Source organism: Malania oleifera, chromosome 3 (genome assembly GCF_029873635.1).
Source record: "Malania oleifera isolate guangnan ecotype guangnan chromosome 3, ASM2987363v1, whole genome shotgun sequence".
Taxonomy (NCBI): domain Eukaryota; kingdom Viridiplantae; phylum Streptophyta; class Magnoliopsida; order Santalales; family Ximeniaceae; genus Malania; species Malania oleifera.
Window position 1 is genome coordinate 38,373,371 of NC_080419.1, and position 72,089 is coordinate 38,445,459.

Here is a 72,089-nt window from a genome sequence, read left to right on the forward strand (position 1 = left end):
AGGGGGGGGTAGGCACAGAGGATCTTCCAAGAAGAAACAAATGAGCGAAAGAGAGGGGCAACCAACCAGACGACAGAATAAAATGAGAGAGAAAAGTATATTCTCCCCACACAAAAAAGAAAGAAAGTAAAAGACTGGACCCCCAACTGGGTGCAAACCATTAGATAGACGACAGAGCAAATAAAACGAGAAAAGCATAGAAGAAACTTAGCTGCCACCCATCAACGGGAATCTTGCTCGTCCCCCCGGAATGAAGGAGCGAAGCAAAATACAACGAAATAATTACTGACAGAGTAGAGGGGGTTAAAAACAACCAAAATAAAGAGAGAGAGAGAGAGAGAATTTAAGAGAAGAGAAGAAAAAAAAGCAAGCCATGAGAAGAGAGAGAGAGAGAGAGAGAGAGAGAGAGAGAGAGAGAAGAGTGTAGTCGTGATAGATGGGCAAGTTGCTGTGGCTTCTCCTCCCCAAAAGCTCCCTGCTGCCGTACACCCTCTCAAAGCAAAAAAAGAAAAAAAAAGAAAAAGGCTCTCGTTTTCAACCCACAAAGCTATCCTTTTTAAAAATACCTAGCCTCCCTTTTACTTTACATTAAATGCTAACTTTTCCAATTCAAAATCCCCCCATCACATCCTTTGCAATTCGGCACAATTCCTCGGAGCTCCAGCGCATGCATGTGGGCCTAGCAGCCCACTCACCATATGGTCACATCACGGGCCTCACACATGGGCTTTTTCTTTTAATTCAAAGGCACATGACCTCTTCTGCACTTTCAAGCCCGATTTTGACCTTCCTACAGCTCATATCTGTAGCGCCTTGAACTGTCACGTGAGCTCGGAGTGTTAGTAAAATATATATATATCTTTCTGATACCACCTGTAGAATATATAAATGCAACCTGCCCTAACTAGGGAATCCCGGGTGCACCTGCCATTACTATAATTAAACCATACAACGGAAGATTTCTAAAACATCCAAACACTTTACCAGAGTTCTGCCTGTTCCCAAATACATACATACCACTATCTGTCTACATATTACAATCCCAAAATAACAGAAGAAGATATCTAGTATCTCACCAGTTCTGATAATCACTCATAGAAGTCTAATCCCAACTCGGAGGTAAGCTAGGTACGATTCCCTGAAGGACCTGAAAATGATTTGTATAATGGGGTGAGACACTTCTTAGTAAAATGGATTATATTATTATCAATGTGTGGCTAGCATGAGTTCTCGTGTGAATATATAACTTCCATTATTTAACTATATATGAAATGACATTTAAAAACTGTACCACACTGTATATTTGAAAATACATAATTTCTAAATAAAATACTATCGGCTCAATACAACCATTTTTTAGTAAATTTGCCCATATATGCATAAAAGATACAACCTGGACTGCTGTATTAGTGTCGTCACGCTATCATAATCTCACACGACATGCTTCCCCCCAAGACGGGTTGTGATGCCCGAAGGCTGGACTCAACATATGGCCAGCCGACCATAGCTGAGTCAGTAAAGGTAGTAAGTACGATTGTGCCTACGTCATTCAAAACTGCATCGGATGGGCCCTCTGACCCTTTTCTCGGGGGAGTATTGTGCCCAAGTCACCAATCGTCTATCCATCATCACATTATCATCCTAGTGTGATTGCATTCCCTACCAACATATAGTTATGGTACTGTGCTCATAACATCACATTTCATATCCACAGGGTTCTAGAATCATATATGACAATTTACACAATAAAAACTGCTTTATTTTCATTTCATATAAAACCTGTCATTTATTAACTCTCAGCCCTCGGCCGTCATATTAAATCTCGGGCCCCGGTCGTCGTATCATGCCGTGTATTATCATTAAAAACATTTTGCTCATATATACCATTTAAAAACTGTTCACATGCCACACAATTTTATCTCATAGATCATAAATAAAATAAACCGATGGGAAAAACCTAAATTGCTGAAAATAGGGTCCGAGCATCTCTAGGATTTTATTTAACTTAAACTATTTATTTTGTAGAAAATAGGAGATCTTAAACTAATCACGTAAATTTTCCCCAAAACATATAACAGTCAAAACCATCCTTTTCATATACCAAATTTATTCAGAAAATCATATACTGCAATTTAATCGATCTATATTTCAAAAATTAACTGACATAATAAAATCCCTTTACTTGGCTTACTAGGAACCCTAAATCCACACCTTACGGCATTCGAAGCTCAAAACCCTGAAATTACATTTTCTTCAAATAAATCAACTCAACTCACAGAATATTTTTCATTTAACATTTCCTAGGCCTCATATACTCGAAATTAACAATAAAACCCTAAAATACCCTACTTACCTTGGTTTTGGAGTGGTGTCTTGAAAGCTTAGTTCAAAAATCCGCTCTGTTAGACTTGTAGAGAAATGCTCCTAGATCCTCATGGCAACTTCTGATCATCGATTCGAGCGATGAACAATGAGAAATCAAAGAGAGAAGAGGTGAGGGCGCGGGTTAGAGAGAGAGAGAGAGAGAGAGAGAGAGAGAGAGAGAGAGAAATTAAGTTTCTTAATGAAGAAGCAACTTAAAAATCTATTTATAAGTCGTTGACCTGACACAATTTGTTGACAAAATGGGACCCTCGCCGATGAACCATAGAAGAACATTCATCAACGAAAGAAGGGGTTCGTCGACAAACCATATGCCTGAAATTCCTCTCCATATTTCTTCATCGACGATGCCTGAACTTCGTCGATGAGTTACAAAAGGGAATTCATCAATGAAAACAGCGGATTCGTCGACGAGTCCTACTGTTTGCCCCTTTTTAAATTTCCTTTTCTTCTTTTGTTATTTCCTCTTTATTTTTCGGGTTTGAGTTTCTACAATCTCCCCCCTTATAAGAATTTCATTCCTAAAATTTACTAATTGGTTTCCATTACATCACCTGAATTATCGCTGATCTACTGGTCCGACTCTAGGAAAATTCGGCAGCCGCCCACATAGCAGCCCCGTCCCAAATTTATTAACTCTCACTTATAGTGGAGGAATACCATGGTTACACATACTGTCTTGGGAGATTACAATATCCACACAAAACTCTCCCGAAAACCAACCATGAACAAACATTAAAGCTAAACAGACCTACTTTAAGAAATTTAGATACAAAACTAACACTTACCTGTTTAGTGTTGAGCCTCTCAGAATAGTTGTGGATACTTCTTACGTATTTCTGCCTCTGATTCTCATGATGCTTCCTCGACTGCATGATTATGCCAAAGTACCTTTACAAGTGGAATCCTCTTAGTATGTAGCTCCTGTTCCTTATAGTCTAGAATCTGAACCGGTATCTCCTTATATACCAACGTATCCCCGAGCTCCAAAGAATCATAACTGATCACATGTGAAGGATCCAGAATGTACTTCCTTAGCATGGACACGTGGAACACGTCGTGAATCCTAGATAGTGCTAGAGGTAATGCTATCCTGTACGCCATCGGACCAACTCTCTCTAGAATCTCGAATGACCCGATGTATCTAGGGCTTAGCTTCCCTTTTTTCCCGAATCTTGTTACCCCTTTCATCAGAGAATCCTAAAAAATAAGGCATCACCTACCTCGAAGTCTGTCTAGCTCTCGCCGGCGTGTATCCGCATAGCTCTTCTGTCGACTCTGTGCTGTCTTTATTCTTTCCCTAATAAACCGAACCTTCTTAGAGGTCTGCTGAACAAGCACCAGTCCCAAAATTTGCCACTCACCGACCTCATTCCAATACAACAGAGATCAGCACCTTCGACCATACAGTGCCTCATACGGTGTTATCCCAATACTGACTTGATAATTGTTATTGTATGCGAACTTAACTAATAGTAGATATTTAATCCAACTACCCCTGAAATCCAGTACACACGCCCATAGCATATCTTCTAGAATCTGAATGGTCCTCTCTAACTAACCATCGGTTTGCAGGTGAAAAGCAATACTAAAAGTGAGTTGAGTTCCTAATGCTTCCTATAGACTCTTCCAGAATCGAAAAGTAAATTGTGGGTCCCTATCTGAAATGATGGATATAGGCACCCCATGCAATCTGACTATCTCCTTCACATAGAGCTCTGTCAGCTTATTCATAGAACAACTGATTTTAACTGGAATGAAATGGGCAATCTTTGTCAGTATGTCAACTACTACACAGATAGCATTCTATCCATGAAGTGCCGATAGAAATCCCGTGACAAAGTCTATGGAAATATGCTCCCACTTCCACTTAGGAATGAGAAGTGGTTGTAACGGTCTCGCTGGCCTTTGGTGCTCGGCTTTCACTTGTTGACACATCAGACACTGCTAAACAAAACGGTCGATCTCTCTTTTCATGTTCCACCAAAAAGATTCTCGCAAATCTCTATACATCTTTGTGTTCCCTGGATGTACTGTATAGAGAAAGCAGTGTGCCTCTTCCAGGATGGTTCATTTAATCTCAGCATCATTCGGTACGCATATCCTGGTGTGAAATCTCAACACCCCGTCATTTGAGACATTGAAATCTGCATTCAACACATCCTGTATTTCACTCATAATCTCTGCCAGCTTTGCATTTTCATCTGAGCTGTCTTAAACCTTTCTTATAAGGTTAGTAGCACTACCAGGCTAGCAATGAATGCTTGGTGATTTCATTCCACTAACTCCACACCCAAGCTTTCCAGATCCATTCTGATCTAATGCTAAACTCCAATTGCCGACACTGACGTAGGCACTAACTTTTGACTCAAAGCATCAGCAACCACATTAGCTTTTCCTGGGTGGTAATTGATGGTATGGTCGTAGTCCTTTATCAACTCAAGCCATCTCTGTTACCTCATGTTTAACTCTGAGTGAAAATGTACTTAAGACTCTTATAGTCAGTAAAGATCTCGCACCTTTCATTGTATAGGTAGTGCCTCCCGATTTTCAATGCATAGACTACTGTTGCCAATTTCATGTCATGTATTGGATAATTCTTCTCGTACTCCTTGAGTTGGCGATAAGCGTACGTGATAATCTTTCCCTGCTGCATTAAGACACACCTGAGTCCCTTCTTAGATGCATCACTGTAGATCACAAATCCACCCACTCCTGATGGAATGGTCAATACAGGGGCGGTAACTAGACGCTGCTTCAATTCCTAAAAACTCTACTTGCACTCATCATTCCACTTGAACTTCATATTCTTCCTCGTGAGCCATGTCAGAGGACCTGATAGTTTAGAAAAACCCGCTACGAACTGGAGGTAATATCTTGCCAGACCCAAGAAACTTCTAACCTCATGCACGTTTCTCGGTCTCGCCCAATCAACTACCACTTCTATCTTACTCGGGTTCACTGAAACACCTTCTCTGGACACTACATGTCCCAGAAATGCCACTTGCTTTAACCATAATTTGCATTTCTTGAACTTCACAAACAACTTCTTTTCTCGAAGTACCTGGACTACCAACCTCAAATGAGTTGCATGCTCCTTAAGACTCCTAAAATAAACCAGGATGTCATTAAAGAATACAATCACGAACTGATCTAAGTACTCGTGGAATACCCTGTTCATCAGGTCCATGAATGTCGTATGAGTATTGGTCAATCCGAAAGGCATAACCAGAAATTCATAGTGGTCATACCTAGTACGGAAGGTCGTCTTTGGTACATCCTCTAATTTAACTGTCAACTGATGATACCCATATCGCAGATCAATCTTGGAAAAGACTTGTGTGCCCTGTAACTGGTTAAATAGATCATCAATTTGGGGTAAGGGGTACTTATTCTTTACTGTCACTTTATTAATCTCTCTATAATCGATGCACATCCTCATCGACCCATCCTTCTTCTTTACAAATAACACCAGCGCTCCCCATATTGATACACTCAATCTGATAACTCCTTTGTCAAGAAGTTCCTACAGCTGCTCCTTTAACTATTTTAATTCTGCTGAAGCCATTCTATATGGAGCCTTAGAAATAGATGCTGTCCCCAAAAGCAACTCAATGGAAAATTTCACCTAGCGATCAGAAGGTAATCTTGGTAAGTCCTATGGGAAAACATCTAAGAACTCTCTTACCACAGAAATATCCTCCAGTTTACGTTCCTCCCTCAGTGCATCTTTTATGAATGCTAAATACCCCTAGCATCCCTCTAGGAGTAACCTCCTTATCTGTATAGCTGAAAAGATTCATGGTGCAGAGTGCACACATGACCCGAAAAGTATAAACTCCGACTCCTCAGGAGATTAAAACACTACCTCCTTCCTGTGGCAATCAATACTCGCATAGCTAGCTGCTAGCCAATCCATCCCCAAAATAAGATCAAAGTCATGCATGTCAAAGATAATCAAGTTAGCAGGTATCATTCTCCCCTGAATTTCTACTAGACAATCTTGGATCACTTTACTACACACTACCACTGACCCTGTCGGTGTGACCACCTCTAACTCAGCATCTAACGATTGTGTTTCTACCATGCACAATTTAATAAAATCCCAAGAAATAAAAGAATGCGTCGCACCTGAGTCAAACAATACAATGGATTTATTTGACAAAATGGAAATTGTACCTATCACCACGTCACTGGCGTTCTTAGCATCACCAGGAGTTAAGGAATACAATCGCGCCTGGGTCGTACCCCTCTGATAGTTTCTACTTAGTGCTTGATTACCTCCCCAATATGGCTACTGAGGAGGTGTGTTGTTCCACACCATGCGGCAATCATGAGCCAAATGTCCAGGCCTACCACACCAAAAGCAACCACCTAATCCTACCTTGCACTCTTATGAATGCCTCTTGACACATATAGGGCAAACAGGGAATGATGAGGTACCCTGGAATGCCCTAACACTCGTATCTTATCGCTAGCCTCTGCCATTACCATACCTCCTCCAAGGACCCTGCCTCGCACCTGTATGAGAACTAGAAGGCATCAGCCTCTTCTTCGAGTTCTAACCCTCTACATCCCCCTGTAGACTTGCCTCTACCACAATGGCCTTATCTACTAGTGTAGCAAACTCTTGCACCTCTAACACAACCACCTGCTTTTTAATCTCCTGCTTTAAACCCCTCTCGAACTTACAAGCCTTTGCAGACTCGTCTCGTACCATGTAAGAAGCAAAGTGTGACAGCTCCACAAATCGAGTGGCGTACTACTGAACAGTCAGCTATCCTTGAGTCAGGTTCAGGAACGCCCTTGCGTTTGCTTTCCTGACAAAGGCTAAAAAATACCGATCAAAGAACACTTCTATAAAATGGCTCCATGTTGTCTCCACCGGTAAGTCTCTACTCCTCCAGTAGCTTTACTACTTCCCACCATCTCTCGGTCTCTCTAGTCAGTCTAAACGTAGCACATAGCACATTTCTCTTGTCGGTGCATCGCAGTATGACCAAGATCTTCTCGATTTCCCGAATCCAATTCTTTGTAAGGATCGGGTTGGTACTTCCTGCGAAGGTAGGAGGTTTTAGGCAAGTGAACTTCTCAATAGAATGTCCCAGCTCAACAGTGGGACGATCTTGCCCCCAAGAGCTCCATATAACCTCGGCCATAAACTGCAGGGCAAAATCTCGAAGCTCCACCAAAGAATTGCTGCTACCCTCATGGACAACTCCCTCACTACTACTACCTCCAGCAACAACGTTACTGTCCCTGGGATCCATCCTGTAGACATAACCAAAACGAATTTAGAGTCATAATATCCTACCATGTCTGGTGTAATCATAATACTAAAATTCTTACTTTAAATAAATTCCAAGTACCGGCCTAAATCTTTACGACGCACTCTACAAATTTCATATTCCCATTCTAGTTTTCAAGTTCTTGCCTCTCTACTCGGAAACAAAACCATCAATGGATTGCCGTGGTTTTCTGAACCCATCGACTGATCCAGAAAAACATAAAAGTCCATCAAGGGATTTCTACCTCCAGGCTTACAAAGCAAAACTCAATGTTCCTATTCTATCCATTCCTATCCTTTTCCTATTTGAACCTATACTCTGGTAAGATCATTTGACTTAGTCTGCAGAACCTAGTAACCTAGGCTCTGATACCACCTGTAGTGCCCTGACCCACCACGTGGGCCAGAAGTGGCAGTAAAACATACATTTGTACATACATACACACAGACACACACACAGACACACACACAAAACCATCAATGGATTGCTGTGATTTTCTGAACTCGTCGACTGATCCAGAAAAACATAGAAGTCCGTCAAGGGATTTCTGTCTCCAGACTTACGAAGCAAAACTCAATGTTCCTATTCTACCCATTCCTATCCTTGTCCTATTTGAACCTATACTCTGGAAAGATCATTTGACTTAGTCTGCAAAACCTAACAACTTAAGCTCTGATACCACTTGTAGCACCCCGACCCGCCACGTGGGCCCGAAGTGCTAGTAAAACATATATATATATATATATATATATATTTCTGATACCACCTGTAGAATATATAAATGCAACTCACCCTAACTAGATTATCCTGGGTGCACCTTCCATTACTATAATTAAACCATACAATGGAAGATTTCTAAAACATCCAAACACTTTACCAGAGTTCTATCTGTTCCCAAATACATACACACCACTACCTGTCTACATATTACAATCCAAAAATAACAGAAGTGGATATCTAGTATCTCAGCAGTTCTGATAACCACTCCCAAAAGTCTAATCCCAGCCCCGAGGTAAGCTGGGTACAATTCCCTAAAGGATCTGAAAATGATTTGTATAATAGGGTGAGACACTTCTTAGTAAGACGGATTATATTATTATCAGTGTGTGGCTAGCATGAGTTCTCGTGTGAATATAAAACTTCCATTATTTAACTGTATATGAAATGGCATTTAAAAGCTATACTACACTGTATATATGAAAATACATATTTCTGAATAATAAACTGTAGGCTCAATATAGCCATTTTTAGTAAATTTGCCCATATATGCATAAACGATACAACCTGGACTACTGTATTAGTGTCATCACGCTATCATAATCTCATACGACCTGCTTCCCCCCATGATGGGTTGTGCGACTCGAAGGTCGGACTCAACATATGGTTGGCCGACCATAGCTAAGTCAGTAAAGGTAGTAAGTACGATTATGCCTACCTATGGTCATCTGAAACTGCATCGGATGGGCCCCCCCCGGCACTTTCCTTGAGGGAGTATTGTGCCCAGGTCACCAATCGTCGATCCATCATCACACAATCATCCCAATATGATTGCACTCCCTGCCAACATATAGTTACGGTACCGTGCTCATAACATCACATTTCATATCCACAGTGTTCTAGAATCATATATGGCAATTTACATAATAAAAACTGCTTTATTCTCATTTCATATAAAACCTGTCATTTATTAACTCTCAAGCCCCAACCATCATATTAAATCTCAGCCCCCGGCCGTCATATCAAATCTCGGCCCCCAGCTGTTATATCAAATCTTGGCCCCCAGCCATCATATTATACTGTGTATTATCAGTAAAAACATTCTACTCATATATACCATTTAAAAACTGTTCTCATGCCACACAATTTTTATCTCATAGATCATAAATAAAATAAACTGACGGGAAAGACATAAATTGTTAAAAATAGGGTCTGAGCATCTCCATGGTTTTATTTAACTTAAGCTATTTATTTTATAGAAATAGGAGATCTCAAACCAATCACGTAAATTTTCCCCAAAACATATAACAGTCAAAACCATCCTTTTCATATACCCAATTTATTCAGAAAATCATATATTGCAATTTAATCGGTCCATATTTCAAAATTAACTGACATAATAAAATCCCTTTGCTTGGCTTACTGGGAACCCTAAATCCATGCCCTACAGCATTTGAAGTTCAAAACCCTGAAATTACATTTTTCTAAAATAAATCAATTCAACTCATAGAATATTTCTCATTTAGCGTTTCCTAGGCCTCATATACTCCAAATTAACAATAAAACCCTAAAATACCCTACTTACCTTGGTTTTGGAGTGGTGTTTGGAAAGCTCAGTTCAGAAATCCGCTCTGCTAGACTTGTAGAAAAATGCTCCTAGATCCTCATGGCGGCATCTGATCATCGATTCAGGCCATGAACGATGAGAAATCGAAGAGAGAAGGGGTGAGGGCACGGGTTAGAGAGAGAGATAGAGAGAGAGAAATTAAGTTTCTTAATGAAGAAGCGACCTAAAAATCTATTTATAAGCCATTGATGCGGCACAATTAGTCAACGAAATGGGACCCTCGTCGACGAACCGTAAGAGAACATTCGTCGATGAAAGAAGGGGTTCATCGATGAACCATATGCTTGAAATTCCTCTCGGTATTTCTTCATCGATGATGCTTGAACTTTGTTGATGAGTTACAGAAGGGAATTCGTTGACGAAAACAGGGGATTCATCGACGAGTCCTGCTGTTTGCCCCTTTTTAAATTTGCTTTTCTTATTTTCTTATTTCCTTTTTATTTTATGAGTTTGGGTTTCTACAGTATCACTCAAAACTCAAAACATTAAAATTGTAGAGCTTTTTCTTGGCATTGCACAACATTTTGAATCATCTTAATTGAAGGTCGAATGAGAAAGTCATGCCTAGATTATGAAGTAGTGTTGAAACTGTCCATAATTGACCAATTAGCTTTGTTTTGCACTCAACGCCTCAATTTACATCATTTTTCATGGTCCGATCTACTTGTTATTGTATGCATGGCCTCTCCAAATTTTTGAAAAATTATCCTGCGATAATTAAACATGATATTCGTAAATCTCCAAAAAAAATAGGATAATTATCTTAAAATTATCAAATGGGCTCACTGATTAAAATATGGGACATAATTAAGTATTTAATTCAAATAGTGACATTTAATTAATGCATTTAAATACTTAATAACGTAACTTTGACGCATAATCACACCCCCCAACTAACATTTTGATAGTCTCTAGAAAATAACGTGAATGCAATCCAGGGCAATACCCACAGATACCAATTCCAACAAATATTAAATGAATGCACATGCGACACAATCATACCATTTCACATACAAGAATATAACCAGATTATACACAAGCTCATTCATACACAATTCATGCAACTCCAAAGCAAGTCACTTATGCAAGTTTCATCATTATATAACCATTAAGAACAGTATACTCACATAAAATTAACCGGCAATTACGATTCAAAGTTAATGTAGCCACACAAATTCGAGTATAAAAAGGTGAAATCTCGAGGCACGTGTAATTTGTATGACTCGTTACACTCAAGATATCCATGGAAACCTACAGAACGGTCGTTTTGACTCGGCCTAACTGGTATACCCTAAATAACACTGAGAAAGGATGGGTTCACTCGTCATATGTGAGGAGGAGTGTCATGATCAAACATCCCACATATTACAAGGAACAAACACTAAATGTATGGAGTGGAATTGTCTGAAAAGGATCTAACCTATTTGTGAGGTGTCAAGCCCTTCACCCTAGCATATTCTCACCTACTTGTAATATCAACCAAGACCACCCTAGATCAACTTATTCACAAACCAAGCATGAATAATTCTGAGACATTAAGCGGTTGAAGAGTCTTCATATGTGGAGAGCATGTGTCGTGTCATTGACTTCTTTTTGTAGTTGTGTGGAGTAGGTATAAATCTTTCACCCCATTTTGGTGCATTTCTATTTCTTTTTTCTTTTTTTTTTTATTCATTCTTCAATTTCTTTCTTTTCATGGTTAATTAGGACAATCACTACACTTATTTTGTTGTCTTCATACCACCTATGTGAATTAAGCTCGAGCAGTAGTCTATGAACTAAGTCTATTTCTAGGGGTGGCTCAGCCTTCACATCTTGAGTAGGCTATAAGACCTAGGTTTCTATCTCCCCACCGGATGTCACTTCTAGGCTAGTAAGTCAAAAACTGAGACTAGTGAATAAAGAATATCCAAAAAAAAAAAAGGGAAAGTCAAGTTTCATGAACTCTGAGTTGACATCAAAACTCAAAAGAACGATAAATGGCTCAACAGTACCTCACAAGGTGTCAAAGTCACCATGACCGCTCTCTCAGTGCTCACGAGGAACCCTAAGTGCTATAAGTCACGTGAATGTATATTTTTAACATCATAAGATACCGTACAAATACAAGAGTTTATATAGCCAAATTAAGATGAATGAACTACCAGTCAACCTTCATGGAGTTACAATTCCTAGATTAGCCATATAAGGAGAAGCTACACATAAATAACCCAAGTGTGTAACTTCTAGGTTATATGCAAGTATGTAAAGGATATAAGTCAATGTTAATCATAGCCTAATCATCCATATTCAATTTTTTTTCATTGTATTTTCTCATCCTCCCCCCCCCCCAACTAAAGTGAAACATTGTCTTCAATGTGAAAGCATAGGGGAGGCGGGAGAGATGATAAGGAGGGAAGTAGAGACATACCTGGGTGGACAAGTGAGGGAAAAGAAAAACTGAAACTAAGGAAAACTATACCTAAAAATTAACTAAAAATAAAACAAGGTAAAACAAAATGAAAAGAAAAGAAAGAAAACATCATAGTTTGTCTGGCCGAAGCTCTGGAGGGATTTCATCTGGTGGGTGCAGTTTTATAAATTGAACTGGCGGATCTCCAAATTTGAGCTGCCACAATGAATTAGTCTTATTACCTGCATGAAAGTTAGCCTCAAATGAATTAATGCTCTTCAAAATACTAGACAATACATGTGCAGATTGACTTTCTTATTTTAACAAGAAAGGATCTTTATTCAGTATGTTTTCTAGGAAATTTACTTTTTTAAGAACTGGTTTTTGAGGAAAAGTTGTCGGAATAGTTACATTTAGCTCTTCAGGAGCATCAACACTAAAATTTTTACCTAGTTCCTTGAAAGTTGAACTTTCACCATTATGCTCAATTTCTTCATCTAGTGCACCAATTACCTTACCATTGTAGAGATTTTCTTCGGCATTGCAATCCTTAACATTCACTACTGTAGGTAATGACAGTGCCATGGTTGTCACTTGCACTCGAGTATTTGGCTGGGCTTGACTTGACTTCACGATTGCAGACTGCACTTGAGTATCTGGCTAGGATGATGGCTGCTTAAATTTGAGCTTGCTTCCTCTGATTCTTCTTTAGCTTCATCTGTCTTAGTTGCAACTTTACGTGTTGGGACAATGATTTCGCGCTAAAACTGCGTAATTAGGCATCTTAATCCGGACATTATGGCTTATATTTTTAATTAAATGTCAAATTACATTCAATATTTTAACAAAGTGTTTTATTTATGATTTATGCATTTTATTGAACAATTTATGAATTTTTGGTCATTTTTTATCGCAGGAAAATTCCCGAGAACCAAAACCAGCATCAGTTCGTAATTCATGCATAACTTTCCTATATGAGCTCTGATCGAGACGATTTAAATTTTTGTAGAAAGAGGAAAGAATTATCTACAAATTCCATGTTTTGAGTTTTAAGTGAAACGGGCTCCATTAAGGTCAAACATAGTCATGATCGCAGATAGCAAAAACGAAGAAAAAAAAATGAAAAAAAAATGAAAATGAGTCTTGATGTGACCTGGCCATGTAGGCCGGGTCGGATCCTCCAAACGGGTCAGCTACACGGGTTGTAGGGTTCCCCCACCTTAGTTAATCTTCTTTTCTTCTTCCTGTTTGGTGTGCCCCCGCGCACCAACCCTCTCCCTTACTCTTTCACTCTCCCTTCTCTTCTCCCATTCTCTTCTTTCTTTTATTTTCTTTCAAGTCTTTGTTCTTCTTCCCTTTCACTCTCCCCTACTCTCTACATCTCAGTTTTTATTCTCTCTATCCCTCAATCTCTCTCAATATCTCTCACCCTCTCTCTCTTTCATTCTTCCCTCTCTCTGTTTCTTCCAACCTCCATTCGAAGCAGCACCACGGCCAGCACTGCCGTGAGTAGTCCACAATCCAGCACCTGCTCCGACCAAGACACTCCAGCAGCAATTTTACCTCCCCTACAACTCCACACAGAGCACTAGGCAGCCCCTGAGATTCTTGAGTAGAGCACAGCAACTTCCACCTCAAGCTCCAACCGAAGCATCAGGCCAGCCTCCAAACTCCACGAGACGCCAACCATCTCCATCAGCCATGCACCAGCAGTCAACCTACTGCAACCTGCTGGCCTTCAAGCACCTGAGTCACTCTTCCTCTTTCTATGCTTTATTTCTCTCTCTCTCTCTCTCTCTCTCTCTCTCTCTCTCTCTCTCTCTCTTTTCTTTCTTCTTTTCTTTTCTTTCTTTTATTGCAATTGAATATTTCTTTGTAATTTATTTAGTTAATTAATTAGAGTTTTGGAAAAACTTATTTGAACAATTTTTAAGTACTTTTAATTTGTTTTATTGAAGTTTAGTTTTTATTTATTTATGTTTCTCTTAATTAATGTTATTATTAGATTTGAAGAATTTAATTTAGTTTGTTTTTACTGTGTTTCGCTATCGTTCAAGTGTTAGATTTTCATTGTGTTTGCATTTTGGTTCAACATCGTGATTTGATTAAAGGTTCAATTTTTAGTGTGTGTTTGAATCTGATTGAGTTTCCTTTGCGTGTTTTAATTCCATGTTTTAAGTTACCATCTTTAGTTAACACGTGTTTCGATATTTCCTTGAGTAGATTAGGGTTTCTGTTTTTGCTCTTTAATTCAAGTGCATGATAGGACTAGGGTTTTAAATTGCGTGTCATTTAATTTGCCAAAAGAATCTCAACAATCTTGAAACCCTGAATCTGAACTGAGTTCAGTACCTTTTTATTTTCGATTGGAAGAATGTGAAATTTGAAATTAAAATGCATTCCCTGAGGAGACGATCTAACCCTTGGGTTGAGTATTACACGACATAACTCCTATACTTGGGATAGCTTCCGACCTGCTCATTTTTTGAGTGAATCAAGTTTTTGGCACCATTGTCGGGGAATGTCGGTCTTAGTCTCAAATTAGTATTTTTCTTGTCATTTTAATTAGTCTTATGAAAAAGAAAAATAAAAAAAAAAGTGAAGAAAACAAAAACAGAAAAAAACTTAGTTTTGAAAAAAAATACACAAATAAATATGGCTGCACTTGCACCGTGCACGATAATGGACTTTTTGTAGCTTGAATACGCGACTACATCCTCTTTCACTTTGCCTAATGAAGAACTTGATTTCATGAGGCAGGAGGAAGTTGTTGCTACCTTAGCTCTACGGGACGAAATCTGAGTGCCCTTATCAGCACCTATCAGAGTTCGAGTTGACTTGCAATATTTTTTTCTCCCGTGCTAGAACTGATGAATCTACTAGACTGCATTTATTTCTTGGCTCTTTGAAGGATAGAGTGCAGATGTGGTTTAATTCTTTGAGACCTCACTCTATCACTAATTGGGCTGATATGGAGTATGATCTTCTGCATGCGTTTTGTCCCTCACAGAAAACTCAATTTTTGCAGGAACAAATTCTTAATTTTGTGCAATAGGATGACGAGACATTTCAGGCTTGCTGGGAGCGATTCAAGGATCTGCTAAGTACTTGTCCACATTACGGGTTTGACTCATGGAGGTTAGCTGATTGTGTTTATACTGCTCTTACCCTTGATTGCAAGTACTTTGTCCAGACCATGTCTAATGGAGAGCCCGTCAGCGAGGATCCAGATCAGGTACTATCATTCTTTGATTACCTAACTGAATGTGTCCCACAGTGGAATACACGATACAATTAGGCACCCATGACTGTACACCCTATCAGCACAATCATTGGTAGAGAGGCATATGAGCCAACATACTATCCAGATAATCCTTTATCTCAATACCAGCCACAACAGATCTCTCAGAGCTGTACACCGTCGGGATTTTTTGAGGATAGCATTACACAGATGGCGAACATGCTCCAGCAGTACATGCAAACTCAAGTCAATCATAATAATGAATTGCGGGATACCATTAATGTGATAAGCACGCAGTTGGACACCTTAGAAAAAGAGGGATTATCCGTGGAACCTCAGCCTAGTCCTCAAGAGTACCAATAGCCACAACAAAAAATACACGATGTTTCTCTTGAGACAGAGGAGGCCGCCATCACTTCGAGAAGTAGGAAAGAAGTTCCCCAACCTAAGATGCTCATCGCCGGGCAACCAGTTGTCCCAGCACTAGAAATTACGGCTGAAACATAAGAAGTCATCGAAAAACTAGAGAAAATGGACCTAGAAGTGAAACAGTCAGTTAATGAGGAGGCTGATACTAATAAGGAGTACCAATTTGTGGTACCTCATACTCCGAGCTTGACAACCGTGGAAACGTCACTCCCGACTGAATCAGATGTTAAGGAGCCCAATGTGGGAACAGACCCTTGCAGTGGTTTGATGATTTGTACACCTGATAAAGAGGGTGACCAATCTGGTGAGAGTCTAATCTTCAAAGAACTAGGTAAAACTTGTAATGTCAATGCTTCTGAAGAACTAAAGGTAACTATTCCAATAACTTTCTCTCAAACACTAGTTCGTGAAGAAGCAAATTTCCTGGACACAATATTGAATAAAGACCCTTTCTTGTCAACACAAGAGGGTCGATTTGCACACTTATTGTTTGGTATATTGACGAGTATTAATTCATTTGAGGCTGATTTTCGTGCAGGTATGAAGATCGATCCATTGTGGCAACTCAAATTTGGAGACCCGCTGGTGCAATTTATAGACCTGCGGCCACCAGACGAAATTCCTCCTGAGCCTCCGCCAGAAAATTGTGATGTTTTTCTTTTCTTTCTTTTCCTTTTATTTTATCTTATTTTATTTTTAGTTGGTTTTCAAGTCCATTTTCTCGTAGTTCAATTTTTATTTTCCATTACCCCATCACTCAGGTACGCCCTACCTTTCCTGTGCATAGTTTTTTCTATTCCCCCTATGCTTTCACATTGAGGACAATGTTCTACTTTAGTTTGGGGGGGGAGGTGAGCAGTCACATGTGATACTGTGCATGTATACGTACTAGGTTTTATATTATAAAAAAAATTAAAAATCAAAAAAATTAAAAAGAAAGAGAGAAAGAAAGGAAGAGCACTGAGGAATTACACTGCATTATGTCATGCTTAACACTAACGTATACCCTTCACATACTTGCATATAAAGAATGACACACTTGAGTCAATCATGCGCGGTTTCTCTTTATATGATTTTATGACTCCATAGAGAATTGATTGGTAGTACACTCGTGTTAATATGGCTACATAATTTTTTGTATTTACACAGTATCTCACGAGGCTAAATAAACATATTCACGTGATTCATTGGTAGTACACTCGTGTTAATATGACTACATACTTTTTTGTATTTACATGGTATCTCACGAGGCTGAATAAACACATTCACATGATTCATTGCACTTAGGGTTTCCTATGAGCACTGAGAGAACACCTGTGATGACTATGACACCTTGTGAGATATCCTTGAGCTATTTATCGTCATTTTGAGCGTTAACATCAAATCAGAGTTCATGGAACTCAGTTCCCTTTTCTTTTGGATGATCCCTTGTACACTAGTCTCTGTCTTTGATTTGCTAGCCTAGAGGTAACATCTAGTGGGGAGATAGAAACCTAGGTCTTGCAGCCTACTCAAGATGTGAAGGCTGAGCCACCCCTAGAAATAGACTTAGTTCATGGACCACTATTTGAGCTCAATTCCCATTGATGGTATGAAGATTACAAAAGAAATGTAAAGATTGTCTTAATTGCTTAAGAAAAGACAGAAAATGATGAATGAGCAGAAGAAAGAATAAGAAATGAACATGCGTATGAAATGAAATGCTAATGCCTGCCCCACAAAAATATCACAAAAAGTCAACGACATGACACATATTTTCCATGTACGAAGATTCTTCAATCGTTTAATGCCTCAGATGTATTCACGACAAGTTTGTGAATAAGTTAATCTAGGGTGGTCTCAGTTGGATATGTCGAGTAGGTGAGAAGATGCTAGGGTTAAGGACCCGACACCTCATTGATAGGCTAGATCCTTTCCAGACTAGTCCTCTCTATATACTTAGCATTGTTCCTTTTAGTATGGGCGATGTTTGATCGCGACACTCCTCCTCACATACGATGAATGTACCCATTCCTTTTGAGTGTTCTTGAGGGTATACTAGTTAGGTCAAGTCAAAGCGACCGTTCTGTAGGTGTCCACTAATATCCTAGGTATACTGAGTCTCACATATCACACACACCTCGAGAGTTCACCTATTTATACTCAAACTTATATTACTGCATTAACTTTGAATTGTGTCGTTGGTCAACTTCATGTGAGTATACTATTCTTGAATGATATTTAAATGATGAAACTTGCATGAGTGATGTTTTTCAGAGACGTGTGCATTAAATATGAACAAGTTCGTGTGAAATTCAGTTATATTCTTGTATGTGAAACGATATGATTGTGTCGCATGTGTATTAATTTCATGTTCACTGGAGTTCATAGTTGTGGGAACTACCCAGAAATTCATTCACGTTATTTTCTAGAGACTAGAAAAACGTTAGTTGGGGGGGTGTGATTACACACTAAAACTGCATAATTAGGCATCTTAATCCGGGCATTACGACTTCTATTTTTAATTAAATGTCTAATTATGTCCAATCTTTTAACAAAGTGTCTTATTTATGATTTATGCGTTTTATGAACAATTTATGAAATTTTGGTAATTTTTTATCGCAGGAAAATTCCTCGGAACCAAAACTAGTACAAGTTCGTAATTCATGTACAACTTTCCCGTCTGAGCTCCGATCGAGATTATTCAAATTTTTGGAGAAAGAGAAAAGGATTATCTACAACTTCTATGTTTTGAGTTTTGAGCGAAACAGGATCCATGAAGGTCAACCATAGCCGTGATCACGAAGAGTAAAAACAAAGAAAAAAAAAATGAAATTGAGTCGTGATGTGACCCGACCATGCACGCCGAGTCGGATCCTCCAAACGGGTCAGCTACAAGGGTTGTAGGGATCTTCCTCCTTATTTAATCTTGTTTTATTCTCCCTGTTCAGTGTGCCCCTGCGCACCAACCCTCTCCTTTACTCTTTCACTCTCCCTTCTCTTCTCCTTTTCTCTTCTTACTTTTCTTTTCTTTACTGTCTTTATTCTTCTTCTCTTTCACTCTTCCTTGTTCTTTGCATCTCAATTTTTATTCTCCCTGTCCCTCAATCTCTCTCAGTATCCCTCGCCCTTTCTCTGTTTTATTCTTCCCTCTCCCTGTTTCTTCCAGCCTCCATCCGAAGCAACACCACGACCAGCACTGTCATGAGCAGACCACAATCCAGCACTTGCTTCGGCCAAGATGCTCTAGCAGTAGTTCTACCTCCCCTGACTCCACACAGAGCACCAGGCAGCCCCTGGAGATTCCTGAGTAGAGCACAACAACTTCCACCTTAAGCTCCAACAGAAGCATCAGGCCAGCCTCCAAACTCCACGAGATGCCAGCCACCTCCATCAGCCATGCACCAGTAGCCAACTTACTGCAGCCTGCTGGACTTCAAGCACCCAAGTCACTCTTCCTCTTTATGTGCTTTATTTCTCTCTCTCTCTCTCTCTCTCTCTCTCTCTCTCTCTCTCTCTATCTCTCTCTCTCTCTCTCTCTCTCTCTCTCTCTCTCTCTCTCTCTCTCTCTCTTTTCTTTCTTCTTTTCTTTTCTTTCTTTTATTGCAATTGAATATTTCTTTTTAATTTATTTAGTTAGTTAATTAGAGTTTTGGAAAAACTTATTTGAACAATTGTTAAGTACTTTTAATTTGTTTTATTGAAGATTAGTTTTTATTTATTTATGTTTCTCTTAATTAATGTTATTATTAGATTTGAAGAATTTAATTTAGTTTGTTTTTATTGTGTTTCACTATCGTTCAAGTGTTAGATTTTCATTCTATTTGCATTTTGGTTCAACACCGTGATTTCATTAAAGGTTCAGTTTTTAGTGTGTGTTGAATCTGATTGAGTTTCCTTTGCGTGCTTTAATTCCATGTTTTAAGTTACTATATTTAGTTAATGCGTGTTTCGATGTTTCCTTGAGTAGACTAGGGTGTTCGTTTTTGCTCTTTAATTCAAGTGTATGATAGGACTAAGGTTTTAAATTGCGTGTCATTTAATTTGTCAAAAGAATCTCAACAATCTTGAAATCCTGAATCTGAACTGAGTTTAGTACCTTTTTATTTTCGATTGGAAGAACGTGAAATTTGAAATTAAAACGCATTCCTTGAGGAGACGATCTAGCCCTTGGGCTGAGTATTACACAACATAACTCCTATACTTGAGATAGCTTCCGAACTGCTTGTTTTTCGAGTGAGTCGTACAACAGTTTGTCTATCGATGGGTATCTCAAGTCGAGAAACTTCTTCTTCACTTCTTAGAGTACTAACGACCTTCTCTATCTCAAGAGAATCCCCTGAGACATCATATACCTATTGATTTTGTTGTCAATATACTCGAGGATTAGAGCATTTGGATAATATGTTGGCTGCAAAGGTAGTGCATAAGATTGAGGAGGCTACTGAAACTGTGACGAGTATGGACCAGACTGATCATTCTCCCATGAGAAATTTAGGTGATTCCTCCATCCTGGATTGTAGGTGTTTGAGAATGGCTGATTTAGAGCATTGTTAACCCAATTTGCTGATTGTATCTGATCAGATCTACTCTTATTTTCTAATTCTTCTACCCTCCTTTCCAGTGCAGAAACAAGAGCTTGGAGATCAATCTCCTCTTAGAAATCATATTTACCTCCACCACCGATTGTTCTAAGAAGTTGTGCCCAATCATATCGTGTATTCTATTGTTTGACACTTTCAGCTAAGTAGTTAAAGAATGATAGTACGTGATCAAGTTCCTTTCTGAAGAATTCTCCATTGCACATATTTTGGATAAACTGTTTGCATTCAAAAGTAAGACCTGTATAGAAATAATTAGCTAACCTCCAAGATTCAAACCCGTGATGTGGACAGATATTTATTTGATTCTTGAACCTCTCCCATCAAGCTTGGAAGGTCTCATCACCCTTCTGCATAAATTGACTGATCTGCTTTTGTAGATACTGCGTTCTCTAAAAAGAAAAGAATTTGTGTAAGAACTCACGCTGCATATCAGTCCAACTATTAATAAAGTTAGGCCTCAATAAGTTAAACCAGATCTTTGCCTTATCCTTCAAAGAAAAAGGAAATAAGCGGAGCTTGATATACTCATCAATTACAATAAAGGTGGTGCAGGCTAACTCAAAGTCTATTAAATACTGATACGTACTCTCAGAATCTACCCTGTGGAATTGGGGTATCACTGACAACACACTATGCTTCATCGTAAAATTCGATGCGTCATGTGGTAAAACAATGCAAGAAGGTTTGGTGGTATGTGTAGGCTACAAAAAATCCATAAGCGTGTGTGGTGCAGGTGCAACCATATATATATATATATATATATATATATATATATATATATTTTCAAAACACTTTTTTTTAGTTTTTTTTTTTCATGAAGAAAAGCAAAATAAAAGGAAAAAACACTTGTTTGAAACTAAATCTGGCATTCCTCAACAACGGCGTCAAAAACTTGACTCACTCTAAAAATGAGCAGTGCAAAGGTTATCCTAAGTATAGGAGTTCAGTCATATAATAATTAGCCCAAGGGCCAAATCGTCTCCTCAGGGAATGTAGTTTAATTCCAAACTTTGCGTAAATCCAAAAGAAAACAAGGAAAAAAAAAAGTTTACTGAACACAGTTCAGATTCAGTTTCTTGGATTGTTGAAATTTTGTGACAACATTAAAACGAAGCAAAACATAAACTATATTACTCAACTTAAATGCGGAAAACAATCCTATGTTAAACATTCAGACAAGAAATAAATCATACGCTTGAAATTTCGGACAAAAACCTAAAGATGAAAACTTTATTACTATACTTAAGCATTCAATCATAAAATTAAACACCAACTTAAAAAATGAACTTAACCCAATCAATAGCGTAAACAAAAATTGAATTTAATCCGACGACGGTTTCACCAAAAACGAACTTGACTCTTCAACAACTTAGATAATAAACTAAGCTACGATCTCAAACAAACCAAACGCAAGATAAATAGAACTCAACAAAATATTTAAATTCTAAAGAAGAATTTTAACAAAGACAAGCCAAACTTAATAACGAAAATAATCCCAATCAAAATTCCTTCCAACAATGATATTAATTAAAAAGAAAAGACAAACTGAATTTAATAATGATAATCCAACAAATAAAACACAACTGAAAATTAACAATAATGATTTAACCAAGTATTTAAATGCAAGGAAAAAAAAAAAGAGAGATGAGAGAAGAAGAGAAGAAAGAAAGAAAGCAAGCCGTGAGAGAGAGAGAGAGAGAGAGAGAGAGAGAAGAGTGTAGCCGTGATAGATGGGCAAGTTGTTGTGGCTTCTCCTCCCCAAAAGCTCCCTGCTTCTGCACACCCTCTCAAAGAGAAAAAAAAAAAAAAGAAGAGAAAAAGACTCTCGTTTTTAGCCCTACAAAGCTATCCTTTTTAAAAATACCTAGCCTCCCTTTTACTTTACATTAAATGCTAACTTTTCCAATTCAAAATCCCCCTAACACATCCTTTGCATTTCGGCTCAAATCCTGCTAGCAGTCCACTCACCATGTGGTCATATCGCGGACTCACACATGGGCTTTTTCTTTTAATTCAAAAGCACACGACTTGCCTTACCCTTTCAAGCCCAATTTTGATCTTCCTACAGCCATTATCACTCAGAAATCAAAAAACAAAAATTGTAGAGCTTTTTCTTGGCATTCCACAGCATTTTGAATCATTTCAATCGAAATTCGAATGAGAGAGTTATGCATAGATTACGAAACAATGTCGAAACTATCTACAATCGCCCAATTAGCTTCGTTTTGCCTCAATGCCTCAATTTACATCATTTTGCATCCCGCTCTCCTTGTTATTGCATGCATGGCCCAAGACATTAAATGCATGACCTCTCCAAATTTTTGAAAAATTATCTTGCGATAATTAAACATGAATATTTGTAAATCTCCGACAAAAATATGATAATTATCTTAAAATTATCAAATGAGCTCACTGATTAAAATATGAGACATAATTAAGTATTTAATTAAAATAGTAATATTTAATTAATGCATTTAAATACTTAATTACACAACTTTGACGCGTAATCATATATCACATTTCTTAGTATAAAAAAATATCATGTCTTTATACATCACATTTGAGACCTGATTAAAACCCAATTTAAAATTTTGATAGACTTATTCTTTATTTGGAAATTTGAAAAACTTGATTTTAAAATCTAAAAACTCAATTCAAACATTCAAATGATTTCATTTAAAAAACTCCTAGACTGAAACTAACGAAATGGAAAACTGAAGACCCTAATTATGGGGACTGAATTTTGAAAACCTAGTAAAAGTAGACTAATTTTCAAATCAACTAAAGTTAAAGAACCTTAGTTCAAAAGGACTCAATTTTTGGGCTTTTAAGAATCCAACCATAATATCTGGCCTAAGGGAAATTGGTTTTGAAATTACGGGGATTCAACTAGAGATTAATTTTGCAACTAAAAGAACCTGACTAAAATCAATAGGACTCGATCTAACAACCTGTTTCGAAACCTGAGAAACCCTATTTTGAAAACTTAAGTCTCGGATTAAAATTTTACAAGACTCAATTTCAAAACCAATTTTTTGACATTTTTAAGGGACCCGACTTCCTGAAATAAAAAGGACTCAATTGGGGACTTACGGTCTTGATTCTAAAAAAGGGTTTCGTTCAGTACTCAAAACCAGGTCATATTACCTTGGGTTTTCCTGAGCAAGCCTAGTTAAAATTGGGGTGTCTATAATTAGTTATATATATATAACCTTTGGGCTCTTTTATTTCAAATTTGTACCAAGAATAGATTGTGATAAATCCCTCGACTATTTTATCCTCTTCCTTAAAACTTGAGTTATGACAATTTTGTCTCTTTATTCAAAGTGGCCTATATTTCGTGAAAAATTTGTGTGTGTGTGTGTGTGTGTGTGTGTGAGAGAGAGAGAGAGAGAGAGAGAGAGAGAGAGAGAGAGAGAGAGAGAGAGAAAGAAGGAACAAATAAGATAGATATTCTGATAGTTTAGGGATCGTTTGCTATCACTTCAAAAATTATGAAAATGAAAATCAGGAAAGAAAACTAAAAAGTTGCCACAAAAACTAAAAACAACTTGTTTGATTAATATTTATAAAAATCATAAAAAATGAAGACTTGAGTAAACAATGCTCATTTTTGTCCTTAAATAAAATAATTAAAAACTATATATAATGTTACCAAAACTATATATAATATCACATTAGCAATTGATTAGTGGGAATTAATTGATTAATTAGTTGATTATGGTCATGAAAAAAATGCAAAGAATTAATCCAAACAAGTTTTTTGAGATAATTTTGGTTTTGTGAACTTCAAATCCATCAATGAACAAAAAGATGCATTCCAAGTGTCATATGTGATAAAGTAAACGATATTGAAAAGTTTTCTTTCAAAGAGTAAAATTAAGAGGAAGCTCAATAAAATCATTATCCCCACCAACACAGGGAAGTGTCTAATTTTATACAAGAAAATTAAAGCTACACTTGAATGATATAAAAGGGAGAAAAAGGAGATGTAGACAAGAAGAGTTGAAAGGAAATTCTTCTTTACCAAAGTGACTATATCTATACTAGTTAGGAACATACCCTTCCATCGATTCAATGTCATTGATGTTAATCTTCAATCTTTTAAAAATGAGACTCTCATCAAATGACTTGTTTTCCTTCTATTACCTAGACAGATGATTTTTTCCCTTGTGCAACACTGACACGCATTGCCCGTCCTTCAAGTTCCTAAAAATGTAAAAACATATAATGCTATATAAGTGCTCATTTTCATTTAGGGGGGGGGGGGGGGAGAGAGAGAGAGAGAGAGAGAGAGAGAGGAGAGAGAGAGAGAGAGAGAGAGAGAGAGAGAGAGAGAGAGAGTAATACCACTCCATTAAGGGATTCAAGGGCAATGTCCATCTCCGATTTTGTTGAGTAACAAACAAAACCATAACCACGTGACTTGCCAGTCTCTCCATTGTATAAAACCCTTGCTCCAACCACAGTACCATATTTTGCAAACACCTGTGCTAAGCTTTCTGATGTGACCGACCATGCTAAATTCCCAATAAAGAGTTTGAATTCACTTTCTGGATATAAAGGTTCTTTTGGTGTCGGTTTGTCTGAAAAATTCACTCTCAGTGTTCGCCCCCCATATTCCTGCATTTTTTTTTTTTTTTGCATCAACATTGCACATACACCAAAGATTTATTTAGATATGCATGTGCTATAAAATTAATATATATGTGTGTGCATAGACTAAACAAGCTATTCAACAAATTTTTCTTTCAAATAGAAACCCCATGGTGCAAGCGCACACAAATTCACAATAATCAAAGGAAACTTACACTTCCATTGAGTTTTTCAATGACTACATTAGCATCTTCTGTGCTACTCATTGTCACAAATGCAAATCCTCTACTTCTTCCCGTGTCCCTATCATAAAGAACCTAAAAAGCTATTTGAATTAATAAGTAACTAGTTTGCATGATCGCTTTCAATAAAATAAAGAAAAAGTAGCAGCAAACACATCATAGGCACACACCTAACTCTAATAATCAAGTGGCACTATACATATACAAAAATCATGCTTGACTACAAGCTTAAGGATCTTATAAAATCTTAGTATGGATTAATTTGTTGATGTGTTGCATCATAAGGTTTAAGTTACCATTATGCAAATATGAGATAAATATAACCTTTCAAAATTTTAGTAAAGATTGATTTGTACCATTGAAATTTTTCTATGAGAAGGTTTAAGTTAAATGAAAAATTAACGTGTTTGGTATGTAAGAGTGAAATAGAATTGGACAAAATATAATTAAATTTAACTCTCGGTTTCTTCATATTATCTATTCAATTTTTATGTCATTTATTTACATCCCATTTTATTTTTCAAATCAAAGTTGACATAAATTGCTGAGCAAAATACCAGTTTGGCTCACTAACGCTCTCCCGAATTAGAAGGAGAGGTGATTTTGAGAACAATGCAAATGACTTTAAGGATTTGGATCAATTATTTTTATGGGGGAAAGGAAAGGAAAATAGGCAGGAAATTTATTTTCCATTATATTTTCTCCCTATACCAAATAATACTAAAAAAGATAATTTGTCATAATATAATTAAAAATTAAAAAATAATGAAATGTTAATGATGCTTAAAATTAAAATTTTATTCATTGATTTGGTAGATTTTTTGTGTTCTTTTTTACTTTCCTTAATTACCAAACATGAAAAAATAAATTCCTCCATATTTCTTTTCCTTTCATTCACATTTTTCAAGCTTCAAATGAGACCTAAATGATGTAAAATTTGGGGAACAAGGAAGCTCTTGTTGGCACGAGCTGTCATTAAAATTAGAGAGATTATAGGGATGAGCCTTGAATGTAAATCCCTTGTTTCAAGGGTCACCCCTTATTCTAGCCATAATCTTTGTATATCCAAATATAGGCATCACTAATATATATTTGTGTGTGTGTGTGTGTATGTGTATATCCCCATCTATGTAACAAAATGAACGATAAAATATAATTTTTATTTCGAAAGTTTGACATCATATCACAGAAAGGTGCAGAGTCGATCCTCTCCACGAAACCACCATCACAATAAGGACAGACGACAATGTCCGACGGTGCTGCTTGAGTGCCTAGGAAGAGCAAAACCCTTCGCAACTAGTGGATCAATCGACACTATCTACAAATTCACCAATGATCACAATAACTTCGCTATAAAAAACAACCCGAACATCCTCTCTTGCGAGCAAATCCAGAGTCCATGGATTGAGCCCACGACAGATCGAGAATAGAGTTCAGGTCTAGAACAAAGTCCAAAATCGAAGGGCCGACAGTGCATGTGAGGATTGGCGGTTTCTTGACCAACCATGAACTATGAAATTGGCTGTTGACGAGTATCTTGTGATCTGCCCCAAGGGGACCACCTACCGTGAGCCATTCCTCCTTCTCTTTAGCGCGCTTTTCACTAATCTCACTGATCGGATCATGCCCATGGCCATCCTTGCCATACCTCATGGAAAATGGCGATGATTCCTTTGAGGACAAAGCTCAAAATCTCCTGATCTATGCTCCTCTAGGATGGAGCTGCGGCGTTCGCGCACATAGCGGCTCCCGTGATCCCTCAATGGCTAGTTGGTCAATTTTATGATGCCTTTGTTCCTTTTTCGTTGCTTTTCTTGGTGTTTGCTTGCATCTCTTAAGATGATCCAAACTAAAGATTTAGGTGGGCGCCCGGTCAAATCTTGAGCTAATCTGTTGAAGATCAAGGGTTTGTAGTTTTGCTATTTTAGAGAGCTTGAAATCCAATAACTGTTTTATTTGTACTTGCTACCCATTTTTGGTTGTGTTTTGAGCTATTAAAAATTTTTCCTTGCATCGCATGGTTTGCGCATCGATTTTGCTATTTTGGAGTTGTTTTGTGATAAGGTTTTATCAATGGAGGAAATCGGCAACCTCGACAACTCTGTTGTTGTTTTATTTAGTTCTTGTCGAAATGCTAATAGCGACATTTAGATACTTGACTCCGAGGCTACCGACCAAATGATGTTCGACTCTAATGATTTCTCACACACTTCTTCACCATGATGCACAAGCATTGCAAATGCCAATGTGGTTGTTTCTTTAGTCATCGAGGCTAGCACGGTGACTTTGTAACCTTCTCTTACATTATCTAATACTTTACTGGTTTCTTGTTTGTCTCATAAAGTACTCTTTGTTAGCCAAGTAACAACAGACTTAAATTGTAATGTGCTCATTTATCCTACCTTTTGTCTTCTTTAGGATATTCTCACCAAGGAGATCATTGGGCGTGGTACTAAGAGGGGGGATTATACTACAAATATGATTTCACTGTGGGTCAAGCACATCATATGCGTCATCTGAATGGTACCAAGGAGAGACAAATTTTGTAGAGACCTGAAAAATTTAAATAATAAGAAAAATAAAGAAAAGAGGACTTACCGTCGACGATTTCATGGAGCTCAGAAAAATCATAGACGGTTATGTGTTACCGAAACCGAGTAAATGGGTAAAATAGTTAAAATGGTTTGGTTAAAGACCAAACCGTCGAGGATCTTGAAGTCCACAAGAAAACCGTCGACAGTTTTGTTTGGCAATGTGCAGTTAAATAAATCCTGCAGCCTCATTTGTATTAACAAAACATAAAACTCTCTTTCTCTCTCTCTCTCTCTCTAAAGAAACCCAAGGACACCATCTCCCTTCTCTCTTCATTTTTGCTCCGATTTTAGCCCAATTCTACAATCAAACGCTACCACGAGGTCCTGGGAGTGACCCCGAGCAAGTTAATCGGAGCAGATTTTCGATTTACGCACCACTCCAAAGCTGAGGTAAGAGAGATGAATTATCAGTTTTTTATAGTTTAACTAGTTATTTAGAGTAAATGGGCCTTGAAAAATGTGAATTTGAGCATTATTTTGTTATTGAGTTGATTGAACTAGGGAAAGATGATTTCAGGGTTTTTGACCTCTGAACATCGCGAGTGTGCGTTTATGATCTTTGTAGAAATTCTCTCAGTAAGCAAGTAAGGGGAATAAATTATAATAGTTATTTTTGAGAAATTAACTGGTTGATTAAATTATATGAAATTGAGAATATGGGTATTTTCCCTGTGATTATTATATTATAATTATCAGACAAAATTATGTGGCATGAGGAATATGAAATAATAGATTTATACTGGGAACGTGATTGAAACTGAAATATGTGATTTACACTAAGAAATGATATTATTATATATATATATATATATATATTAAAATGTTTTATTTAGATATGAAGATATGAGAAACCCAGTATTGTTTTGTATAGATATGATGATATGAGATTATGATACAGATATGAGATGAGATATATACATAGATATGTGTTATGCAGATATGATGAAATGAGAATTATACAAAAACCATAAGAATGATGCAGATTTGATGAGAATCATATAGATATGATGAGATGTATAAACATGATGAAATATGAATACAGAAATGTGGAAATGAGAACCTTGATGGACCATAGATATACAGAGAGCACAGTACTGTTGTTAGATATTGTGTTAGTGCAACCACACGTCTTGAATAGAGTGTGGCGAGACAGTTGATTGGGCCTGTGTAGAGTAGAGTTACCCCCTGTGGTCCAGACTAGGATTGGATAGGCCAATTGTACTACAGACGTGAACATAGTTTTGATCTAACTTGGTAGGCCAACCATGGTTAGGTCTCGCATTTGGGCCGCACAACCTGATCATGTGGGGTGAATACATGACGATGTGATGTGAATATCATCAGGATGGTTACTCATTATAGACATGATAATTATATGACAGATATGATAGACGGCCATGAGCTACATACGCGTCGTGTTATATACTGGCGGATGCTCATGAGCTAGAACTTGCTTACGAAAAGTGCAAATGAAAGATAATTGTATATGTCTTATATGATGAACAACCATGAGTTACAGATGTGTAATGTTATATGTTGGTAGATACTCATGGGCTAGAATATGAATATGAAAAATGAGATGAAAAATGAACAACCATGAGTTACAGACGCGTTGTGTTATATGCTGATGGATACTCATAGGCTAGAATATGATTTTGAGAAATGAAAGCCTATGAAAGCATGTTGAAATATGATTTTGAGAAATGAAAGCTTATGAAAGCTTGTTGAAATATGATGATGAGAAATGAAAGCTTATGAAAGCATGTTGAAATATGGTGATGAGAAATGAAAGCTTATGAAAACATGTTGATATATGATTCAGAGAAAAGAAAGTTTATGAAACTATGTTTATATATATGATTATAAGTACAAATCTGTATGTTTTTCCCAGTTGATATAATTATTTAAATGAACTCATGTAGTCATACACTGTGCATAATTTATTCCGTCTTATTGAGAGGTGTCTCACCCAAAATTTAAACATTTCAGGAAACCAAGATAGACAAACAGAGAGAGTACCGAGGGAGAGGACACCACAATACCCTCATAGTTAGGGTAAGTGTTTTTGAGTTGGGGATGTGTTTTGTATGACTCCCAGAGTATTTTGTGGATTTTTGGGGAATGTATATGAATTTGTGTATGTAAGGATGAATAGAACTTTGGTATTTGTATTTGGGATGGTGTATATATTGACTTCCATTATTTGGTATACTTTTATGAGATGGAATGATCACCTGGTACCCTATTTCGGGTTAGGTCATGTTGATATATGGTCTTAGGGATATATGGTAAATGATGGAATATTATTGTTTATTGTTGTATGGAAAAAAATAGTAGAAAATCAGGTCGTCACAGTTTGGTATCAGAGTCTAGGCTGCTAGGTTCTTCAGACTTCAGCGGAATACAATACCAAAGTATAGGAATGAATTTTGATGAGAGTAAAGGGTAGGCAGATTGGGATTTGAGTTAGTCATTGTTGGAGGATAAGATTGAAATTTAGGGTTCTATCTTGGAGCCTGGAGGTAGGAAATTCGTGGTGGTTTCTATGTTTTTTTCTTGGAGTGACGATTTCAGGAAAGTTATAGTAAACTATCGCCAATTCTTGTTTCTGAGTGGTAGGACTGAATCTTAATTGGGAAATACGAGGACATTAAAATGAATGGTTATAGGAGAATATTTTATGGTTTTAGTCAGATGAGTGTATTAGTTGTGTTATGCTGATAGAGTTCTCAGACCGTTTTGTTTCAATTTCAGGATAGATCCTGGGATCAGCAATACAAATACTGGAGGTGATGATGCAGGGCCTTCTAATGTGGGTGGCAGTGATTCGGATGCAATGTTACATAATGTCACCCAGCAAGTGATGGCAGAGATGGCTAAAATTTCAAGGGAGCGGAGCTGCAAGATTGAGCAGTTCACGCATATGAATCTCCCATCATTCTTTGAAGGGGCCGACTCATTTACGGTTGAGGATTGGGTCCAGGAGATCGAGGAGACATTGGCGGTTCTCCCTTGTACAGATGAGCAAAAAGTCTTATTTGCTACTTTTAAGTTGACAGAGGAGGCTAAACGCTGGTGGAGATCAGCGAGATTGTTGGAGGAGCAGAGGCCTAGACCTCTAGCTATGACATGGAGCCACTTTAGGGAGATATTTTTTAAGCGATGCTTCCCCGCTACTACGCGAAATGCTAAAGCGGCGGAGTTTCAGAGTTTTACCCAAGGACATATGATGGTACAACAGTATGCCTCTAGATTCATCGACCTATCTCGTTTTGCTCCATACATGGTGTTAGACAAGGAAAAGAAGGTAAGAAAGTTTGAGAGCGGCCTAAGGCAGGGTTTGTATGAGCAGGTAGTGGGTTTTTAGGTCTAGAATTTTTCAGAGCTGGTAGATATAGTTGTCATTATTAAGACCAGCTTATAGAGAGGGGTTGGGGCACAGAGCCAGAGAAAGAGACCCACGCCTCCATAATTTTAGGCAGGTACCAGTCAAGGGCCTTGGAGGAGGTCGGAGATAGGGGATAGGAGACTGAGCTGTACAAGGTAGACCATTACACCCTCTCCGCCCCTAGGTGCCGCAAGAGACATCCAGGAGAATGCCAGGTCAAAGAGGTGATTTCCTATCGATGTAGTCAACCTGGCCACATAGAGAGAGATTGCCGAGCACCACCAGTTAATGCGCCTACTCCTAGACTATACCGAGGAGATCACCAGGCATCTCGAGGTGGTCAACAGAGGAATATCACCCCGACGCGGGTCTATGCTTTGACACTAGGAGACGCTGAGGTGACAGGTGATGTAGTGACAGGTATGATTTCAATTTTGTCATATAGAGCCATTGTTTTATTTGATTCAGGGGCGACTCACTCTTTCATAGACCGAGAGTTCATCATGTTATGTGGGATAGAAACTCAGCCGTTAGATTTTAGTTTGTCAGTGACTACGTCGACTACGACTGTAGTGTTGTGTAGGAAGGTACTTAGAGACTGTCCAATCAGTATTCAAGGGAGGTCTTTGCCAGATAACCTGGTAGTCCTAGATATGCATGGTTTCGAGGTAATTCTGGAAATGATTTGGCTAGCTGCTAACTACGCTAGTATTGACTGTTATCTGAAAGAAGTGGTATTTAGACTTCTAGGAGAGCAGGAGTTTAGATTTTTGGGGACATGTGTGCATACCCCACCACAGATATTATTAGCCATTCAGGCGAGGAGATTGCTTATGGAGGGATGCTAGGGATACCTAGCCTTTGTAAAGGAAGTGTCAGAAGAGGAGTTAAGGTTAGAGGATATCCCGATAGTGAGGGACTATCCTGATGTGTTTCCCAAGGATTTGCTGGGACTGCCTCCTGATTGTGAGATAGAGTTTGCTATTGACCTAGCTCCGGGAATAGTGCCGATTTCTAAAGCGTTATACAAAATGGTGCTGGCGGAACTAAAGAGTTGAAAGATCAGCTACAAGAATTATTAGAAAAGGGATTCATTAGACCCAGCGTGTCACCCCAAGGAGCACGAGAAACATTTGAGGATAGTTTTATAGGTGCTGAAAGAAAGAAGATTGTATGCAAAATTCAAGAAGTATGAGTTTTGGTTGAAGCAAGTTAATTTCCTCGGACATGTGATATCCAAAGGTGGCATTTCGGTGGATCCGAGCAACATTGAGATAGTAGTGGATTGGAAAAGATCGAAAAATGTACAAGAAGTCAGAAGTTTCTTGGGATTGGCTGGATACTACCGCCGGTTTGTAGAGGGTTTCTCTAAATTGTTAGGACCTTTGACAAAATTGATCAGTAAAGGCATGAAGTTTGAGTGGACCGACGAATGCGAATAGAGTTTTTAGGAGTTGAAGCAGCGACTCATCACTGCACCGGTTCTGACGATTCCTTCAGCAAAAGAAGGTTTCGTAATTTACAGTGATGCATCACACAAAGGGCTAAGTTGTTTTCTGATGCATTGAGGGAGAGTTGTAGCATGTGCTTCCTGACAGCTTAAGGAATATGAAAAGAATTACCCTACCCATGATTTGGAGTTAGCAGCGATCGTTTATGCATTGAAAATTTGGAGACATTATTTATATAGGGGTAGGTGTGAGATCTTCATAGATCATAAGAGCCTAAAGTACTTTTTCACACATGAGGAAGTAAATATGAGGCAGAGGAGGTGGCTAGAACTGATTAAAGATTATGACTGCACCATCAGTCACCACCTAGGAAAAGCTAATGTGGTAGCTGATGCTTTAAGCCGAAAATCAGTGGGTTCATCAGTATCAGCAGTGGTGACTCAGCATCCGATCCAGATGAAATTAGAAAGACTTGGGGTGGAACTTGTAAAGGGTAATCACCAGACATTTATTGCCAATTTGGTACCTCAGCTCACCTTACAAGAAAGAATTAAAGCTACTCAGACGAAAGATACGGAATTAGTAAAGATTATGGATAAAGTGTAGAACGGTCAGACAGCAAAGTTTAATATCTCAGATGATGGAGCTTTGAGGTTCCGTACCAGAATTTGTGTACCTACTGACGCTGAAATTAAGAGAATTATTTTAGAGGAAGCGCACCTATCCCTTTATACAATGCATCCTGGAAGCACTAAAATGTATAAGGATCTTCGGGAGTCATTTTGGTGGAGCAATATGAAGAAAGAGATTGATGAGTTTGTAGAGCTGTGTTTGACATGACAGCAGGTGAAAGCTAAGCATCAGAGACTGGCGAGATCATTGCTGCTACTTTACATCCCTAAATGGAAGTGGGAGCATATTTCAATGGATTTCGTCACAGGATTACCGCTAGCGTTGCATGGACAGGATGCCATCTGGGTAGTTTTTGATCGATTGACTAAGACAACCCATTTCCTTCCCATTAGAGTTAACTACTCCATGAGCAGACTGGAAGATTTGTACATACAGGAGATAGTTAGACTGCGCGGCGTGCCAATGTCCATAGTATCGGACTGAGACCCATGATTTACATCTCAGTTTTGGAGGAGCTTGCAAAGAGCCATGAAGTCTCAATTGACGTTCAGTACAACATTTCATCCTCAGATAGATGGATAAATAGAAAGAACTATACAGATACTAGAGGATATGTTGCGAGCTTGTATGCTGAACTTTGGAGGTAGTTAGATACAGTTTATGCCATTGATTGAATTTGCTTATAATAACAGCTACCAGACCAGCATTGGGATGGCACCGTACAAGGCACTGTATGGTAAGAGGTGTCGATCACCGTTATACTGGGATGAAATAGGGGAAAGGCAGATTTTGGGGCCGGAGTTGGTACAACAGACTTATGATAAAGTAAGACTCATCAGATACAAAATCAAAGCAGTTCAGAGTCAGCACAAAAGTTATGCAGATACTCGCCGGCGAGAGTTAGAGTTTGGTGTGGGGGATCATGTATTTTTGAAAGTTGCACTGATGAAAGTAATTATGAGACTTGGGAAAAAGGGTAAGCTGAGCCTTAGGTTTATTGGACCATTTGAGATATTGGAAAGAGTGAGTCCAGTTCCCTATAAGTTAGCGTTACCACCGGTGCTGTCCAGAATCCATGACGTATTCCATGTATCGATGTTGAGGAAGTACGTCCCCGATCCCTCACATGTAATCAGCCATGAGGCACTGGAGCTTAAGGATACCCTGTCATATGAAGAAGTGCCAATGTGGATTTTGGATTGGAAGGAACAATAATTATGCACGAAAAAGATCCCATTAGTAAAAGTACTTTGGCGTGATCACGCAATTAAAGAAGTTTCATGGGAATTGGAGGATAAGATGAGCCAGAAATATCTACACCTATTCAGTGGAACTCAGAGTTGAGCTAGTAAGAGTAAAAGTGAAAGATAATGTATGTTTATTGACTTGTACAATGTAGGATAGTTAGTGTTTTTGGTTTTGGTTATAAATGGTTTTGGGAGAGTTTTCTTTTTATATGAATGACTGTAATCTCCCAAAACCCTCCCTTGTAACAACGGTATTCCTCCGCCATAAGTGAGGATAATTAATAAAATTAGAATGAGTTTTTCCTCAGAGATTGATACATGAGATAGATAGCAAATTTCGACGAGGAAATTTTGTAAGGAGGGGAGGATGTAGAGACCTAAAAAATTTAAATAATAAGAAAAATAAAGAAAATAGGACTTTTGGTTTGGTGTAGACCAAACCGTCAACGACTTCATAGAGATAAAAAAAAATCGTCAACGGTTATATGTTACTGCAGCCGGGTAAATGGGTAAAATAGTTAAAATGATTTGTTTAAAGACCAAACATTCGACGGTTTTAAAGTCCATAAGAAAATCGTCGACAGTTTTGTCTTGAAGTGCATAGTTAAATAAATCTTGCAGCCTCATTTGTTTAAACAAAACATAACTCTCTCTCTCTCTCTCTCTCTCTCTCTCTCTCTCTCTCTCTCTCTCTCTCTCTCTCTCTCTCTCTCTCTCTCTCTCTATCTATCTATCTCTTTACAGAAACGCACAAACACCCTCTCCCTTCTCTCTTTGTTTTCGCTTCGATTTTAGCCCAATTCGATGATCAGATGCTACCACGGGGTCTTGGGAGCGACCCTGAGCAAGTTAATCAAAGTAGATTTTCAATTTAGGCATTTTAGGCACCACTCCAAAGCTAAGGTAAGGGAGATGAATTATCAGTTGTTTTACAGTTTAACTGGTTATTTGGAGTATATGGGCCTTGGAAAATGTGAATGTGATCATTATTCTGAGATTGAGTTGATTGAACTGGGGAAAAATGATTTCAGGGTTTTTGAGCTCCGAACACCGCGGGCGTGAGTTTAGGATCTTCACGGGAATTCTCTTAGTAAGCAGATAGGGGGAATAAATTATAACATATATTTTTGAAAAATTAACTAGTTGATTAAAGTATGTGAAATTGAGAATATGAATATTTTCCCTGTGATTATTATATTATGATTATCAGACAAAATTGTGTGGCATGAGGAATATGAAATAATAGATTTACACTGGGAAAGTGATTGAAATTGAAATATGTGATTTGCACTAAAAAATTATATTATGATATATTTTGAAATGTTTTATTTAGATATGAAGATATGAGAAACTCAGTATTGTTTTGTATAGATATAATGATATGAGATTATGATACAGATATGTTTTTACTGGAAAATGATGAAATGTGATATACATATGTGTTTTATTGAGAAATGATGAAATATGTGATATACAGAAACGCTTTACAAAAATGATGAAATGAGAAATACAAATATGCTTTATACTGAAATGGTGATGTGAGAAATACATATATGTTTTATACTGAAATAATGATATATGATATACACAGAGATGTTTTATACTAAAATGTTGAATTGACATGTATACATATATGAAATGAGATATATCCACAGATATGTGTTATGCAGATATGATGAAATGAGAATTATACAGAAATGATGAGAATGATATAGATTTGATGAGAATCATACAGATATGATGAGATGTATAAACATGATGAAATATGAATATAGAAATGTGGAAATAAGAACCCGGATGGACCATAAATATACAGAGAGCACGGTACCATTACTAGATATTGTGTTAGTGCAACCACACGTCTTGAATAGAGTGTGACGAGATAATTGATTGGGCCTATGTAGAGTAGAGTTATCCCCTGGGGTCCAGACCAGGATTAGGTAGGCCAATTGTACTACAGACACAAACATAGTTTTGATCTAACCTAGTAGGCCCACCATGGTTAGGTCCTACCTTCGGGCCGCACAACCCGGTCATGTGGGGTGAATACAGGACAATGTGATGTGAATATCCTCAAGATGGTTACTCATTATAGACATGAAATTATATGACAGATATGATAAACAGTCATGAACTACAGACGCTTTGTGTTATATACTGGTGGATGCTCATGAGCTAGAACTTGTTTATGAAAAGTGAAAATGAAAGATAATTGTATATCTCAGATATGATGAACAACCATGAGTTACAGATTTGTAGTGCTATATGCTGGTGGATACTCATGGGCTAGAATATGAATATGAAAAATGAGATGAAAAATGGGCAACCATGAGTTACAGACGCATTATGCTATATACTGGTGGATACTTAAGGGCTAGAATATGATTATGAGAAATGAAAGCTTATGAAAGCATGTTGAAATATGATGATGCGAAATGAAAGCTTATGCAAACATATTGAAATATGATGATGAGAAATGAAAGCTTATGAAAACATGTTGATATATGATTTAGAGAAAAGAAAGTTCATGAAACTATGTTTCTATATATATGATTGTGAGTACAAATCTGTATGTTTTTCCCAGTTGATATATTTATTTAAATGAATGTTTTATGATATAACCAAACTCATGTTGCCACACACTGTGAATAATTCATTCCTTCTTATTGAGAGGTGTTTCACCCATAATTTAAATATTTCAAGAAACCAAGATAGACAAGCAGAGAGAGTATCGTGGGAGAGGAGACCATAGTATCCTCATAGTTAGGGTAAGTGTTTTTGAGCTAGGGATATGTTTTGTTTGACCCCCAGAGTATTTTGTGGATTTTTGGGAAATGTATATGGATTTGTGTATGTAAGGATAAATAGAACTCTGGTATTTGTATTTGGGATGGTGTATATATTGACTTCCGCTGTTTGGTATACTTTTATGAGATGGACTGATCACCCAATACCCTATTTTGAGTCGGGTCATGTTAATATATGGTATCAGGGATATGCAGTAAATGATGGAATATTATTGTTTATTATTGTATGGAAGAAAAATGATAGAAAATCGGGTTGTCATAGATTTTGCTTTTACATCGTCGATTTGGACATCTGTCGTTTGGTTATATGCAACCTTTGTTTCTTGATTTCTTTTCACATATATCAACTGCTGACTTTAAATGTGATCTTGCATTCTTGCTAAAAGTCATCGAGTTACTTATCCATTAAGTATGCATAAAAGTTACGTTCCATTTGCTTTAATTCATTCCGATGTGTGGGGTCCCTCTCATGTTTCTACTGGATCTAGTAATCGCTGGTTTGTAATATTTGTTGATGATTGTACTTGCATGACTTGGCTATACTTGCTAAAACACAAAGATGAGGTATTGCATGTGTTCAAATCATTTCATGTCATGGTTCAAACTCAATTCTCAGCCAAGATACAGATTCTCCGGTCCAATAATGGTGGTGAATATGTTAACTGGGGATTCCATGATTATTTCCAATGCCATGAAATTGTTCATGAAACTTTTTGCCCATAGACTCCTTAACAAAATGGTGTTGCTGAACGAAAAAACCGACATATACTTGAAACTGATCGTGCCCTCGTACTTGGCACTGACGTACCCAACTCGCACTGGGCCGATGCAATTACTACAACTGTGCACCTCCTTAACCGTATGTCATCCAAATTTTTGGATTTTAAGACACCCCTATAGGCTCTTTCAACTTATGCATCCTTGCCCACAGTATTAATGATTCCTCCCCGGGTCTTTGGATGTGTAGCTTTTGTACATCTCCATAAGAACCAATGCAATAAACTTGATCCCTGTTCTATTCAGTGTCTTTTTTTGGGGTATGTCAATCGCACTTATGTAACTGTGGATGTAACATTTCTGGAATCCGACACGTTCTACTCTTCCTCAATATCCAATTATTCTCTTTAGGGGGAAATCCAAGTTGAAGAGCAGAATTGGTCAAGGTTTGGCTAGCTGGAGTTTAATGACATAAATACGGTAGTTAATGGGGAATCTTATAAAACTCTAGATGCATCTCCGGAGGATGACATAACTCTAAAAGCAACATCTACACCACCTGAAGCTAAACAAGAATCCCCACCACCTGAAGCTGAACAAGAATCCCCCCACTCCTCAATACATGAAGAGCCATCTCTTGAGAATATCCATGAGGTAAACTCTCTCATTGCACTTATGACTAATAATGATTTGGATACCTTTACTGGTTATATCTTACCTTGTAGGCATAAATAGTGGAAAGCCACCAAATAGGTACTCTCCAGAAATTAAGGAACAAAGGTCAAGGTATCCAATTGCCAACTATGTATCTATAAAGCGACTATCCGAACCTCTCAAAAAATTTGCGCACAAGCTTTCCTCATGCCATGTTCCCGCTAATGATTAGGAAGCTCTAACAGACCCTAAGCGGACCCAGGCTATAAAGGAAGAGATGGAGGCATTACTAAAGAACAAAAAATGGGCTCTTGTGTCATTGCCTAAAAGAAAAAGGACGGTGGGGTGCAAATGGGTGTTCTTCATCAAACACAAGGCAGATGGATCTATCGAATGATACAAAGAAAAGCTGGTGGCAAAGGGCTATACATAAACATATGGCGAGGAAAAGTTCTCACCAGTAGCCAAGTTGAGTACAGTTAGAGTCTTGTTATCTCTAGCAGCAAACCTCAACTGGCTGCTGTACCAATTTGATGTAAAGAATTCCTTTCTTCACAATGATCTTGAGGAGGAAGTGTATATGGATATTCCACCAGGCTACACGACAACCTCAACGAGCATGGTTTGGATGATTTAGCTTGGCAATGAAGAAATATGGTTTTCAACAAATCAACTCAGACCATACACTCTTCTTGAAGTATCAACTGGGCCAGGTAACATCATTGATAACCTATGTAGATGACATGATTATTACAGGAAATGATTCAAAAGAAATTTTGAAACTCCAAAAGTAGTTAGCAACTGATTTTGAGATGAAAAATTTGGGAGGACTCAAATATTTTTTGGGATTTGAAGTGGTTAGAACCAAGCAAGGTATATTTCTCTCCCAGAGAAAATATATACTTGATCTACTATCTGAGGTGGGATTACTAGAGTGTAAACTTGTAGAGACACTAATAGTCCATAACCATAGACTTGGAGAATATCCAAATCAAGTGCCAACAGACAAAGAAAGGTACCAAAGGCTAATTGGAAAATTTATCTACCTCTTATATACTCGCCCATATATTGCTAGCTTATGCTGTAAGTATATTAAGTCAATTCATGCATTGTCCTAGTAAGGATCCCATGGATGTAGTGATTAGGATTCTTCGATACTTAAATTCATCTCCTGGAAAAGGACTTATGTTTTCAAAGAATAATCATCTAAGGGTTGAAGTATATACTGATGTAGATTGGGTAGGGAATATCTTGGACAGAAAGTCCACTTCAGGTTACTTCATGTTTTTTGGAGGGAATTTGGTTACATGGAGAAGTAAAAAACAAAAGGTAGTGTCATTATCAAGTGCAAAAGTCGAATACCATAAAGAATGGCTAAGGGTCTTTGTGAGCTCCTCTAGCTAAGGAGATTATTGACTGAAATTTGCTTTGCTCTTAATTCTGAGATGGATTTGTTCTGTGACAATAAGAAGGCTATTAATATTTCTCACAACCCTGTCCAACGTGATCACACAAAACATGTGGAGGTAGATTGACATTTTATTAACAAAACCTTGAGACCAAGATAATTCGTTTTCCATTCGTAAAGTCTAAAGACCAATTAGCTGACATACTTACAAAGGCAATATGCAGTAAGAACTTCCACAACTCACTTGACAAGTTGGGCATAAGAGATCTATGCACCAACTTGAGGGGGAGTGTTGGCGTAAACTGTCATTAAATTAGAGAGATTATAGGGATGAACCTTGAATGTAAATCCCTTATTTTAAGGGTCACCCTTTATTCTAGTCATAATCTTTGTATATTCAAATATAGGTCTCAATAATCTTCTATATATGTGTATCCTTATCTCTCTCTCTCTCTCTCTCTCTCTCTCTCTCTCTCTCTCCCTCTCTCTTTATATATATTTATATATATATATATATATATATATATATATATCACACAAAAGAATGTTGCCACGATCAAAGAAACTTGAAAACTCACAATGACATTTAGGCGGTTCGAAAGTTGAAAATAGTAAAATAGATTTATAAAAAAAATTACTTTTTCATGTTTGGTTATACGGAAAATAAGAAAGAAGATAAATATTAAAAAATCAATAAATATTAAATATTTACAAGTGATTAATATTTTTTTTCAATGTTTTTTAATCACAGATGAAATACAATAAAAATAAAAATAAATTTCCTTCTTATTTTTGTTTCATTTTTCTTTTGCAAACAAACTCTTGATCTAAACACACCAATAGGTACCGGCTGGAACTAGAAAAATATTAAGGAAATGAAACAAAAGTATGAAATATTTTACTTTTTCATATTTGGGTATCAAGACAAATGAAAAAAAAGAATTAAAAAGTCATACCAAATTAAAGAACACAAAATTGATTTTAATTGGACATCACTAACACTTGCTTTCTTAATTTTAATTATATTAAAATAAATTTTATAATATTTAATAGATAGAGTAAATATAATCAATGAAAGTTTCCTTCTGTTTTTACGAAACATCTTTCTTGAACCAAACATACTAATTGAATCAAGAATTTCACAAGAAGAGGAAAAAAAAATTTACGAGTGTTTTGGAGAATGCATTTCAATGCTTAGATTTTAAGTTTTGTATATTTGAATTAAAGAAAATATAAAAAGTTGGGGAGTATAGTTTTGGACCTTAGATTTGGATTAAATGAATTTAGATAAACTTAAATAAAATTTTATGTTACATTTTATTCAAATTTAATATAAATCTAAATCCAAAACAACTTCAAACTATTTTATATTAAGAAAAATCAAAGCTAAAATCATGTAGATTTATTTATATGTTTGGTAGGTAAGTGAATTGGTTTCTTTCTTTTCCATCCAGGCTGTTGATGCGAAGACATACATATTACATACCTCTACCAACTCTGCACTTCCATACTCTTCTACAATTCCAGCAAGCTGTGCGCTGTCGCAGTGATAAGGCAAGTTTCCAAAGTAAAGCTTACAGTTGGCCGGGGCCTCCGCTTCCCCTTCCCTGGACACCTCCCCTGCTTCCTCCGCCTTCTCGTCCATTTCCTCTTCCACCTCGGCGGTTGTGGCGTCCACCGCCTCCTCCGCTGCCGCCTCTTCCTGCGCGATGGTTGCGGAGATCCTTGGGAGGCGCCATCTGTGAGAGGCGGCGGTAATTGCAACTGGGTCAATCAGCTGGTATGAGCTTGACACAGACGCTGCTTGTAGCACCCGCGTTGATGCAAGTCTAAGGAGGGAATCCGACTGCCAGAACTGTTTGGAGTGGATGCATTTGAGCGTGTTAATGGCAGTGGAGAAAGAAGAGCCCACGGCCACCGCGGTCGCAGTCATGTTGCCGGAATTTGCTTCTCGCTTCAAGCGGCGACGGTGACGGTGACGGTGACGGTGGCGACGGTTGCGGTGGTGAGAGGTGGTTGAATGTTGAGAGAGAACAGGGATTGGGCTGAGAAGAGGCTAAGCCTTAAGGTGATGTGGGTTGATGGCATCCAATGGTAGTGGAGAACAGAGATCCCTTTGGACTTTGTAAGGATAAGGTTCCAGTGTCGCGTGGAGAGTGGGCTGGCTTTTGTTTTAGGGCGCTGCAACAGGGTCTCTGCCAAGCAGTCCTAAATCAAATAATCGCAAGACTGCTAGAATGTATGATGTATGAAATGCATTAAGTTTTATTTTATTAATACAAACCGTACTACCCATACAATGCAAAAATAGTATATTTTTATTTTATAGAATTAATTATTTAATTTCTCAATTTCTATCTCTCTTTTTTTCTTCTTATAATTCAATTAGTTTATCTATGTTTTTAACATGTTTTTTTTTTTTTGTTTTTTATTTGTCAACCAAGCCCAAAATAATTTACTATTTTTTTCTCTTATGGTCATTTTTATTTTTATTTTTATCACCCAAAATTCTAATCTAGATAGAGCCCTTCGAATCCCCTAGGCAGCACCAAATTGGAGGATTTGACTAGTGCCACAACTTTCTCATGATAAATCAAGAATTGGCCTTTGTGGCATATCCCACAATTCCCTTATGAGCATTTTTGTCATGCTCTTATAAGAACATTCATTAATGATAACATTTCTTGGGCTTATAAGGCTAATTTTGTAACGACCTGCTTAAATATTCATTTAATATAACATAATTAATAACAAAATCAACCCGAACCCGTGAGTATCGGGGACACCTATCATATATAACGGAACCTTAACAACAGTAAATGTAAATCACATTCATCAAGAGTCTATTATATTCCTCAAAGATACTGTATTTATATACAATCTCCAAAACAACAGAATAAACCTAGGATCTTACAACAAAAAGCTCTTGATCCTAGGTCAAAATTTATCCTTCTAGTAAGGAATCTCAACTCACTCAGCGATAGCCCTAACTTGCCAATTTCTTCGGGTTTCCTGAAATAATTTAAACTTGGGGTAAGACACCTCTCTGTAAGGGTAGATAAATTAAAATCAGATGTGTGGCAACATGAATATTTATGTTGTAATCCATATACCGTACATTTCACATAGCATAAAGCATAAATCATAATATGGTTAGTTATACATATAATTTCATACTTCCAAGTAATCATACTAATAATGTATTATCTGATATAATCTGTAATACAGAAAACTACCCTAGATGAATAGTTAGTTGATGTCATGTATTACCCCCCATGATGGGTTGTGTAACTCGAAGGCGGGACCCGACAATGGCTGGCCGACCACTGCCGAGTCAAAAATGTCTGTAAGTACGATGGGTCCGCCACACCTTGGTCCGGACTGTCAGGTGGACGTCTACACTCTACACTGAAAGCCACATCGACTATCCATCTCCCACCCCATCGTAGGGTGGTTAGCACCATTTTGATCATAGATATTTGATCTATAAGTTACGGTACTGTGCTTCTAAAACTGAACTAAACTAACATCCGAGTTCTGATAACATATAGTACATAAACATATACTGTTAATCGTAAATCAAATAATAACATGTTTTGAATCTTATATTAACATAATAATTACGACCTCGCTCCGAAAAACATGAATAATTGCAGCCTTGCGCCGAATAGCATGAATAATTGCGGCCTTGTGCCGATCATCAATTACAACCTTGCGCCAAACATATCATGTATTCTGAAATCATAATTTACTGTGGTTATCATGTTATTCTTGAAAATATTTGTGAACATGCTTTATCTTGTAAATCTAACTTAACATGGTATATATATATATATATATATATATATATATATATATATATATATATATATAATAATATTCATGCCACACGAATTGAATGAAACCGTATATTCGGTTATGAAATCACGTTTCCTGTACAATTGCAGTATTTTCCTAAACTTACATTTTCTCAATTATACTCATATATAATCACATGCTTTCTGAAAATTATTCTACTATTAAATAATAGTAATTTTACTGAAAAATAATTATTTTAATTTATCCCCTTACCTAGCAACTGAAAAGCCCATCTATAATATTGGTCTTACACCCGTAGGAAACCCTAAGCAATACCCTAAAAATGATAATTCCTAGAACTAAACTTTAGTATTTATTCGAGGTCATCATTTCCTTCAACTTTGGAAAGACCAAATTTCGAATAAAAAGTCTTACCTCAACTCAAGGATGAATTTCAACGGTGTTCCACCGACGATCCGCTCCAGCAGATATGCAGAGAACTTCTCTAGGAGCGTCGTGGTGGCTTCAGATCCTCGAACCGATAGAAATTTGGTCTGAAATTGAATAAAGAAGGGTGGAGAACCGAAGGGAGGAGAGAGAGAGGGTTCTGCGCCGAAAATTATGCTTAAAAATGAAGTTCAAGCTATTTATACACTAGCCTTCATCGACGAGCCACGTCATCTCGTCGACGAGGTCAAGAAGGCTCCTCGTCGATGAACTCTCCCCTTCGTAGACGAAATTCAGAGTTGTCCAAAAACCCCTCTCGGTATCTTCTCGTCGACGAAGCTCACCCTCGTCGACAAGACCCTATGTTATCCTTGTCAACGAATCCCCTGTATTCGTCGACGAGTCATTGATCTAAATTCCTCAATTATTACTCACAAAGTGCATTGTCATTAACGAACGCGCTGCCTCCTTTTGTTTCTGTTTCCATTCCCCTCCCTTTTATTATTAAAATACCATTATTATTCGGGTCATTACATTCTTCCCTCCTTATAAAATTTCATCTTCGAAATTTACTATTCATATAATTCATCATCCCTTATTAGGCAAAATTGTCTACTTATTTTATTACTACCCTCACTTATGGCAAAGGAATACCATGGTTACATTTCAAGTCCTGGGAGATTACATATACCAAAAGAAAATTTCCCCCAAAACTAAAATACCAATTACTAACTAAAGCATTACATGTACCTACAAAAAAAATATTACATATTTACTCACATTTCTTAATCATGTATGAACTTCTTAGAATAATTGCAGGTATTTCTATTCGATCTGTTCCTCGAGCTCCCAAGAAGCCTCTTTTACTACATGATTCCTCCATAGAACCTTTACTAGAGGAATCTTCTTATTACGTAGTTCCTATTCCTTTCTGTCCAGAATCTGCACCGGTACCTCCTCACTTACTAATCATAAGTGAAACAAATAATTAACATGTTCGATTGATTATTAGTCAACATAGTATGACTAATAATCAATTGAATTTCAATAATTGTTTTGTCTCACATATACGATGAGACATGAATGTATAGTAACCATTCTTGAACAGGTCTAAGTTTCAATGAACACAAGAAATGACAGTAATTAATTTGACCGTTTACTTCATATGACATTTAGTTCTTGGTATTTCATTGTATTTTATACATTGTTGTTCCAAAGATTTTCTAACCGTGCACAATCTCAAATGAATGCACAATCAGGATAAAAAAAAAAAAACACTTATCTGCCTACCTTATCTGTGTAAGTAACATCCATATAAATTCCAAAAATAGCTAGAAAAACGTAATGATATTGTGAATCAAAAAATACAGGTAGAAACCAAAAGCCCCATGTATTTTCATTAATTTCAGAGGCAATACAATATAGATAGACACATCGAAGCACGCGTACAACCATTCAAAAGCATGGTAAAATAGAATATAATAATAAACAAATAAAAGAAAAAGAAATAAAATAAAAGCAAAGGGTGCATGAGCACAGTACATAAGCAAAAGAGAAAGCGCATAAAAAGATCACAAGCATCTAGTCTATCCTAATCAGAGTCAGAATTAGAATCGAAGTTGCACAAGCAACAAGATGAGGCTACTGCTCTAGTGGCGTCTCGGTCCCATGCCATTTCCTACAGAAGACGACACAATTTAGGAGTAAAAGGGGAGGGTGGTGGTTCCCTATATGGACGTGGCCTGAGGACTTGAGGCAGCAAACGGTCAGGAATTTCTGCCGAAGGTGGATTATCATAATCATACGACATGGTCGGCCTAATCGTACGAAACAACACCAGATGAGCAGACATGTCCTCTATAAGCCCTGGGATAACATTCGAGGACTGCTCTCTAATGGGTGGCGCATCAGAACGTGTCAGGAGCAACTGCACATCCTCAAGAGTTGCCCTTGGTGCTCTCGTCTCATTCGAAATCCTTTCGTGCTCACTTAGTACAGCTCGACCCCTGGAAGAAGACTCTTCCCTCGACGGGTCCTAAACCCTCTGCCGCTTTGAGGCTGCCTGAGGATTCCTTCGCGGAGGCATTGGCTAGTAAAGAGGAAACCCTACGATTTAAGTTCAAAACAATTTTTTTTTTTTTTTCCGAGGGGCATACTTAACAATAACATTATTTAAAAATATTCACACCTACTTATCAAAAAAGTTCATATAAATTTAATTTCAAAACTCATTTACTAAACCAAATAAAATCATTAGTGATGGCTTAGGTGAGCACTTCATTTTAATATATATATATATATATATATATATATATATATATATGATTATAATATATTAATTCATAAATAATAAGGTAAACATTTAAACTATTTAGGGTGAGTTTGATGCCCCTCTTTTGTCTTGTCATTTTTAAAAGATAATGATAGGTATAACTTTTGGTATAATTTTTTTAGTTTCTAAAAATCAACTTTTAGTTTTTTAGAAGTTTCAAAATTAAAAATTGAAAAGCTAAAAGCTAATTTTTTTCACGAACAAATTATTTTTTATATTTTTGTCCTTAATTTGCTTCTAATGGAGCAAATTTATAGGACTTTAAATTTTTAAGCTTATATAGAGCCAAAATTTTGATAAGTTAGTACCTAAAAATTGATCATGAGATTTAAGACACATAATTAATTTTTTTAAAAAAATAGTAACGTAATTTTTAACACATGAACTTAATAATAGTAGCTGTATTTAAATTTTTGTTAGTTTGAATCATATATAAAATGTCAAAAAAGAAGGATAATGCCAAAATTTTGAAAATGCATAATTGATCATGTGATTTAAGAGGCATACTTTCTTTTTCTTTTCTTTTTTTTGTAAAGAAATGATCCTGTAATAATTGCTTAGACTTGATTGAATAACTGTAGACAATGCATTGCTAATGAAATTAATGGAGGACTACATTTAGCACTCATGGAGGCCCACAGCTCAATTTTCCTACGGTTTCCTATCCCACGGACATGAACAACTTCTTAAGTTGGAGGCTACAATGTCTTTAATTGGGTCATTTTAAATTTACAATTATTTGACAACTTTTTTCTAAGATTGTGTTTCAAAGCATAAATTGTGAACTTTCATTTTGTATTTGTATCTAGTTGGACAAAATTAGTTTGTCCAAATCCACAAATGCAAATCGACTGAAATAAAAGCTCCCAAATACAGGGTAAATGTGTATTATAATTTGTAGAGACTTTAATGAAGTGGCCTCACCTCTGCAGCTACTCCTATGCAGCATTGCAACCACATCAAACTCTCTTACAGATAGGGTTTGATTCATACTCTAAACTATGACATGGTAGGCGCATGACCTAGTAATTTCTCTCCCCCATTTGAAACAAACTTTTTATTTTTAAAAAGAGAAGCTTCATTATGTGTCACAAGTGTCTATTGTAGGATATCAAAAAAGCAATAAATTACATGATTTTTATTTGGATTGATAAACTACATTTTTACATTACTAATAGAGTAGTTATTGCTGGCAGTTTGATTATTTTGGTAGACATGTAATCATTCAAATATACATGTAGAAGACTTTCATTTGATGGAAGATAATTTTTAACTATAAATTTCAAGATCCTAGCACATAAATATTTTTTTCTTTGCTTTCGGGAAATATGGAATTCAAAAGGGAACTGACTTTTCAAAATAGTAAAATTATGAAATGTATACTAATTTTAATTATTACTAAGAGTCAAATATCTAATATGCATATGTAGGAATTTTGCGTTGGGAGAGAATTAATTGCTTTAAACCTCTACTTATATGACATTTTTCAGGTTAATTATTAAATGTGGCATAAACAAAATATGAGATCCTATTTGACCTCTAGTTGTGCAACATGTTAGCGGTAGGATGGCTGGAATTTTGGATGAGGAAAAACATTAATTAGTTAATTCATAAAGCATGTACAACCAAAAAATGTACATGTTCCTTTCATCTGATAATCCAAACATTGGGTTAATATTGCTAGATATTTTGAGACTGTAGAAATGTCAATAGAAAAACGAAAATGCAGAAGAACAAATAATAGGTGTTTTGTATTTGTGTATTGAGAATCATTCATAGCGAACTTTACTATTAAACTCAGATTGTTACTTATGAAAAATTTTAAGGGAATGTGACAAAGAATGTCAATTCTAAGGAGAGAAAAAGCTTTTATATCTTAAAATGACATTATCGTCTTTTATGATAATAACAAAAATAAAAAAAATAAAAATACCAAATTCATTCTAAAATACTGGATACATTCTAATAATTTCGCTACCTTTTTTAAAAATCCAAACCCGAATGACAATGAACCATTTATACTTTCAAGAAATAAAATGACTAAACTAGAATTTTCAATTTCACTCGTATTCATTCCAAATTCTAAACTAGACAAGGGTTAATTTAGTTGTGAAAATAATTCTTATGATGAGAAAGATCATGATTTCAAACAATGTAAATTTATTTAACTAAATAATTAAGAAATTAAAAAAAATTAGCAAATCAAGTCTCCCTAGGCTCTTCCCCAAACAAACCATAAAGTACCAAGCTTTTGGATTTCAGGGGCCCAAAATGTTGTGTAATTTATTTTACATTGCATTTTCTATCTACATCTAATATATTAAAAATGAAAGTTTATATGGGTATAATAAGTTTGGTTTGAACAATTTTCTTTGTAAAATCCCACACCTAAATTGAATTATTTGGCTCCTAATATTTATGAACCAAACTAAACCAAATGATGGTCTAAATTCAAGCTGAACCAAATATTCAGTTCAACTTAGTTTGTGGGTGTCAATTTGGTCTTGTAATGGGGCTTGATTATGCCTACCAAAAATTAAAGCGGGCCTTGTTAATTTATGCAAATAGATTCACAAATGAACCCAAGGCCCAAGCACAAGCCCGAGTTGAGGACCCAGAATCCTAGGAAGGCAATTGCATTGAAATCGAATTGAGCTCCTACGATTCAATAAAGCTCATTACACAACATTTTGGGCCCCTCAAATGCTTCCACTTCATTGATTATCTTGTGGGCAAGCTCAAATTTTTACAATCAATAAACATAAAAAATTGATAAATAAAAAAACACACACACACACAAAATTCTTCAAATCCCAGAAACATTCCTTGAAGGTTGGAATGCTTTTGCCGGTTGATCTCCTTTGCGAAGGTGGCGGACTCGGAGTGTTAGCGGTGGTGACAAAGAGATGGAGAGACTGATAGAGAGAGACCGAAGAGATTGAGGGATGGAGAGACGAAGAGAGAGGGAGAGATTGAGCGATGGAGAGAACAGAGAGAGAGAGAGAGAGAGAGAGAGAGAGAGAGAGAGAGAGAGAGAGAGAGAGAGAGAGACCGAAGAGACGAAGAGAGAGGGAGAGATTGAGCGATGGAGAGATAGAGAGAGAGACCGAAGAGACGAAGAGGGAAGGAGTGATTGAGAGATGGAGAGACAGAGAGAGAGACCAGAGAGATGAAGACACGGGGAAAGATTGAGAGATGGAGGGAAATAATGAGGGTTGGACGGAAAGCAATCAGATTAAGGAATCCACGTGCGGTTGTTCACTGTCAGACTATTAGTGACGAATCTTAAAATTCGTCACTAATAGTGTTTAATAAATTTTTATTTTTTTTTAAATAAGGGAAGTATTAGTTACGGTTCTCAAATCCGTCACTAATAATGGGTCAATAGTGATAAATTTGTATATTCATCACTAATAGTCTGAAACAAAAATTTTTATTTATTTTTAAATAAGGGAAGTATTAGTGACGGTTCTCAAATCCGTCACTAATAAGAGGACAATAGTGCCGAATTTGTATATTCGTCACTACTAGTTTGAAACAAAAAATTTTAGTTTTTTAAAATAAGGGAAGTATTAGTGATGGTTCCCAAATCCGTCACTAATAATGGGCCAATAGTGACGAATTTTTATATTCATCACTAATTCTCTAAAACAAAATTTATTTATTTTTTTAAATATGGGAAGTATTAGTGACGGTTATTTAATCGTTGCTAATAATTAGCTAATAATAATGAATTTGTATATTCGTCACTAATACTCTGAAACAAAAATTTTAATTTTTTTAAAATGATTATAGTGACGGTTATTTAATTATCACTAATGAATATCTTTTAGTGACGGATTTAATTCGTCACTAATACCGCAGAAATCGTCGCTAATATTTTCCCACGATAATTTCTGCACGAAAAATGTTTTCCCGCAAATTTTTTTTTTTTCAATTTTTAGTGACGAAGTTATTAATGACGGATTCATTTCATCACTAATAGTGCTGTATTAGTAACGGTTACTAGAACCGTCACTAATACCCACTTTTAGTGACGAAATTGAATCCATCACTAATAAATTTGTCACTAAAAACCAGCTTTGTTGTAGTGACCATATTAGTATACCGAGCAAGTTTTCGAATTTCTCATCTTGACTTTTGAAAAACAATTAATTCTTGTTATTGTAAAGATTCTCGAATTGAAATCTCCTCTTCTTGTACACTATTCCCCACCATAACTAGAGAGTTACATCGTGTAGTCTTATTTTTCATTGAGTTTTCCAAAATTGTCTCAACCTCCACCTTTTTTGTTGAGTACCACTGGTTTTCTCTTCAATTAGTGACTCATTGCGTATTGTTTTTTTCATCATCGCAAGTTCATCAAAAGTCACATCCCTGTTTAAAATCATTTTTTTTTTTGTCTCAAGTCACCAAAGACGGTATCCTTTGACTCCTGCACTTATCCCCAAAAGAACAGTAAATAGAGCAATTTAATCAAACATACATGCACCAGAGAATAGTAAATTAAAGGTGACACGTAGAAATGTTATCGAGGTTCGGCCAATTGCCTACGTCCCCACCTTGGCTAACAAGCATAGGGATTACCACTATACTTGCTCACTTAAACGGGTGGAGTGACACCTATACAAACCAGGTCAATTAGCACAGGGCTGACCTCAACCTTTACAACCAGGTCAATTAGCACAGGGCTGACCTCAACCTACACAATCCTTACTGGGCTGGATTATCACCCCCTCAGGCCATGCTTGGAAATACAACAGTATTCGCTCAAATAAATGGTACAGAAATAGTGCTTTCATGTAAAGGAGATGTGTACCCAAATATGTACATTCACATACACATCAATAACATGGATATAGTGTAAGCTCAGTGATGCTAGTTTGGTGCAATCAACCCCCAATCACAATATAATCAGTATGATGCTCAACGGTGTTCAACACAAGCAATATCTTGGAATCTAAGCAAGGTGTTTCAATAGCACATCAATATTCCAAGTATACGAATTAGATAATCAAACTAGTTTAAGAAAGTTTCCTACAAAGTAATATGCACAAAACTAGTTTGAAAATATTTGCTTGTTTGAAAGAATTTTTGCACACCAAAAATCAAGCTATTGGACACTTGCAACAAAGATGCAAATATCTTAAGCTTACTTGGTTTATCCCCACACAAGATTTATAATGAGCAAATTTGTGGGATAAACCTAAGCTAAAACTCCCCAAAAGAAATATCTCAATCACACAAACAAGTGGGAGTTTTTAGCAAAGTATAACAATCATGATCACACAAGAAGAACTCTCACAATCTCAGATTATATCAAAGGAATGAAAGTTTGAGAGTATTTGGCCAAAAAATGTATTTTCAAAAGAGAGGATATTTTTGCTAATCACTTTGCTAATCTGCTGCTAATTTTGCAAATAGACTCATATTTATAGTCAGGGGTAAAAATATAACCGTTTGGGATATAATGGGAATAATTAGAAAAGATTCAAAATGTTTAAACACCATTAACCCCACATAACCCAATTTTACCGTGGTTAAATAATTTTTAACCCACCGAGGTTCGGGTGGTTGAACCGAGGTTTGGTCGGCCTAACAAACACAGTAATAAAAGTAATTTAAATGAGTTTGGTCGCCCGTGTCTTGGTTCGGCAACCCGAATCAAAGTCAGTAGCATTTCTTCGTAGGTTCAGGTGCCCGGTCCATTTTTCGGTGGCCCAAATCCATGTGTTTGGTCGCCCGAGGCTATTTTTGAACTAAATGGCTCGGTCGCCCGAGTTGGTGGAATGTCCCTTTCAAAGGGTTCAGGCGCTCGAGAAAGATATGTGTATTATAGTTCAGTCGCCCGAGAGCGTGGTCAACATTTTGACTTGTCAACATTCGGGCGCCCGAGGAGTTTTGAACTCCAAGGGTTCGATCGCCCGAGCTCTCACAAAATCCCTAATATTTTTCAATTTAATCACATATTTTAACACTCCTTTATATTATATGATATGTGTGTAAGTGTTGGGACCTAAGGTCTTATTAGGGTCATTTCAAGGGCCGTTTTGAGATAGTCCCAAAAATTCGGCGTTGGTCGACCAGAGGGTGCCCTAAGATCATTTAGCCCCTATGGGGTCATTTTGAACTTACCATATATCCAACATACATGATGTACAGGTAAGATAAATACAGACCACATCCTACGTTACTATTATAGAACCATATTACAAATATTGAATTTATAATTAAAAATTAAAAGGTCTTCAGGGTTTTCTAGTTGTTTCAAGTGTCATTCCTTGAAATATTCATTTGAGCCTGTATATACACTTGAAAACTATCAAATACCTAAGTATTTGTCATTATCAAAATCGAGCGTGACCTATAGGGTCAACATGGGGCAAACAAAGAAAAAATTCAAAACAACTTTTTCTACCAATGTGGGACAAAAAGCATCTACTAACCCCCCCATAGTAACTAAGTCACTCTTTCTCACAGGTGCACTATGTGGCCTATGTTGCAAGTGTCCATACAATTTGAGTCATCCCTCCCTTATCTTATCTTCTATAGGAGCCACACCTAACTTATCACGAATATGTTCATTCCTTAATTTATCTTTCAATGTTATACCACTCATCTATCTAAGCATTCTCATCTCGATAACTTTTACTTTTTGGATATAATGTTTCTTCATTGGCCAACATTCCGATCCATATAACATAGCTGGTCTTATAGCTGTCCTATAAAACTTCCCTTTCAATTTTAAAGGTATTCTACGATCATAGAGCACACTTGAAGTACTTCTCCATTTTACCCAACCTACTTTAACTCTATGTATTGATCCAAGGTATCGAAATCTACAAGTGCTATTTATTTCTTCATCATCAAGTTTAACTTTGTCTCCAATATTCCGCCTATAATTACTAAAATTACATTTCATAAATTTCGTCTTATTTTTACTTATCCTAAAGCCTCTAGATTCTAAAACTTCTCTCCATAATTCTAACTCAACCTCTACTCTGTCTCTAGTTTCGTCAATTAATATAATATCATCTGCAAACAACATACACCATGAGACCTCATTTTGAATACTCTTAGTCAATTGATCCATCACTAAAACAAAAAGATAAGGATTCAAAGCAGATCCTTGATGTACACTTATGGTGATTGGAAATTCTCTAATTTCTTCATCTATAGTCCTTATACTAGTAATTACTCCATCGTACATATCTTTACTGACATCGGTATACTTACTACATACACATTTTTTTTTTCTTCTAAAACTCACCATAAAACTTCTCTAGGTATCCTATCATATACTTTTTCAAGGTCAATAAATATCATATGCAAGTTCCTATTCTTTTTCCTAAACTTTTCCATTAATTTTCTTAAAAGATAAATAACTTTAGTGGTAGATTAGGAGATATAAAAGTTTTTTTTTTTTTTAATTTAGTGTGGGAAAATACCATCATCTAGGGCAATAAGGAGTTCCTTAAAAGTGGTTGTACTTTTTAAAGGACTTATTCTTATGACAAATAAAACACACTTACTAGGTAACTTGGGTGAGGGCAAAAACACTGCCAAATAGCATGGCATCATATCCAATAAATTTATTTGTTTTTTCTCCACGTAAAATAATTATTACATTTGACTATCTAAGTGTTATCCATTTTTATGCAATTAATCAATTTTAAAGTTTGAGCGTTTTCATGTTATTGGTATGGCTCAAGGAAATTTTATTCACTTAATCACTTTACATTACTGGCAACATCCTTAGATTTTAAATAATTTTTAACTCATAGTTATCTATTTGAATAAACTTTCTCATAATCACTTAGAATTCAATAATTTGTTTATTTCACGAGCTAAGCTCCAAATTTTTACCATTCATTCATTGACTATGAATTTTCACTAATGTTGCATTTGAGGATATGAATTTTGAGTCATGAATTTGAATTTATTTAGATTTTGATATTATTTAATTCAATTTTGTTTTACATTTTTGTTGGAATTTTATATGTGATCTTTCACAGTCAAGGAGGAAGAAGAGGAAGTCGGACTAGAGGTGACCAGCGACAAAACCTGGTGGTGGCGCGGTAGAGCAAGGGTTTGGCGACACTGTGACTAGGCGACTAAACCTGGTGGTAGTGCGGTAAGCAAGGGTGGGCGACACTACAACGTTGAAACTCTAGCCAGTTTGTGAGGAAGAAGATCAACCCCACCTAATTGAACTTGTTGACTTGTTTGGTTAAACGGGAGTCGGTCGACCGACCGACCAACTGTTTTTTGTTTTTCATTTGTTTGTCATTTAAATTCGTCAAATATAGGTTTAAAATAGGTAAATCCATATATATATATATATATATATATATATATATATATATAGAGTAAGAAAAATTCAAACTTTATTTTCAAATAATTTTTATGTTATTATTAACCTCCCCCAAAATTTGGCAAAAAACAATTACCTCCAATTAGATTTCAAAAATTCTAAGATTATCCCCTGAGATCTTAAGAATTTCAAAAACCTCCCTGGAGATTTGTCAAAAAACATAAATCTCCCCTTATATTTTATAAAAACACAAATTTTTTTAGAAGAGATTTGTGTTTTCTTGACAAACTTCAGGAGAAGTTTGTGTCATTTTTTAAAATCTCAAGAGGGGCTTGTGACATATTTGAATATCAGGAATATGTCTTTATTTTTTTGTCAAATCAAATCTCAAGAGAGTCGAGTGTCTTTGATTCTAAGTATATTATTATTATTATTATTATTATTATTATTATTATTCACTAAAAGATTTAAAAAATGAAAGAATTGAAAACCAAAAAAAAAAATGGTTTATTTATTATTATTCTTATTCTTTTTTTCTTATTATTATTGCAACCTTTCTTAACTATTAATAGTAATAAATTTTTTGTATTATTTATGTTTTCAATTTTACTATTGAAAATCATTAAAATTTCATTAAAAAATACAAAAAATTGACAAAAACTCTCAAAAACTTTAGAATGGATTTATAGAGTTTCTAAACTTTCTTTTGTAATAGAGCAGAGTTTTGAAATTAATCAAAATGGCGAAAGAAAAGTTAAAAGTCAAAAAGAGTCGCGTCATACATAAAATTTTGAGCTTTTCTTGTTTTTGTTTCTTACATTAAAGTATAGAACCATTTTAAATAAAAAATTTAAAAATTAAATTTACTTTATTATTTTTTTAAGATTAGGCAAGCATTGCGCGTGATTTTGTTTCCTCAATTTAGAAGTTATAATTCTTTCTTTCTTTGTTAGTACATTTTTTTTTTTTTTATTACATAGGAAGTACAGCCTCCAATAAGCCCTTCAGACCTCTTGGTGCGGCAGTAAACCTATGGATCAGTGTCCTCCCCCTAGGTCTCGCTGATCAGGTAAATTCCGGAATGCAGATACGGCTTCTGTGGTTAGTATATCTTATTTGATGCAACTTTAACGTATTGAATGTTTACATTCAAGACTAAGCAAGCCCTGCATGTGATTTTATTTCCTCAAGTTTAGAAGTTATAATTCTTTCTTTCTTTCTTTTTTAGTACGTCTTATTCGAGGTAATTAACTTTAACTTATTTGAATGTTTCCTTTAAGTGTGTAATTGTGTTATTTGTCTTAATATCTTGACTTGCCTTTTCTTGCATTATTTGATAAATTTCTCTTAATTGTATGATTTATTTTCATGAGTTTAATTTTGTTTAACAAGAAACAAAATTCTTAATCAATCAATTTGATGATAAAATCTTGAAGTGGTGTGCTAACGTTCTTTCAAAATTATCAATATTAGGAAAGTTTTATGAGTTTTCAAATGATTATAGATGAAACACTTTTTCAATATAAAAATCTAATATGAAGAATTAATAGTCATAGATGATTCATGTTTGAAATTTCAAAAATTTTGTGATATTATTTACGGAATGAGTGTATTATGGGCGCGAACACCTTCTCTTTACATAATTGTAGTCCTGAACTTGGCTCTAATTCATAAATCATCTACACTTGGTTTAATTAGGTGTTCTAATCCTTTTTTTTTTTTTTGAATTACGCATCGGGTATCCACGTGTCCTTTTTACGGTCTACGTGATTAATCTTGCGCCTCTTGAAGTTGACACCACAACTCCAAAGGGAGGGTAAATTTAGGAGTTTAGGGGCGGAAACAAACCCAAGAGGATTTGAATACCTAACCTCATGAGAGGTACTCCCGCAACCCGCACTACCACCTGAACCACACCCTGGGGGTAATTAGGTGTTCTAATCTTAACTATGATAAAGTAGGTTTATAGTGATTCCATTGATACAAGTTCTTATCCATATTTCAACCCTATCTCATGTTTTGTCGGGTTGACACAATCTTATATTTCGGTTTTTATAATTTATGAAGGATTGTGAGAAACACTTTTTTTAATATTTTCTAAATTTCTAAATTATTATATAATTTTTAAAAAATTAAAAAGCAATATCATTTTTGTAATTATTTAGAAATCTACAAATGTGAAAATAAAAATTATTTTTTACAACTAAACTAAGCTTTTATTTTTTAAAATTTTAATACAAATATTAAAAATAAAAAAAATAAACTGCATTTTTTTTCAAAATAAAAAATAAAAAATAAAAATTAAAAAGCATTTTAAGTAACCAAATTATTTGATTCTCAAACTTTTATATCAAGGATAATTCATGTTCCAGTTCAATTCAGCCTTACTAAATTCTTACCCTCACGCTCTCTGATTTCTCTTCGTTCTTCTTCCCATCTTCCGTCCTTCATGGCGTCCCTTCCTCATGCTCTGTGTCGCCCTCGACTTCTATCCTCTTCTTTGCTTACATGATGCTTGAAGTACAAATGTGGAGCCTGCATCTTGTCAAGCTCACCTCCCACTTAGATCACTACGGTTCTCAACCGACGCTCGACACGCTGCATCAATGGATGAGATGGTCTCATTACATGGTGGAATCTCTTTCGTAATAACTCCGACGTCAATATTATACCAAATTCTAATTTTTTCTCCATGCCGCGCCAATGGCGGATCTCAGACATCCACAAAACGCGAACCTTCAGCGGATTCAAGATTTGATATTTGATGAATTGAATTATCCCTTTTCTTTTTATTTTACAGCGACTTGAACGTTGACACCGACTGGTTGTCCAACTCATGGAGCATGCACTTCATGTCTGGTCCCATTCATTTGCTCAAACTCTCCAGAGTTCTCTCCGTGAACGTCTCCGGCAAGCCTTTCCCAGTGGCCTCAACGTGGGTCAGACAAACGCATGCTGTGAGAACGCTCTCCAATCTAAAGCCTCTCAACTCAACGATCACACGGTGCATGAGAAATGGCCTTGTGGAAGAAGCCCAAAACCTGTTTGGGGAAATGGCCCAAAGGAACACTGTCACATGGAATGCTATGATTCGTGGATACTTTCAAAATGGGCAATTTGAAAAGGGATTTGTTCTGTATGATCAAATGCCTGAGCGTGATATCTATTCATATAACACCATGATTGCGGGGTTAATGCAATGTGGCAACGTAAATGGTGCGAAACAGGTTTTTGAAGAAATGCCAATTAGAGATGTTGTTACTTGGAATTCGATGATTTCGGGGTACATTCACAATAACTTGCTTGATGAAGCCGTTCGGGTTTTTTATGCGATGCCATTAAAAAATTTGATTTCTTGGAATTTGGTCATTGCAGGTCTGGTGAATTTTAAAGAAATTATTTTGGCGGAAGAGTTGTTTAATAAAATGAGTAGTAGAGATGTTGCATCTTGGACTATTATGATATCTGGGCTTGCCAGTGCAGGACGGATAGTTGAAGCTCGTGCTCTTTTCGATGACATGCCTGGAAGAGATATTCAAGCCTGGAATTCAATAATAGCAGGCTATATAGCAAATGGGAATATTGAAATTGCAGAAGCTTTGTTTCAAAAAATGCCTGAGCATGATTTTGATTCGTGGAAAGAAATGATAAATGGGTTCGTGATTTGCGGACGGATTAAAGATTCTTTGAGGCTGTTCCTAGAAATGCCCCATAAACACCAAAGGTCATGGAATTCAATTATCATGGGAATGGTAAGTAATGGGCTATTCAAAGAAGTTCATGCTTTACTTGAGAAAATGCCATTTCATGATGTTGTATCATGGACAAATATTATTATTGGATATTTTGAAATAGGTGATGTTGAGAGTGCTGTTAAACTTTTTGAATTGATGCCAATTCGAGATGCAATTGTGTGGAACACAACAATATTTGGACTAGGAAAAAATGATCGAGGAGAGGAAGGTCTGAAATGTTTTATCAGAATGAAAGATGTGGGTGTGGGTCCAAGTCCTGATGAAGCTACATATACTAGCGTCCTGACAATCTGTTCAGACCTTCTAACCTTACATCTTGGAAAACAGGTTCATGGCCAAGTAATTAAGACAGGATTTGATTGTTTCATTGCAGTTTCTAATGCAGTGGTTACCATGTATGGAAGGTGTGGGAACATGGATTCTGCTTTGCTGGAATTCTGTTCCAAGCCAACCCATGATGTCATTTCCTGGAATTCTATCATCTGTGTATTTGCACAACATGGAAATGGTGAAAAAACCATAGAGATGTTTGAATATATGATATCAAGTGATGTCAAGCCCAATCAAATCACCTTTGTAGGTGTTCTATCTGTTTGTAGCCACGCAGGATTAGTAGAGCAAGGAAAATACTACTTCAATTTCATGAAACATGAGTGCCTTCTACAGCCGACAGCTGAGCATTATACTTGTATGGTTGATCTACTGGGTAGATCAGGACACATAAGTGAAGCAATGGCTTTCTTAACCCAAATGAGAGAAGATGGAGTTGAAGTTCCTGCTAGTGTATGGGGAGCTATGCTCCAAGCCTGTAGAATGCACAAGAATGTTGAAATGGGTGAGATTGCTGGCGAGAAAATTTTGGAGATGGAGCCTTATAACACGGGTGTATATATGATTTTGGCTGAAATGTATCTTAGTAGTGGAAGGAGAGATCTTGCTGAGGAAATTTGGGTTAGAATGAAAGAGAGAGGAATGAAGAAGCAACCAGGCTGCAGCTGGATCGAGGTAAACAACCGTGGGCATGTGTTTCTTGCAGGAGACAGTTTTCACCCTGAGTTTTCTAGAATATATTGCATTTTAGACATGCTGCATATGGAGATGGAGATTGGTGTTTTGAAATCGAGCTCTGTTTTTCAATTCCAGGAATTTGAGATTTAATGGATCAATTGTCAAAATCGTCTTGCTCACTCTACATTTGCCATTTCCAAATGAGTAGAGAAAGGTAACTGCACAAGTTGGTTGATGATGACAAACCAATATGGATTTGGGGCGAGGACTGAGTTTTTTTGTTGGTTGGAGTCGTGGTTCGGAATATTCCTTGAGATTTTTTTTTTCTTTTAAATATTTTGTAGGAAAAAAGAAGGAAATGGTTCCAATCACTATTAGTGAGAACAAAAAATTATTGATTAAAATTAGTCGATTAAGCAGTTGAGCATTAGAGGAGGGCTTTAACAACGGAGTGAAAATTTGTTAAGAGGACTCAAGCAAACAGATGCTGAAGTCTCATCTTTCTTTTAAAGAATGTGCAGACTTTAATGGGGAAAGCATGTATTTTTGTTCCAAGGTTATAGATAGCATTTTTTTTATTTTCTTAAATAACAGGTTGTAATTGTGATCCAGTTCATAAATTATGTCTTGGTCCTGATGTCTTACTGCAAGCCATAAAAGAACGGGCTCATTCATCTTGATAACCTTTTTATTTTCTTAAATAACAGGTTGTAATCGTGATCCAGCTCATAAATTATGTCTTGGTCCTGATGTCTTACCGCATGCCATAAAAGAACGGACCAACTCTCTTTCATCTTTATAACCTTTTAAGGACTCGATTCATTTTTTCCCTTTTTATCTGTTGGTTCCATTAGAAAGAGTTTACTGTGGATCATTACACCAAGAAAACCATCTCATCTTGCAACGCTTAAAAATAAAGTGCCCAAATTGCTGAAGCTGGAGAAAGAAAAACCACATTACATGAGCAAGAAAGAATTAATTCCTATTTGCCAAATGTGCTAGATTTATATAAACTGAATTACATCAGTTCTCTTTCACTGCCTGTTCTAGACCTGAACAGGGAAGACTGTCACATGGGCAGCAAACCTTTGTTCACTTCAGTAACTGGTCTACCACAACCTCTAACTTCTATGAAAGCAAGTTTCCACAATACAGGTCAAGAGCATTAATTTCTTTTTACAAAAAATTCATAATTCATTATAATTGGATGTGATCATATTAATAAAGACCAGAAACCATTTAGGCATATTCATAATGGGAAAATAAATCAATCATTTTACATAAATGTAGCCACAAAACCTGATTCTATCATAAGGACAACAGAGTTCAAAGAGCAAGCACTGTTGTTACATTGACCAGATCAAGAACTTCCGAAATCATACACATTACAAATTTTCACGTAAAACATGCTGCAGCAGCAGAGCATGAATTATTTGACAAAAGAAACCCTCTGCATCTTTACAATTCCCTCAAAGTGAGACTTTAGTATTAAATGGTCAGAGCTTGATTATCCTTCTCTTATGGATCTTTTTTAGATGAGAAGGCTATATGTGACACTTTTTTTCCTTTACCATTGTCCTTATTATTAGCAGCCTCCTTGGTTTCTCTTAATGTCTTCAAAGGATTTTTGTCATTAACTTTTCGGATAACTTTGCACTTTGCATGCCTGTTTGGAACCATATTATGATCATTCAAAGCTGACAGACGTTCTGCTTTAGTCCTGTTTTGATTTCCAATCATCCCATCGTTTTCTAAATACAAATAACAGAATGTCTTAGAGTCCTTTGGAATAAGAATTTGGTTGGGTCTGAACCCCAAGTAACCATATTGGTTTAAGAGTTCTAAAAATATTAGGAAAAAGAAAAAATCATGCAGAAACATCTTTGGAGTTGAGGAATCATCAATGATAAGAAGATGGAGATTGAAATCAATTTATGCTAATTCTTTCTCTAAATAGTACAAATTAAATAAATCATGCATTCTTCCTAGGATTGCAAGATCATTCAGAATATAGTTTCTGTATTTGTGTGAGCCGCTAGTCCTTTTTCTTTTTTAACTGAAACAAGTTTCTATAGTCCTAAACAAACCCCACCCCACCCCCAAAAAAAGAATCAAATAAACATAACATAAAAAAAAAACAAAAAAAAACAAAAAGCAGAAAAAGGACAACAAAAACTAAAAAGAAGAAAGGAAGAAGAAAATAATCAAATAAAACAAAGTTGCTTCTCTCCATATGGAATGACTATTTGCGCCTTCGTATACCGAGCAGCAATCGTCTGCCACAAACAGGCAGAGTTTCCACAACAATTTCTCATTATTAGCTTTTCTGATCGCAAATTTTTATTTGATTGCAAAAGTCTCATACTGCTCGGACTGCGAAAGAGTGACAATTTACTCACTGAATGTTTTGTGATGTCTAGCACCATTAAACAACTAACCCTAAGTCTGAAGAAACAAGAATTGTCATACATTGACACTTGACAGTCAGCAAAAATAATTTGGTTTTAACCCATAAGAACATGAATCCAAATGGACTCCACAGACAACTCCAAGTCGGGATAGAGCTTGGTTGAGTCAACACTTTCTCTCTTAAATTTGAATCCATAGATGTATGATACTGAATGCCATACGGATATAAATGATAGCTTAACTTTTTAAGAAAAAACAATTAGCCTAACAGCACAAAGTGCCCCATGCAACACACAGAAGAAAAGCAAGCCATACAATCATACCATAAGTGTAAGTTATATTACAATAACAACAACAACAACAAACAACTATAACAGCAGTAATATTAATATCAAGTGTGGAAAATACCAGGACTGGATAAGACAGCACGCGGTCGTGGGACTGAACTAGCCCTGATATTTGATTTATCATCCTCATCAGCTTTCTTTTCCTTCTTCCTTTGCAATGAATAACATGGCATAGAAGAAATTGCACCTTTGGATACCGAAATCTTAGGTGTGGGTAAGTTTGGCACATAAGTCTTTGGGATTTTTGCAATGATATGGGATGAGTCTTCTAGATATTCCGTCTCTGTAGAGGACAGATATGAGTTAAAAGGCCTATAGAGGCTCAGCACCAATCAAAAGCAGAGATTAAAGGTATGCTGCTGAGACTATATTACAAGTAAAATCACTAAAACCAAAGAACATTAACCCCTTCATGCATTCCTGAATCAACGAAAAATATAGAAGATAGAAAATCAAAGAGTGGGGTTTTGTGCACGTAATTAGCATGACTGGTGAGACTATATGTCATTATATAACAGCACCCTGATCTGTAACTTGCAGGCCTTCAAAAAATGCAAGAATGAGCAGATTATAAAATAGTTGAACCAAAAAAGCAAATACTTGTTTCACCGGAAGGTCAAACTTTCCTAGTTTACCAATTTAGAAGGGATTGCATAATCTTTATCCTCAAAATTTGTGTATTTGAATTTCCAAACCAGTGGAAAAGAGAGGTTTTCCCACAAGTTCGTGTGATCAAGATTGAATATAACCTGGTGCTTCAACAGGATTGCATTGTGAACTCAATTTGCTTATGTATGGTTCTCATTCTCCAAGTCCCTGCGATCAAGATTTGAATCTCGTTTTTCATTCAGGCATTTGGAATTATGTACTATGCTGCATTTGGGAATATGGAGTCTGAGCCTTTGATTTGGAACTGCAGAGCCGCACAAAATGCAATGCAAAATTACATTGAGTTTTTTTGAATTCCACAAAGCTCCACACCAAAAACTCTTTAACTCCACGCTTGCAAATGCAGTATTGAAATTTCTTTATTGAGCCTCCTTACCATGTTAATTCACTTTAGATGTCAGGATGAAAGTACAAAGATGGTATTATCACACCATGCACCACTATATTGCATTCATGAATCTATAGAAACATGGAAGTACGACTAAAAATTCCATTAGAATGCCTTGTGGATAATTAAAGACTATATTTGTGAATTCCCTCATCTTGAAATAGGTATATGGTGCCACGCACAAATGCATCTCATGTGTATGCTTTCATGGTAAAATGCATTTTCATTCTTCTTGCTAATGTATATTAATACTTAAACCTTTTCATTTCTGAACTTTTGTCCCTTCAATTTCAATTCAAGGCATGTGGAGTATTCTATTTAAGGATAAAAAATCAAAGGTGAGAGACACTGCGCCCTTCGGGAAAGATAATTTCCCAGTAAGACATGCCCTCAAACATCATGAGTACGCATACACAGTCATCTCTCAAATCCATAAAGTCCGGAACAAACATCCACCAGAAAATACTACAATACCAGGATCTATATCTGAATGACTAGCACAAATGCAGTATTGCGTGTTTTCAAATTCAAGATGAGGATTTATGCTTTGAAGCAATTTACCAAGAACTGCATAAAAAAGTGAGCTACCCCTAAAGCAGTATCATCATCATCAATTCATTGCCAGCCTCATCAGTCATCATCATAATCATTATCATCATCATCATCATCATCACTACAGCAATTAAAGAAATACTAGCCTGACCAGCGGGTAATATTTCTTACTTTTTGTACGTAATTATTTAATTAATAATTTTTTATGCATTTATTATCAATTTTTATTATTTAATCAGAGATTTTCTTCATCTCTAATAATTGCTTTCTAACCAAGTTCAAGTAATGAAATTATCAAAGAAACTTACAGAAAAGAAGCCGAAAAAAGAAAGAAGTGGACGAAAATATACCAGAAGAATCAATGTCCTGTTCAGCAGATTGATCATCTTGTTCCTGCTCCCTCACTTTCACCTTTGGATAAACTTGAGAAGATCAACAAACCCATGTCAAAGACAATTAAACAAGAGCAAACAGAGTTTAAAATTTTGAGATATGGGAATAAAAATCAAAACAAGAAAAGGAAAAATTGAAAACCCATGTGAACTGTGAAGAAATGAATGACTTGTCTTGTGGTGGGAGGTTCCGGCTGCTTAATTTCTTCAATGGGCGACGCGGGGGATGAAGGGCTTTTCTGGGTGTATGCGTTGAGCTGAGGCTGTGAGGGTGAAAATTAGTCAACAGAAAAGGGAGGGGGGAATGTATTCATTTGAAGATGGATGCATTGCTGCGCAGTCCCCACGAAAGCATCCTTTTGGCAATTGGCAGTTCACATTCACCAACTTCGATTTAGGAACTATCAAGAAGTGTCAACGGCTTTGATTGGCCTCGTGTTTGGCTCATTTATTACGGATGTGGTAGTGGTCAAATTTGTCCAAACCAAATCTATGTCCACGTGTATTCCACCCTCTACCCTCCCCCGCGTCCGCACCTTTTAAAATTTCCTTTGTTTTTCTTTTAAATATAATTTAAAAAGAACCACACGCATGTTAACTCGATAGAGGGAAAAGGCCGAGATCAAAGAAAATAAGTTGAAACACTAGGGTTTAACGGCGATAGCGACGACCTATGAAGCTACGACGGCCACGCACCTGTGTCTGAGTCCAGTAGCTGTGACAGCGACTTCGTGAACCGCCAGGAAGAGATTTAAATCTTGGGGGCTATACTCAGCTTCCGTTTACTCTCTCCACAATTTAGGCTTGTCTATGAGTTGCTGGAGGTCGTCTATGAGTTGCCGGAGTTCGCTGCGAGCCACTGCAAATTCACGGTGATGGCGACGACGGATGAAGCACTCCGACGGCCAAGCACCTGCGACTGAGACGTCTAGTAGCTATGACGGCGACTTCGTGAACCGCCGGGAAGAGATTGGAATCTCGGGGGCCATCACAACTTAGTTTCCATTTACTCTCTCCACAAAAGGTTGGTTTTTTATTTTTAGGTTTTCAATATGAAAAACAGGTAGTTGCTAGCCATGGCCGCGCCGCCTCCGGTAGCTATTACCGAAGGGTTGAGGGGAGGTGTCGACTATGGTTCACGGGTTGTAGGGAGTGATTCGGGGGATGATATGGTTGGAAAAAGGGAAGTTTTTTCTGGAGAAAAATCGTTTATGAAAGCATTGAATAAGCTAATTCCATCTTCGAAATTCAAAATCCCTTTGAGGAAGTCGGAACTGATTAATGGGGAATTAGGTTTTGTTTTTTCGGATGTGGAGATGGAAATGGCTGCTGAGGATCTGAAGTTTGCGTTGGTGCTTAAATTTATTTCTGCAAAGCTGTCTATTGATGTCCTTCGGAGGCATATTATCCAATCTTAAGGTCTTTCTGAAGTTCCAATGATAAGTTTTATGGACAACTATCATATTTTGTTGGATTTGGTAAATGAAAAGGACTATATTCTTGCATGGGCACGAGAAGGAAGATGGGTGGCAGGGTACTAATTTCGACTATTTAACTGGTCCGTGAATTTTGATGTCAACAAGGAGTCATTGATCGCACCATAGTGGATTTTCTTACTAGGTTTGCCTTTATATTTATATAGACTGGACTGTTTACAAAGTTTCGCCAATAGATTTCATAGATTTTTGGGTACGGATAATGTCACATTATATAGAACACGAGTCACTGATGCAAGATTGTGTGTTGAAGTGGATTTGCAGAAGGATCTTATGGAGGGTTTTCCGTTGATTAAGTGATGATATTTCAGAACTCAAGTATGTGAATATAAGGTCAAGTACTCACAAGGCTTATACTCCAAAGAAAGATGATCAAATGAGGCTTAAAGAATATTAAGATATGAATTTAAAGATGATCTAATAAAGCTTGAAGATCATGAGAGCATGAATATTAAAGAGAACTTGCTAAAAGTCTGAAGTATATTGAAACTTGAAGACAAGATAGAGTCAAAGAAAGACAAGCATGAAGACTTAAGTGATTAAAATGTCAAAGTCTTACGAAATCTTTATGTAAGTACTTCAAACAATTTCAATATGGATGCATGAACCTTTTAGGTTAATATCTTGGACCTAAATACCTTTTAAAATATTTGGAAAATATTTTTGTAAGGTCAAAAGTTATTTCAAAAAGGTCAAAACTATTTTTGGAATGAAAAGCACTAAAACGATATTTTCCAAATTCTGTTATTTTTTCTATATCCGCATTGATGTACATTTTTTCTCTATCAAACACTTTTTATCTTAAAAAGTGTTCAACATGAAAGTTGTGATATTTTCTCTTAGATTTTTGTTGATACCAAGAATGTCTAATTTGAAATTGTATAGAAAAAGTTACGACCATAATATTGAAGGGGGGTCGAAGCTGTCAAGCGACTAAAGATTAAGTTTAGTCTATTGAAGAATTTCCTAATGAATTCCTGAAGAGATACTAAAGCCTCAGACAATTGAACCTTGTCACTTCAGTTGACTGACCCTGTTTTCCGTTAAAATTTAATTGTTTTAAAGAACTTTAGAAGATTGAACCCTACTCATCAATCAACTAAACACTATTAACGGTTATATCTTTTAAAAGTTTTTAAATCCAAATTTGTATTTCTTGTGCTCCAAGATTTCTATAAATTTGGGAAACACTCCAAGTCACTTGGGGAATACGAAATATACTTGATTTCTCATCTATAAATAACCCCCCAAGGCTAAGAATTAATTACACCAAGAAAATACAACAATCAAGCTTTCTTGCTCTCAAATCTCCCAATTCTATCAATGCTCTATTGAGCAATCAATTTTTAAATTTCAATACTGAGATTTTACTAATTTAAAGGCCACGGTTCTTGTGTTCTTAACTGAGTTTTTCAACTAAGAAAGAACCCCGGTGATATCTTCTTGAGCTTCATCTTTCCATATTGTGATTTTGATTGAAGTATATAGATTTCAATTGTACTAATCTGCTCTTTTGGAGAGTGTCTTTGTACACTAATATTTGTTTCTTATTTTGTAGACAGTTCAGGTTCTTGAATCGTTGTTAGACCAAGTGTGGGGTATCGCTTGGAGAGGCATTGCTCTAACCTATTGAAGGAGTGACCGAGCGTGGGGTATCGCTTGGAGAGGGGGCTCCATCCTGAAGGAGGGATTGTAACGGTCTACTCCACCCGAAAAGGAGTGGTATAGTGAAAACCTTATGTGGTATTGGCCTAAGATGAGGATGTAGGTTGGGTATAAGCCGAACTTCGTAAAAAATCTCAGTCTTACTCTGTTCCCTACTCTCATTTAATTTCTTGTTTATATTAATTGCATGGTTGGCCTTTAATTCTTGATCATATATACTACGTGGATTGAAAGTTAAATAAACCAAGATTTAATTTGTTTTTGGGATTGCGGAAGCTGAAAGGGAGTATATTGGTTGATCAATATAAATTGCGAAAACCTCAAAGGGAGTACGTTGATTGGTTAACACCCAAGACAAATTAACTAAAAGTTTATTTAAAGTTTGAGTTATGGTTTGTATTGAGGAAACACAATCCATTCATACAGGGCTTGAATCAAATTCATATATACAAGGTGACAAACAAACTCTTCTTTGAGATCTTGTAAAAGCTGAAAATTACAAAAGTACTACATATCATATCTTGATTGAGATATTGTGGTTGAATGGTTTAATGTTTGTTTAATTGATATTGTTGAAAATTATTGGGTTGTGTTGATATTTAAGTTGTGGTTAATCTAACTAAGCATTATAAGTTAAAACAAACTTGTGTGTTCACTAAAATAACAAAAGGATGCAAATTTGTAATAAGAGTTAAAAGAAAATTTTAATAACCTAATTCACCCCCCTCTTGGGACTACATCTTAACTTTCAGTTTCTATTGTAATAAATGTTGTAGGCAAGGTCACACTGATGTGGTATGCTGGTTTGGAGTAAAGCCTAAGGATAAAAGGAAGGTAGGTGAAACCTAAAGTGTAGTCCCAAGAGGGGGGGGGGTGAATTGGGTCTTTTAAAAATTCCTTAGATCCTTTTTGTTCCTTTTTACAATATTTTAAGGCTTTCTTGTTTTCTTATTAATTGGGCAATCGACACAAATTCCTATTTCCTCTAATTAATCCACAATCAATCAATCAACTATTCAAGCAAAACAAACAAACACTAAGAAATCAATTTGGAATATTTAGCAACCCTGTATATGAATGTGAAGTTCCTGTAGTTGGCTTTTTGAATTTGAATATTAAAATAACATCCAAGTACTTTTTTAATATCAGAATTTAAATAAACCTTCAGCTAACAGGTTTTGAGATGTTAACCAATCAACGTACTTCCTTTCGGTTTCTGCAAAAAATTGATTAACCAACGTACTCCCTTTCGGTTTCCGCAAGCCCAAAAAACAAATTAGACTTTGCGTTTACTTAGTTTCCAATATGTGTTACTTTATAATTAAAAATATTAAAACATCCACACAGGTTATATCGTTGCTGAAATGTAAAAGAAAGTAAGGGAAAGAGAGTGACACCACCACTTTTACAAGGTTCGGCTTACCCCAGCCTACGTCCTCGGCTTAGGTCAACCACCTAAGGAATTCACTATATCTTGTTCCTTCTAGGTGGAACAAAAACCTTACAACAATTACCCTATTTTTTAGGAAGAGAAACCTCTCCAAGCAACAACTTGTGCTTGATCCAACGATCTAACAAACCTTTGAACCACCAAAGATCAAGATGAAAGAAATAGATCTACGTACAAAAACACTCTCACAATTCAGAGCAGGCTGTACAAATTAAATTCTAAATCGTACTTTAAAAACCAAAGCTAAATAAAAAATTTGAAGCTTTAAAGGTTTAGAAGTCACCAATGGTTCTTGAAAAAAATTTGAATGCAACTCGAAACCAATCTTTTGTTTGTCAATCCACCAATATGCTGTAGTTTTTCTCCAGCAAAATGATGTGAGCACACAAAAATTTTTAGGAGATTTTCAGTGCAGGGATCTTATATAACTTAGGCGTATTGCTCGTTTGATCTTTTTGCTACTTTTACTTGTGTTCTTTTCATTGCTCAAATGAGGTATTTATAGACTTTTTCAAAAAAAAAAAGTTTTCTCATTTAACATGAAGCATTTAGGTAACTTTTTAAAAAGTATTAAATTATATAATTAATTTTGAAAATCTTCCATTTAGGTAAATTTTTCAAAAAATATTAAATTATAGAATTAATTTTGAAAATACTCCATTTAGGTAACTTTTCAAAATAAATGTTTAATTATAAAATTAATTTTGAAATTTTTTCCACAAGTTTGAAATTCAAAGATTCTTAATTTTAACAATCTTCCCACAAGTCAAAAATTCTCAATTTTGACAATCTCCCCGCAAGTTTGAAATTCAAAGATTCTTAATTTTGACAATCTTCCCACAAGTCAAAAATTCTCAATTTTGACAATCTTCCTGCAAGTTTGAAATTCAAACATTCTTAATTTTGACAATCTTCCCGCAGGTTTGAAATTCAAAGATTCTTAATTTTGACAATCTTCTCACAAGTAAAAAATTCTCAATTTTGACAATCTTTAAAACTCTAGTTTACTTGAAAAACTTAATTGAAATATTTTAAAAACATTTTAAAGAGTTTTTCAAATAATGATTTCTGGGTCTTTGATTTTTAAGGAGCTTCACATATCTAAATAGCATTGACTTTGAAGTACTTACAACAATCTTTCTAATCGTGGTTTCCTTAATCACTAAGTCTTTCAGCCTCTCGAGGTTCACTTTTGACTTTAAGATTAGTTTGACCTTTAACTTCTTCATTTGTCGTTCATTGCTTCAATATTTCGAGGAACTTTCACTAGATTGACATTGATCTTTAGCTTATCAACCGTGAGTGTCCTTTTACCTAGATCTGAAATCAAATCACTCAACACCACATGTTAAAGCATCCTTCATTTTGTTATCATCAAAACAAGATTGAAAAGCCCAGTTAGGCCAACAATCTCCCCCTTTTTGATGATGAAAAATGAGGAGCAAAAAATATGAATAAGGGTTAAAAAAAATCTCCCCCTTACAACTAGCATTATTTTACTCCCTCTTACAATAGGCATTATTTTAACAATTTGTAGATTCCAGACCAATCATGCTCATTGCTCAATTTTTCATTCATATCATGCTCAACATGCTTAAATATGATTTTTCACTGTCATGCTATCATGCTCAACATGTTCAAGTATGATTTTTCACTATCATGCTTAACATGCTCAAAATTCAATATCATGCTCTTAATCATGCCAAAATTTTTTCTCAAATACTACTCCCCTTTTTACATCAATCAAAAAGGGTAAACATTCAAATGAACATATGATCACACACTTCTCAATCATGCCAAAATTCAATATCATATTTCATATTGGGCATTCTTATTTCATATGTGTTGTGACATCTTTGAATTTTCAATCATGCATATGGTGCCCAACATTCATATTTGTGAAAAAATACTTTAAAAAAATACATTTATCATGCATAATGCATCATTCAAATACCAAGATCATGATAATATTACCAATGCTCATAATTATGTTGTATTGCTAAAAAATCCAGTGATATATTCGTGGTTACCAATATACATCTTAGATATTCATGTTGAAGTTTTATCATGCACTTCTCATAGATGCCAATTTTTCATTTATTCATGTGATTATAAGCATACATGGTCAAGAAATTTCAAAAATAATGTTTCATACCTAAGAACTTTATGCTCAGATTTTCAAAATACCAATTTTAAGATACCAATTTTTCAAACATCCACATGTAGCATGCTACATATCACATATCATGAGCTTATTTTTCAAGCAACAAGGAAAGCAATCCAAGCTAAGTGTTGTATTATGCAACACATCAAAGTACATGCCTAAACAAACTTATATCGCACGAAGAAACAAACCCTAGGTCAGTTAACTGACACTTTTAAGTTCCACAAACAATTCTAGGGTTGCTTTATTAATCAATAGGTTGACCTCAGTGTCAGTTGGTTGACTGCCCCAGGGTTTAAGGCAATTTACCTCAGTCGGTTGGCTGACCTCAGGGTCAGTTGGCTGACTGACCTCTGTTCCAAAATAAAAACACTTCAGTTAGTCGGCTGACCTTAGAGTCAGTTGGCTGACTATAGATTTTTCTTTAAGCCTTGTCATTTTAGTTTGTTTTTCTACTATGTAGTAGACCAAGTGTAACGACCTACTACTTATTTAGCATTTTTTTTT

General features: G+C 36.3%; 3 protein-coding genes and 1 non-coding gene across 5 annotated transcripts; 2 read left to right on the forward strand and 2 right to left on the reverse strand.

The window, feature by feature from the left end:
* Window positions 1–20,932: 20,932 nt before the first annotated feature.
* Window positions 20,933–21,038, forward strand: LOC131152555 (small nucleolar RNA R71). Its single transcript, XR_009136047.1, has one exon. It is a non-coding gene; the product is annotated as a small nucleolar RNA R71 (small nucleolar RNA).
* A 3,472-nt stretch (window positions 21,039–24,510) lies between these two features.
* On the reverse strand, window positions 24,511–42,646 carry LOC131150530 (28 kDa ribonucleoprotein, chloroplastic-like). Of its 2 annotated transcripts, XM_058101297.1 has the most exons (4): window positions 41,883–42,646; window positions 25,471–25,572; window positions 25,010–25,282; window positions 24,511–24,868 (listed from the first exon to the last, which is right to left on the reverse strand). In XM_058101297.1, the coding sequence occupies exons 1-4, from the start codon at window positions 42,327–42,329 to the stop codon at window positions 24,809–24,811; spliced, it is 882 nt and encodes a 293-aa protein (XP_057957280.1). In that variant the 5' UTR covers window positions 42,330–42,646; the 3' UTR covers window positions 24,511–24,808. The 2 variants fall into 2 exon arrangements, with proteins under 2 accessions (XP_057957280.1, XP_057957281.1); XM_058101298.1 differs by lacking the exon at window positions 25,471–25,572 and having other exon boundaries at window positions 41,883–42,642.
* A 15,022-nt stretch (window positions 42,647–57,668) lies between these two features.
* On the forward strand, window positions 57,669–60,727 carry LOC131152312 (pentatricopeptide repeat-containing protein At4g02750-like). The gene has a single exon (XM_058104136.1). The coding sequence runs from the start codon at window positions 58,131–58,133 to the stop codon at window positions 60,198–60,200; it is 2,070 nt and encodes a 689-aa protein (XP_057960119.1). The 5' UTR covers window positions 57,669–58,130; the 3' UTR covers window positions 60,201–60,727.
* A 547-nt stretch (window positions 60,728–61,274) lies between these two features.
* LOC131152313 (uncharacterized) lies at window positions 61,275–65,236 on the reverse strand. The gene is made up of 4 exons (XM_058104137.1): window positions 64,950–65,236; window positions 64,766–64,837; window positions 62,868–63,089; window positions 61,275–61,801 (listed from the first exon to the last, which is right to left on the reverse strand). The coding sequence occupies exons 1-4, from the start codon at window positions 64,951–64,953 to the stop codon at window positions 61,569–61,571; spliced, it is 531 nt and encodes a 176-aa protein (XP_057960120.1). The 5' UTR covers window positions 64,954–65,236; the 3' UTR covers window positions 61,275–61,568.
* Window positions 65,237–72,089: the final 6,853 nt, after the last annotated feature.

What these genes read in the sequence shown, in the direction of transcription:
- LOC131150530 (XM_058101297.1), bottom strand. Translation starts at nt 42,329, where the DNA reads ATGACTGCGACCGCGGTGGCCGTGGGCTCTTCTTTCTCCACTGCCATT. An exon ending in TTGAAAAACTCAATGGAAGT is followed by an intron (nt 25,283 to 25,470) that starts GTAAGTTTCCTT and finishes AAAAAAATGCAG; the next exon opens with GAATATGGGGGGCGAACACT. An exon ending in TTGAATCCCTTAATGGAGTG is followed by an intron (nt 24,869 to 25,009) that starts GTATTACTCTCT and finishes TTACATTTTTAG; the next exon opens with GAACTTGAAGGACGGGCAAT.
- LOC131152312 (XM_058104136.1), top strand. Translation starts at nt 58,131, where the DNA reads ATGCACTTCATGTCTGGTCCCATTCATTTGCTCAAACTCTCCAGAGTT.
- LOC131152313 (XM_058104137.1), bottom strand. An exon ending in ACAGGACATTGATTCTTCTG is followed by an intron (nt 63,090 to 64,765) that starts GTATATTTTCGT and finishes TGTCCTCTACAG; the next exon opens with AGACGGAATATCTAGAAGAC. An exon ending in TGCTGTCTTATCCAGTCCTG is followed by an intron (nt 61,802 to 62,867) that starts GTATTTTCCACA and finishes ATTTGTATTTAG; the next exon opens with AAAACGATGGGATGATTGGA.